Raw genomic sequence first — 71,943 nt, forward strand, 5'->3', positions numbered from 1 at the left:
AAAGAAAAGGGTTTAAAGCACCCCCATCAATAATCTATAATAATAAAAGCATAATATGCAAATTGACCGAATGGCCAACCAGCGGAACTACCATCTGGACGACCTACCAGACGACCTTCTGGACGAAGCCAGGCTGCGAGGGCGGCCAAGGCAGCCGGGCTGCACAGGCCTACTCTTGTGCATAGAGCCTCTAGAAACATAAAAGTCCAACCCCCTTTAATTTACTCAGAATCTGTCTGATTTAATCACTTCAACTCACTGCTGCTAGTGACCTAACTGGACCTTCCTTGCACCTTAATATGTATGGCTTTAATAAATTTAGAAAGTACTATAGGCTACTATTTTGGATGGTAAAATTTTATCATTCTATTAGGCAAGTTGTCTGAGGTAGGAGTTTAACAGAATTATTAGGTTTTCTCCCTTATCTCATGCAACAAATAGCTAGAGGGTTTTTTCCACTTTACAAGAAAATCAAGTCATTTCCTGGTTTAGAATATTTCAGTGGTGGTGTATTGCCTCAGGATAAAGTACCTTGGCTTACTAGACCTTTCATGTTCTTGGCTTTGCTCATCTCATCTTGATATCACACACACATACCACACATACACACCACACACACACCACACACCATATACTACACACCACACACCACGCACACACACCACATACCATGCACACACACCTCACACACACAACACACATCACATACCACACTAAAACCACACACCACACATACAATACACACCACACACCACACACACACACCATGCACACACACCATGCACACACACCACACACCACACACCACACTCACACCACATACCATACACACACACACACACACATACCACACCACACACACACCACATACCATATACCACACTAAAACCACACACCACACATACAATACACACTACACACCACGCACACACACCACACACACACCACGCACACACACACGCACACACACACACACACACACACACACACACCACTAGGTGCCAGTGTACTCTTCAGCCAGTTTGTCTGACACGCCCTGCAATTTCAGTTCCAAGCTTTCAAACTTGCTGTTCCTTCTGCCAAGAACACTTCTCCCTCCCTCTCCCTCTCGGCTTCTCCCCTCCCCACCTTCTAAAATAACTTTCTTGAATCTATGAGTCTTAACTTATTCTTCACTTCCAATTTTTGTTTACATCAGGTGTGCCACCTTTGTGCTCTGAGAATGCTCTGCCCCCCCTGCCCCCCAATGATGGCACATAGGTATAACTGGCTATACTGTAGTTTACCTATTTGTTAATAGCTTCTTAGGATCAGTCTGTTTAATTCACCACTGTATCCCCAGCTCCCAGCACCATGCATCCTAAATAAGAAATATTCAATACAAATTTTTTTTTGAAGAATGAGAAAACAAAGGAACAAAGGGCTACTGAGTGCTTTTAGCCAACCAGAATACTCAGATAAGACCCAGGTGCCTGTACTTATCGGTCTCTCATTCTTCTTGGCTGTAGCCACCAACTGGCACCGGCTTTTCTATGAGGGGAAGAGTCTCTCAGTAATGGAGCTCCTGTAACAGGACCCCGCCACGCTGTGGATGAGCACATCGGCAAACCCTCTGTCCTGCCATGGGGACGTGCTGCCTCACACATGGTCATTCATTGTAAGACGGCATATGTTGTTGCAGGACGAAGGTAACAAATAGACAATAGCTGTGACAATAAGACACCCAACACAGTACCCTTTACAGCTTCATTGTTTGATAGGTGTGCTGATAATTCTGATAAAACCCAGGGGACCTCTAGCAGCTCATCAGGATCTCTGCTGGCAGATCTTCTGTGGAGGTTGATGCCCCCACCACACTGGTTTCTTTCCTCTGACGCGTTCCCAGGGAGGGGTGTGAATAGGGGGCTCAGTAACTGTATTGGCAGCACTCTCCAGCTCTGCCAGGGACTTCACTGTCAGCTTCTGCCCTTTTCTGCCTCACCTCACCCCCCACCTCCCACCGATGCAAAATCATAAAGTGTTTTGGAAATGAAAAGTTGTTCTCATAGAAAAAGATTAGGGACCTTTGAGAACCAGAATTGGGTAAGTCTGGGATAGGGCAATTGAACTGCTCTATTGGAAATACAGTTGCTGAAGATTCTTTATCTGAACATTGTTCATATTTAGTTTAACCCAGTGGGTTAGAGCATCTGGCTAAAAGAACAATGATTAATGCTGTTTGCCGATTACTGTTACTGCTTTTCTATCTGGTATCAGGACATAGGCCTCTCACCACTGTAAGACCATTTTTTTTTTTTTTTTTTTTTTTTTTTTAGGAAAGCATGCTGGTTTTGAGGGAGATGTTTGGTCAGGGATAGAACATCAGTTTCCCAAATCTTGGATTCCATAGTTGTTTCTGCTGTGTGGCCTCAAATATGACACATGTCCATTTCAGGCCATTAATGTCTTTCTGTAAAATGATCTCTTTGTGTAATTATAGGGGAGTTTATGAGGAATGGAAGAGACTAGATAAAATTACTTACTTTAAAATAGATAAAACATTTTCTTGTAGTGTGTATAATTGAAACACATGTATATTTTGCCATCTCCTGGTACTAATATATGGTCACAGAAAGCTTATTAAATTGATCCTATTTCTGCCTTGACCGGTTTGGCTCAGTGGATAGAGCATCGGCCTGTGGACTGAAGGGTCCCAGGCCATTCTGGTCAAGGGCATGTACCTTGGATGAGGGCACATCCCCAGTAGGGAGTGTTCAGGAGGCAGCTGATTGATGTTTCTTTCTCATGGATGTTTCTAGCTCTATCCCTCTCCCTTCCTCTTTGTAAAAAATCAATAAAATATATTTTTAAAAATAAATAGAAAATAAATTGATCATATTTCTAATTCTGTATTAATCATAACAAGGTCACATTGAAATAATCTAGTGATTAGTCACCATAATAAAACTTCCATTAATTGAGTGCTTTTCACATGCCTGTAGCTGTGCTACATGCCCATTCTATCATCTCATTTAATCTTCATAACAACCCTGTGAGGTAAGTACTCTAATTCCTGTTTTCTCTCTATTAGAAATTGAGGCTCAGCAAGGTGAAGCCACTCGGCCAAGGACTCACTGTTAGTAATAGACACAGCCAAGATTCAAATTCTGGTTTGACTCCAAAGCCTGTGTATATATTCGTCACCCTTGCACTGTTCTAAGCATTGAGTTTAGCTGGAGAGAAATTTGTTAGTATCCTGATATATGGACATAATAATTTTGACTTCTGGAAATTTGCTACTGATAGCTACACAGGAATCCTTCTGCTTAAAAATGAAGTATTTTGCCCTAGCTGGTTTGGCTCAGTGGATAGAGCGTCAGCCTGCAGACTGAAGGATCCTGGGTTCAATTCCGGTCAAGGGCACATGCCCAGTAGGGGGCATGCAGGAGGCAGCCGATCAATGATTCTCTCTCATCATTGATGTTTCCCTATTCCACTCCCTTTCTCTCTGAAATCAATAAAAATATATTAAAATTTTTAATACTTAAAAGAAAAAAGGCATTTATATTATACTTTGTTTTCTAAGTTTTCTACTTATTTAAAAATGCTTACTCCTGCGATGGGTCAGTAGCTTTCCAACGTGGAGCACTAGTCACCTGGGAAGCTTGTAAACATGGGACTACCCAGGGCCCCATCCCAGACCCACTGAGTCACATTCCCTGTGGGTGGGGGCCAGGCATCTGATGTTTAATAAGCTTCCCAGGTGATTCTGACACACATAGAAATTTGAGCATCACTGAGGTATGTGAACAGTAGGAGGGTTATTTTTAGGAATGATAATTCTCAGGTTTGTAGATTTACTTAGGACCTCACAGGAAATTTGTGAGTGACTAAACTACAATGCATAAATTCCAAGCCATTATCCTATCTAAATGTATAGAATAATTCTCAATTGGCAACATCGGTGGTATGACCTCATGTAATAGAATTTATTATCTCCTTTTTTTTTCCTGTTGAAAGATTGCTTATTAATGATAATAGCTAGCACTCAGGTTTATATATGCTGAGTCTTTTTCATTTGGCATGTGAGAAATGATGATTGTATTTCCTGAAATCACTATTAATAAGATCTCAAGGAGTTTAAAACAACAACTGTTCGGACTCCAAATAAAGAATCACAAAATCCCAAGATTAAAGTCGTCATATACAGCCATATGTTACTTGAATTCTCCTTTATGGCATCTCCACCAAGTGGCTGAGTGGCCTATTTCTGCTAGATAGCTGGCACTTTCTGGCAACAGTCCATTCCGTCTTAGAAAGTTCTTCCCCTTACTAAGCTGAACTCTATTTTTCTAGAGCTTTTGGTCCTAGTTTTAACCCCTCATCAGAACTTCTTACTCAAATCTGTTAAAACCTTTGCTTAAGGAAGTAACCCCCTGATGGCTGTGTTCTGGAAGGTCTCAGGATGCCTCGTTGTTTGGTGTAAGCTGTGTGCTCCATGGCCAGGCCACCTGTCAGGCTATTGTCTGTATAGATGAACTTAGAATTGCAGGCTTAGATGAAATTCATGATTCATTTTTAAAACGTTTTTTAGTAATTCTATATGGAGATATTTATTTGGGGTACTTAAATATAGAGTACAAAAGGCCAAAGAAATGGATGTGATCTTACACTTTGTCAAAGCATTCTAAGTGTTCCATTTTACATTCATTTCATTAGCATAGTGTTGGATGTAGCAACCGGATTAAGAATTTTGCACATCGCTTTCTAAGTTGTTCAGAACCTTCTAAAAACCTGATGGTTATCAATAGGTCTCTTCTAAGTGAGAAATATAATGTATCTCGGCGTCCTTTGATTCATTTGCTTTTTTGAGGCTCAAAAGGAAAAGAACATTTGTGTCCTCATTGCCAAAAGAAATTCTGGTTCTAATACTCTTTTTTCAAGGTATACATTTCCTTTTCACCATCCTTTCTCACAGACCAAAACTTGATCTGGCACCCAAGAGAAAAACAGCAAATGCATCAGTAACCAGTGGTCCAGTTGCCACCAATGTTAACTTTCAATGCTCTGGATGCAATGAGAGTCATATGCAACCTGACTAAGATAACAAGTCAGGTTATTTTTGGGAAGAGATCTTTTCTTTACTGTAGGTACTTTTGGATATAAGGTCCAAATTTTAGAGGATAAGCCAGGCAAATGTTACTACTACAACCATTCAGATAGGCTGGCCAGGATGAAAGAAACTTTAAGACACAAATTTCAGATGGAAATGACACTGAGTAGTAACATAAAAGAGACATTGCAGTTCAATTATAATTTATGGCAAAGGTCAGCTATGCATCCAAGAGCCAGTCTGTTCTCTGATATAATTTTTCTGGGGACAGAATGAAAGAAGAGCATTTTCCTCTATTCCCACTGATGCTTCCAGACTTTTGCCCTTCTATCATGGATCATCTTTCCTGAAATTATTGTGATCTCTTTTTGTCACTCTTAGCCTATTCAAGATATTTCTCCACCACCTCTTTAGCATCAGGTTCTACTTACACTCACTGCTGACATCTTCAACATTCACATTGAATCTTCAGATGTAAAACAAAGTACAAGCAAATTCCCAGGTCTAAGTCACTTGTATTTATTTTATAAGAGATGAATATGAAGTTATAGACATGTTCTGACAACTGAAAAACACTGTGGGAAATTCTCTATCTGCTTTAGTATTAGGGGATTGAATGACATTTGAACTACAATAATACGTGTCTTAAAGTCTGGTTTTTGGAAAATTATATTGATTTGTATCACTAAATTTCCTAGGGTTAACTCCCATATAAATTAACAGATAAAGTGCATTAACAGTGACTCAAAATTAAGAATAGGAATAGCAGCAACTGAAAATTATGACCAACTCACAGCACTGCTGGTGCAGTGTTTCGGACAGCCTTCTGTCTGAAAATTGTAGGAATTCTAACTATCTGCCTCTGCTCATTAACTGTGGGAGCGCAGCAGCCTGCCAAGTATTGTGTGGCTGCCAGTCCTCCTCTTGGAATTCTTAGTTAGAGTCTTCAGTAAACCAAGGCCAACTTATGTATTAGGCACAGTAGGCACAGTGCCTAGGACCCAGAATACTTTTAGGAGCCCTCAAATGTGTCTTAATTTCCTTTAAAATAAAAATAAGATAAATAAAATAATGAGTATATAATAATGAATCTGCCTGGGTTATATATGCCTTTATACCAATGTAGTCATAAAATAGAATTGTGTGTGTGTGTGTGTGTGTGTGTGTGTGTGTGTGTGTGTGTGTGTCTAGGAAGGGGTCTACAAGGGTATAAGTGCCTGGGGCCTCCTAAAATCATGTACGGCCCTGTGGTAAGCTCTAATACTCTGTTAATGTAGCTCATAAATACAAAAATTGAATGGTTCTTAATAATTCACAAAATATAGCATTTAGAGTTATATGAAATTCTATGGAACTGCTTGTGTGTGATCATAAGAACTAAAGAAAGAACTTGTATTTTAGTATCTGGACTTGGGGACCCTCATAGTCCACCTATAAGCAGAGGCCCATACTTTGATGATCATAGCTCTCCCCCACAGATCCCTGCTCAAAGTATGGTTCAAAGTGTAGTCCAAAGCAGCATACATGAATTTTTTAGAAATGCATACCCTTAAGAAGCTGCCCTGGCCGGTGTTCCTCGATGGTTAGATGTGTTGGCCTGTGCACCAGAGGGTCTCAGGTGCGATTCCCCAAAAAGGGCATGTACCTAGGTTGCAGGTTCCATCCTTGCGCACACAGGAGGCAACCAATCAATATGTCTCTCTCACATCAATGTTTCTTTCTCTCTCTCTTCCCCCCTTCCTTTCCACTCTCTAAAAAAATCAATGTAAAAATATCATCTGGTGAGGATTAACAAAAACAAAACAAAACAAACACTTAATCAGAATGTACGTTTTTACCAAAAATCCTCAAATGATATGTATACATGGGGAAATTGAGAAGCAATTTCAGTTTTAGAAGGATCTATACCTAGGGAGTACCCTGCATTCTAATAGAGAGGACTTCTTCTTTATAAGTGATGTGATTGAGAAAAAAAAATCCTTTATCAACAACTCTCCCCTAAAAAATGAGTAGTTCAGATCCCATAAGAAGCAGAGGAATCTTCTAACAAATGTGTAAAATGCGCTCATAAAAAGATAGTAAGAAAACTATAAATCTCTTAGAAGAAATTACAAGGAAAAGTTTTGTGACATTGGATTGGTAATGATATCTTGGCTCTGACACTGAAAGTACAGGCAACAAAAGAAAAAACAATCATTTTGGATAACATCAAAATGTAAAAGCTTTTGTTATCAAAGGGCACTATCAACAAAGTGAAAAGGCAACCCATACAATGGGAGAAAATATTTGCAAATTATATATGTAATAAGGAGTTAATATTCAGGATATATAAAGAACTCCTATAACTAAACAATAACCTCAAAACAACTTACAAAATGAGCAAAGGACTTGAATAGACATCTCTCCAAAGAAATTATGCAAATGACTAATAAGCACATAAAATAATGAGTATATAATAATGAATCTGCCTGGGTTATATATGCCTTTATACCAATGTAGTCATAAAATAGAATTGTGTGTGTGTGTGTGTGTGTGTGTGTGTGTGTGTGTGTGTGTGTGTGTGTGTGCATGGTGTGTGTGTGTGAATATCACTAGTTGTCTTAGTCCCTTTGGGCTGCTATAACAAAATAGTACAGGCCGGGTAGGCTTATAAACTGTGAGAATTTATTTCTGACAGATCTGGAAGTTGGCAAGTCCAAGATCAAGGTACTAGTATGGTTTTGCTCTGATGCAACCAGCTTCCGGTTCACAGATGGCCATCGCTGTCTTCGTATGGTGGGAAGGGCTAGTGATCTCTGTGGGCTCTCTTTAGTAAGAGCACTAATCCCATTTACAGTGGCTCTGTCCTCACAACCTAATCACCTCCTAAAGGCCCATCTCATAATACCATCGTTTTTAGGAGTCAGGATTTCAACATGTGAATATTGAGGGGACACAAACATTCAGTGCATAGCACTAGTCATTAGAGAAATACAAATCAAAATCATGAGATACTGCTTCTCACCCATTAAGATGGCTATTATAAAAACAAACAAACAGAAAATAATGTGTTGGTGAGGATGTAGAAACATCTGAACTTTTGTGCGTTGCTAGTAGGAATGGGAAATGGTGCTGCTGCTGTGGAAAGCAGTATGCTGATTGCTCAAAGAATTAAACATAGAATTACCATATATCCCACTTCTGGATATATACTCAGAAGAAGTGAAAGCAGAGATTCGAACAGCTATTTCTACACCCATGTTCATAGCAACACTATTCACAGCCAAAGATGGAAGCAACCCAAATGTTCGCCACCAATGAATGGATTTTAAAAAGTGGTATATACATACTGTGGAATATTATTCAGTCTTAAAAAGGAAGAAAATTGTGACACAAGCTACTACAACAGGGGTGAAATTTGAAGACATTATACTAAATGATCCAGTTAAAAAAGACACATACTGTATGATTCCATCTTTATGAGCTATCTAGAGTTGTCAAATTCATAGAAACTAAAAGTAGAAATGGTGGTTCCCAGGGGCTGGAGGCACGGGAACATGGGGAGTTGTTTAAGGGGTATAGAGTTTCAGTTTTGCAAGATGAAAAAGTTCTGGAGATTGGTTGCACGACAATGTCAATATACTTAACACTACGTAACCATACATCTAAAAATGGTTAAGAGGGAAATTTTATGTGTCTTTTACCAAAGTTTTTATAAAAGGACAGTAAGACTCAAATCAAGGCATGAAGAAGACCCGGCTTTTAGACTTATGCAGACGTAAAGAGAGTTAATGTTTTATAAAGGCTGGCATGTGAGGCAATTGACACAGGGATAGTGCAAGGAGGGTTAGGGATGCTTTGTGTGAAGCTGGAGTTCAACTACTATTGCACTTCTCAGATCCTGTGACTGGTCTTAGAGCCAATCCTTTAGCCTCAGTTCCTGTGGTGCATTGAACAACATTCCTATACTCTCATCATAGGTCTTGGAGAAGCTGGGTCCACCAGGCCAGAAGAGCCCAAAAGCACACAGGGTAGTTAGTGTTACATGACTCCTTCATTCCAACACATTGGTTTCTTATTCACTACTAGAGGCCCGGTGCATGAATTCGTGCACCAGGGGTCCCTAAGCCTGGCCTGCGGGATTGGGCTGAAACCAGCTCTCCAACATTCCCCGAGGGGTCCAGGATTGCGAGAGAGCGCAGGCCAGGCTGGTGCATGATCAGGGTGGGGAGGGATGTGAGAAGTTGGCCAGCCAGGGAGGGACCACAGGAGGGCTCCAGGGCGTGTCTGGCCCATCTTGCTCAGTCCCGATTGGCCGGACCCCAGCAGCAAGCTAACCTGCCAGTCGGAGTGTCTGCCCCCTGGTGATCAGTGCATGTCATAGTGAGTGGTTGAGCGGCCTTAGCAGATCATTAGCATATTACGCTTTGATTGGTTGAAGGGCCGACTGGACACTTAGCATATTAGGCTTTTATTATATAGGACAGTAATTAACAATACTTATATTTTACTGTTTACAAAGCACTTTTGCTATAATATCCTGGGATGTTTAGAATTTTGCCTCTTATTAAAGATGATGGTTTTCTCCTCATGTTTTTTTTTTTTTTTTTTTTTTTTTTTAAATTTCTTTATTGATTAAGGTGTCACATATTTGTCCTCATCCCCCCATTCCCATCCCACACCCCTCCCCATGGATGCCCCAACCCTCTGTTGAACTTAAGCATTGGTTAGGCTCATATGCATGCACACAAGACCTTTGGTTGATCTCTCCCCCCTCCCCCCACCCTCCCCTATCCTCCCTCTGAGGCCCGATAGTCCGATCGATGCCTCCTTGTTTCTGGTTCTGTTCTTGTTCATCAGTCTATGTTGTTCATCATTTCCCCTAGATGAGCGAAATCATGTGTCACTAGAGATATACTTATAAGAATTGAATGTGCGACGAGCAATAATAGTTATGCTGACAGGCAAATGAATCAGTCTGTAGTGAGTTTCTTTCTGGACCAACAGTTCTTTTGAGACCCAATATCAATGTCCACCAGTTCCCTATGAGTACATGTCGGCACTGACCCCTCAGCTCTGGATGGTGGACAAATGGTGGTAATGCAGGTCCGACTCCCTCTGGTTTGGTCTCGGCCGGACCCAGGGGCACTGATTCACCCGGATCCAGGGGCCCACGGCCTCACCCGGACCCGGGGCCGGGCTCACCCGGATCCAGGGGCCCACGGCCTCACCCGGACCCGGGGCCAGGCTCACCCGGATCCAGGGGCCCACGGCCCCACCCGGACCCGGGGCCAGGCCCACCCGGATCCAGGGGCCCGCGGTCCCCCCCGGACCCGGGGCCAGGCCCACCCGGATCCAGGGGCCCGCGGCCCCCCCCCCCGGACCCGGGGCCAGGCCCACCCGGATCCAGGGGCCCGCGGCCCCACCCGGACCCGGGGCCAGGCCCACCCGGATCCGGGGGCCCGCGGCCTCACCCGGACCCGGGACCCAGGCTCACCCGGATCCAGGGGCCCGCGGCCTCACCCGGACCCGGGACCCAGGCTCACCCGGATCCGGGGGCCCGCGGCCTCACCCGGACCCGGGGCCAGGCTCACCCGGATCCGGGGGCCCGCGGCCTCACCCGGACCCGGGGCCAGGCTCACCCGGATCCGGGGGCCCGCGGCCTCACCCGGACCCGGGGCCAGGCTCACCCGGATCCGGGGGCCCGCGGCCTCACCCGGACCCGGGGCCAGGCTTACCCGGATCCGGGGGCCCACGGCCCCCCCCGGACCCGGGGCCAGGCCCACCCGGATCCGGGGGCCCACGGCCCCACCCGGACCCGGGGCCAGGCCCACCCGGATCCGGGGGCCCGCGGCCTCACCTGGACCCGGGACCCAGGCTCACCCGGATCCGGGGGCCCACGGTCTCACCCGGACCCGGGGCCAGGCTCACCCGGATCCAGGGGCCCACGGCCTCACCCGGACCCGGGACCCAGGCTCACCCGGATCCAGGGGCCCACGGCCTCACCCGGACCCGGGACCCAGGCTCACCCAGATCCAGGGGCCCACGGCCTCACCCGGACCCGGGGCCAGGCTCACCCGGACCCGGGACCCAAGCTCACCCGGAGCCAGGGGCCCACGGCCTCACCCGGACCCGGGACCCAAGCTCACCCGGATCCAGGGGCCCGCGGCCTCACCCGGACCCGGCGCCAGGCTCACCCGGATCCAGGGGCCCGCGGCCTCACCCGGACCCGGGGCCCAGGCTCACCCGGATCCAGGGGCCCGCGGCCTCACCCGGACCCGGGGCCCAGGCTCACCCGGATCCAGGGGCCCGCGGCCTCACCCGGACCCGGGGCCCAGGCTCACCCGGATCCAGGGGCCCGCGGCCTCACCCGGACCCGGGGCCCAGGCTCACCCGGATCCAGGGGCCCGCGGCCTCACCCGGACCCGGGGCCCAGGCTCACCCGGATCCAGGGGCCCGCGGCCTCACCCGGACCCGGGGCCCAGGCTCACCCGGATCCAGGGGCCCGCGGCCTCACCCGGACCCGGGGCCCAGGCTCACCCGGATCCAGGGGCCCGCGGCCTCACCCGGACCCGGGGCCCAGGCTCACCCGGATCCAGGGGCCCGCGGCCTCACCCGGACCCGGGGCCCAGGCTCACCCGGATCCAGGGGCCCGCGGCCTCACCCGGACCCGGGGCCCAGGCTCACCCGGATCCAGGGGCCCGCGGCCTCACCCGGACCCGGGACCCAGGCTCACCCGGATCCAGGGGCGCATGGCCTCGCCCGGACCCAGGGGCACGTGGCCTCACCCGGACCCGGTGCCCAGCCTCACCCTGACCCAGTTCCCAGCCTCACCCGGACCCAGGGGCACGCGGCTTCACCCGGATCCGGGACCCAGCGGAGTTTCGTCTTCTTGATCCCAATTCCTGTTGGTCAATTCCCTCTCAGCAATTCCTTCGGCCATTTTCTCAGAGTTCCAGGGGAGCCACCGCAGAACTCGTTGGGCGGCGGGCTCGGCAAAGCTCCGGTGTGCCCGGTGCGCGGCGGCGGGCTGGTCCGGGGTGGCTGCGTCGGCCCTTGGGTCTGCAGCGGTGGCCGGTCGCTGAGCGTGCGCACCTGGCCGCTTCCGGGGCGTTGAGATTCTTGAAGGACTCGGAGGTCAGCAAGCGCGTAGTCTCCCGCCCCATGTCTCCCAGGGGCTCGTCTGTCCGTGCTCGGCAGCGAGTGAAGCCTTCCCCTCAGCCGGAGACCGCTGGGGGAACTGCGCCGAGCACGTTCCAGGCCGCCATTGTGTCGCCTGAGCCGTAGTTTTTAAAGTGTGGTCTTTGGGTCACCGGCATCAGCTTCATCCCGCGTACCCCTCTCTTTTATTCTAGTTGTATAGCATCCGCTCAGTTAGCCCTCCGGTGGTTCTGGATGGTGTCCGCTCCGCTCTCCCGTTGTAGTCTCAAAACCGTTGTGGTAGGCAGCAATCAGGCTTCTGCCCTATGCCTCCATCTTGGTCCTTGTTTGTATAGTTAAGTCTTGATTGTTGTTGGTGTCACTGGGAGGAATTGTCCTCCAGGCCTATTGGCCGTGCGGACCCTCTGTGTCTATAAAGGAAGAGTTGCTGTGCGGGAGACACGCCTATGTGCCGGGTCTTGGTGCAGCAAGGCTTCGGTGCTCACTGCGTCTGCCTCTTGAATGTGTCCCTTATGGGAGTGGTCGAAATCTGATGTCATCTCACACCGACCACTAGATGCCTTCGTTTCTGGGTCTCCAATGGAGTGTAGGTCAGCTACTGCCTGTGGCCCCTCAGCAGGAATTACAGCATCCCTTATATTCGTGACCTGTTTCGGTGTCTTCCCCTTTTGGCTGCCTCCCTATCGCTCAGCTTCCCCAATCTCCCTAGGTGGTCGCTCTTGATACCCCCCTTTGTGGGCTGAGTGCAAAGTCTTGGTGTTAAGCCTTGATTGCTGTTGGTACACTGGGAGGATGTGACCTCCAGTCCAATTGGCTGTGAGGATCAGCTGTGTCTATGCCGGGAGACAGCCCCATTCAACTAGACTTGCAAAATTGTAAAAGCCTCTGTGTTCAGCTTGGATGGGGCGGAGTTACAGGGCGGAGCCTACCGCCTTGGCTTCCCGTCAGCCCCGCCCTATGAGGTTCCTGTGTCTCAGTGTCCCTCTGTACTCCCAGCAAACACCTCTGAGAGAAAAGCGCCCTGGAGTTTCGCGCGCTGCCAAACAGTCTAGTTTCTCCCCCAATGAATCTGGATTCCCAGATTCTCTCCCGGAACTGGGTTTCCGTGTAGTCAGAATTGGGGCTCACCTCAGTCTGGCGCTTTTGTCTCCTTCCCTCCAGGGCGACTCAGCGGCACAGTCAACAGCCCATCCTCCGCGCACAATCCTGTGTGCGCCTCCGGTGCTCTGCTCTTCGCCGCCTCTCTGCATCTCTGCCTTACAGCCCAGCTTTCCCCAGTATGAGCATGGCTTCCCCGGGTCTTTCCCGGAACTGGGGTTCAGTGCAGTTGGAACTGGGGGTTCAGCACAGTCCGGAGCTTTTGTCTCCTTCCCGCTAGGGCAATCCAGCGGCACAGGCAACAGACCCTCCTCTGCGCACATTCCCGTGCGCGGCTCCGGCGCAGCTCCTCTGTGTCTCTGTCCCACAGCCCAGACTCCCCCAGCATGAGCCCGGCTTTCCAGGGTTTCGCCGGGCACTGGGGTTCAGTGCAGTCGGAGCTGGGGTTCAGCACAATCTGGCGCTTTTATCTCCTTCCCACCAGAGAACGCCAGCCAGGCGGCCAGCCGCCCCTTCCTCTCCGGCTCCGGCTTCCCCGCACGCGCGCGGGCTTGTGTCTCCGCCCGTGTCTCCATACCTCAAGCTTTTATGGCTTCTCTGATTTTCCTTGTGGTTTTCTTTTTCCTTCTAATTGTGCGCATTTCAGTCAGCCAGCTTTCCTGTGATTCTGGATGATGTCCGTTTTGACTTTTAGTTGTGTTTTTGATATTGTTGTGCCCGGCTGTAGGTTAGGTGTTTAACCTATGCCGCCATCTTGGTTTCTCTCTCCTCATGTTTATAAGTGGATTGCATTTCTTCAGACTTCCCAAATTTGTTTTACTTGGGTTTTTCACAGAATTTGAAATTTAGAGTAAAGATTACTCTGAGAGAACTTAGAGTAAACTGAAGAAAGTGAAATCTTTCCACTGTAATTTAGTTTTTCAGGACATGAAGGCAAATGAGATGCTTCTTGTACTCCCTTTGAGAAGGGTGGATGCCACATCCCAGTTAAGAGACTTCCAGAGGGAACTTCAGAAAGCCAAACCAGGGATCCTAGTTGATGAAAGGCATTTTTAAATAGTAAGCGAATTGGCTCCAGTTTACTTGCATGAAAAAGATTAGCTAAGCTATTTTAAATAAATGAGGTTCAAAAACTCAAAAGGACAGCAGCCCTCACTGGTTTGGCTCAGTGGATACAGCGTTGGCCCATGGACTGAAGGGTCCTGGGTTTGATTCCGGTCAAGGGCACGTACCTTGGTTGCAGATTCCCCAGCCCTGGTTGGGTGCATGCAGGAGGCAACCAATCAATATGTTTCTCTCACATTGATGTTTCTCTCTGTCTCTCCCTCTCCCTTCCTCTCTCTCTAAAAATCAATGTAAAAATATCCTTGGGTGAGAGGATTAACAAAAAATAAAAACAAAAACTCAAAAGGACAAAAATCACAAGTAAAAAGCAGGGTGTTTGGGGATAAACACAGCTGAGGTTTCCCAGGTATTATAGGCATACCTCATTTTATTGGGCCTCATAGATGTTGCATTGTTTATAGAGATTACCACTAACTTTCTTACCTAATAATAGACAAACATGTAAATTGACCATACCTCCGCTACACCCACAGCCAATCAGAGTGAGTATGCAAATTAACCCAACAAAGATGGCAGGTTAATTTGCATATGCAGGCACGAGCGGCCGGGAGTGGCAGGACACCTGCTATGAGGGGGAGGGGGGTGGTGGAGGGAGCTACAGGAGTGGTGCTCTGGACAGAAGCAAGGAATTGCCGGCTCCCAGGCGGCCGGGGAGCGGGGACTTGTCGGCTCCTGGGCAGCTGGGAGTAAAGTCAGGGGAAGGAAGGCCTATTCTTGCATGAATATCGTGCAAGGGGCCTCTAGTATTATGATAATAGCTTTATTTTGGTGATCTGAAACTGAACCCATTATATCTCCAACGTATGCCTGTATTCTATTTAAAAAAAACACAAACTCATTGATTTAATATAAGAAGTAGCTAAGGGCATGATCCTCGTTACTTTGTAATGAGGATAACCAACTATCTCTTCTATGAGAACCAATGTAAGAACAGCTTGTAAAACACCGTGACACTGAAAGATGCTGACAAGCAGAATACTGAGATCAGGAAAAAGATCAAGGCCATAATCAAAGATGCCACTTCAAGTGATCATATAAACCTCTAAATAAGGATGGCACTTGTTTTTTGGCTGATTTAAATTTTAAAGAGTTCCAAGTAAATTCATATATATATATTAGAGGCTCAATGCACAAAATTTGTGCAAGAGTAGGCCTTCCTTCTGCTGATTGGTGGCCTGGGCCTCCCCTGCTGAGCGATCATGGGGCGATGGCCAGGCCCCTGACCAATCACATTGCACCCGCCTTGGCTGGCCTGGCGCCAGTGGTTGTCATAGCATGGTCCCGAATGGTTGTCCGGATGGTCATTCTGCTGTTCGGCCATTTGGTCGATTTGCATATTACGCTTTTATTACATAGGATACACACACACACACACACACACACACACACACACAATTAGCTTCTCTCTTTATTTTTAAAAATAGCTGTATATCTGTATAACTTATATTTATTTAAAAAAATTGCAAAATCAGAAAAACAAGAAAAAAACAAAATAAATATAGTAAAACCCAGAGTGAACCTCTGTTGGTATAACCCAACATTTATAAAAATTCTGTGTTGTGTTTTGAGTGTCTCTGTTCCTATCCTTGTTTGCCCCCTTGTGGCCATGATACGAAGAAGCCAAGAGCCAGGCAGCAAAAAAGGAAAGAAAAGCAAAGGGCCTGGATAATAAACAGGTCACCTCTCATTTTCATGATATTTTCCATAATTAAGATATATGGACCTCCTTGAAATCTATATGGGTCAGGGTCTTGGCCAGAATTACATGGTAGACTTGAAGGGGTGATTGTAAATTATCTTTTCATTAAACTTTCTTAGAAGTATGGGCAGTGGTAAGGGAAACAGAAGGGGATGTCCTACTGATACCTCCCATGGCTGAACCCAACTGGAAGCACCCAGAGGACAAAGGAAACCAATCATTTATTTATTTATTTAAACTATATTTTTATTTATTTCATAGAGAGGAAGGGCGAGGGAGAGATGGAAACATCAATGATGAGAGAGAACCACAGAATGGCTGCCTTCTGCACACCCCCTACTGGAGATCGAATCTGAAACCTAGGCATGTGCCCTGATCAGGAATCGAACCAGTGACCTCTTGGTTGAAACAAGTTTTTGCAAACTTTCACAATCCACCTTCCAAGGCACAAAGCAGTAAAGGTTAGAAAGTGGATCTGGCTGGGCAAACAGAGCAAGTCCAGTACAAAATCTTTCTAACATAGTTCTTTACAATTATAGTTTCTTTTATAAGGTACGAGTCCAAGGGCTACATTCTGGAATAATTCTTGTATAATTTTTCACTGAGTATCTATGCAATTCCCGGGGGAAGAAAACAGATAAAACTTCACGCTACCTGAAAACATTGCTTAGGCTTCTCTCCTCCATCTAATGACTGTGGAGGTATAAGTTTTAGGGGTTCAAAACATTGGGTACTCTGGTATAAGAGTGAGAATAAGGTAGGGGGAAAAAGAGAAAGGCTGAAATGGGGATATAGAGAGGTCAGTTGCTGCTGGTCTTCATCCACCCTTGCCCCACATAGAAAGTAAACTTCTCAGATCCTACTTGGGGTATTGAGACCAGCATTGATTATTAGTCAGACTAAACGGGTATCTAAGATACCAGCAAAGCAGGGTCACCAAAAATATGTGAAAGAAAATCAGAACATTTGGGGAGGAAGCTATTTTTATCTCAGCATATTTATAAATGTTGTATCGTTTTAGAAAAGTGGAATGTTATTTCATACTTTAGCATAGTTTTGATGATTGCTGGTGGTGGGAAGGGTTATAGCACATGATAATATTTTTATAGCAATATTTTTTTTCACATTTGGTCTCCTTCCAAAGACCAAATGTGAAAAAAAAAATGGCTATCTTCAAAAGACTTAGGGAATGTTCTCCTAAGAGGCAGTTGCTGATGTTCAGGAGAATAGAGTACCGACCTCGCCCCCGTCCCCCCCACACCTTCCGGGCCAATATAGCCAGGGAGCCGGTTATATTCATCTCCATTTGACCCCGTCTGGGGACCACCATTCCTGTGCCCTGATAAATGGTGATGGAGACTTGACTTGGAGTGGTGTACAGACAGATGATGTGTTGTGGAACTGTGCATCTGAAAACTGTATACTTTTGTTAACCAGTGTCACCTCAATAAATTCAATAAAAAGGAAAAGGAAATGAAAGGCTTGCCGATCTCTGAAATCTCCGGCTTAGCCCCAAGATCAACATTGGCAGGTTTACCCCCTCCCCACAACGTTGCTATGCTCACCAAAAAGCATCCGAGATAGGACGAATGGTGTAGTGTCAGACAAATGTCCCCCAACTCTTTCCCTTTTCACCAGAGGCAACCCTTACTCAATAGTTTACGTGTTTTTCCAGCTGTTTTCTCTGTAGAGACATTATCTCTCTTGAACACACAAACGGGGGCCTTTTCATCTCATACGTCTTGGGGAATCTCTAGAAGTTCTTTTAAACGTTTTTTCCTGGATCTACGTCTTCCGAAGCCTTCGCCTCATTTGCAGACACTGCTTCAGATCCTTGGCCCGCTCTGTCTTATCCTCCATTACTCCCGTGTGGTCCCAAACCTCGGTGGTTGCCACAGCAACATACTTGGCACCACTGTCCTTGAGCGGGCGGTCCTTCCCAGCCCGCGGGCCAATCACGAGCGCGGGGTGCGTCCACCTCCTCTCCGCTTCGCAAGTCGATTGGTCAAAGCTTCCGGGTTTGAGCCCGCCACTCGCGCCGAGGCCGGGCGCGCCGTGATGACGTAACCGGCGGCGCGGTGCCTGGGAGAAGGGGAGGGCTTCCGGGGCCGCGGGTCGGACCGCGGAGAGCTGCTGTCATGGCGGCCACCCGGTGGGTCTTGCTCTGCGCCCTGCTGCTGCTGCAGCTGGCAGGGAGAGCCCGCAGCTCGGAGGCGCCCGGCGCTTCCGCCGAGGGGTCGGCAGGGCTTGGGGCCGGCCTAGGAGATCGCTTCAAGATTGAGGGGCGCGCGGTGGTTCCCGGAGTGAAGCCTCAGGACTGGATCTCGGCGGCCCGAGTGCAGGTGGACGGAGAGGAGCACGTCGGCTTCCTTAAGTGAGCGTCGCGAGGGCGTTGGGGGGCGTTGGGATGGAAGCCGGAGGGGAAATCCCCCCAGGAGAGCGAAGTGTCAAGACCTGGCGACGTTGCTGTCGGCGGGTGCCGGGGCGGGCGCCCCACGGTCTGTGCCCGGAGACCTTGGGAGGAGGCGGACGCTTCCGCTCCCCGTCCCGCGGCTCAGAGACGCGGCTGGCAGGTGCTGGCCTGAGGGCCGGAGCCGGGGGCCGGTTGTATTCGTCTCCATTTGGCCCTGCCTGGGGACCACCACTCCTGCGCCCTGGGGACAGAGGGACCATTATTTGCCGCTTGCTGAATTCTTTCCTTTGAATCTCATCTGGCTTCCCTGGAACCTGGCCGTTTTTTGCATTCTTTTCAGTCTTTTTTTTTTTTTTTTTTTTTTTAGCTTGATGTTGTGTAGAAAGATGCTAAGCAAGTGGGAGTTATGAAAGCCCCACGGGCTTCTAGTGATGACATCGATTGGGAGGCTGATGCTGCTTCTAAAATTAATAGGCCCCGAAGTCCCCAATCAAAGCACCTTTTTCGCCTGGAGGTGGGGCGGTTGTTCTTTTTTACACTTGAATTCATCGTGGGATTGGCAACATCACACTTGGCATTTATGTCAGACTAGGGTTTCTCTGAGTTGCTTACATGCTTCTGTCCTCTCTAGCCATTAGCAGAAATGGGATTTCAACCTATCTTAAAAGACGTGTTGAATTTATTAGCGCTCTCGTTGTGCGGCAGCCCGCTTTTCGGATGTCTAGACAACAAATGTGATGTTCTAAATGTTTTAATCGCTGCTTGGAACGGGAAACTGCGAACTGAAAGAAAATATCTAAGAAAGGAAGTGTTTATCTGGTGGGTTTGTACACCACCAAGCAATATCTGAATACCAAACCATTAAATGTGGACATTGAATTCTAAATTTGATTTGCAAATATTCAGATCATTCAGATGTCTTTGAATGAGAATTTCAACCTTAGGTTAATAAATAATGACAAGAAGCTTACAATCATTATTTTCATGCTATTTGTCATAAAAGATCTGACATTAGGGTGTTCTTTAGGTTTACCCTAAATAATGTTTTAATGATAAAGTCTTCATTAAACTTTGGAAAATTAGCCTTACTTGGCCATTTTGCCTCTCTCTGCTGCAGTATACAATTATTTTTCAAAGCATTTATTATTTCCATTTTAAAATAACATCTAAGTAACATGTATTGAAGAAAATATAAATAATAAAGTAGAGATAACAAACCTTAATATTTCATTGTGTCTTTTCCAGCCTTTTTGGAGTCATATGTCCTATATTTTTAATAGTAAAATACAACATATACACTTTGTAACCTGCTTTTTTTGCTTAATATTTTGTGAGCAGCTCCTGATACCATTTTATGTTTTTACATTTGTGTGTAGAAAGTTTGATTAAGAATTAATATAAGGAGTTTGTCCTGGCAAACTTGTTGGAAGAGGGATAGGTAATTTGTCTTGTACCTGTTATGCATAACCAGCATGCAGTTTTGATTTACATTTATGCTTAATGGAGGTTATTTGGGACTTGGTTAGTAGAGATGAAAGGAGTTTGGCTTGAGGACTCCCCATGCCACTTCTTGCTTTTATCACTATGTATATAAACCATCCTATATAATAAAAGCCTAATATGCTAAATGTCCAGTCATCCGTTCAACCAATCAAAGCATAATATGCTAATGATATGCTAAGGTGGCTCAAATGCTCACTATGACGTGCACTGACCACCAGGGGGCAAGCACTCCAACCAGTAGGTTAGCTTGCTGCTGGGGTCTGGCCAATCGGAACTGAGCAAGAGGGGCCAGACACACCTTGGAGCCCTCCCGTGGTCTCTCCCCGGTTGGCCAGCCTCCCTCGTCCCTCCTGGGCCCGATCATGCACAGGTGGGGTCCCTCAGCCTGGCCTGAGCCCTCTCGCAATCTGGGACCCCTCGGGGGATGTCGAAGAGCCAGTTTTGGCCCGATCCCGCAGGCCAGGCCAAGTGACCCCACTGGTGCACGAATTCGTGCACCCGGCCTCTAGTAATTTATATACATCCACTGAACCAAACCAGCTAGGGCGGTAGTTTTCAATTTTTGACAGGAAGATTATGTACTATACTTTCATTAACTTTTATTATGGACAATTACAGACATGAACTAAAATAAACAGAATGGCTTAGTGAATCCTTAGGTACCTATCACAATCTACTGTTTGTTTAATGTGTCCTCTATACTTCATTTGTTTTTTTTTTTTTAGGCTATTTAAATATGATCCTAAAGATGATATGATTTCACTTATAAAAACATTATTTCGTATCTCTAGAAGATAAAGTCTTAAAAAAATAACATACCATTATTGATTCAACAAAATTATTAATACCATAACTTCATCTAATAATACCCAGTCCATTTTTATGTTTTCCTACTTATCTTAAAAATGTTTTTATGGCCCTGGTCAGTGTTGCTAAGTGATTAGAGCATTGGCCTGTGCACCAGAGGGTCTTGGGTTCGATTCATGGTCAAGGGCATGTACCTGGGTTGCAGGTTCAATACCAGGCCCTGGTTGGGGTGAGTGTAGGAGGCAACCAATCAATGTGTCTCTTTCACATCTATGTATGTCTTTCTTCATCCTACCCTTTTCCTCTCTCCCTCTCTCCCTCCCTTCCCCCCTCCCTTCTTCTTCCCTCTCTTCTTCTCCCCCTCCCTTCCACTCTCTCTAAAAAAAATCAATGGAAAAATAACCCTAAAGTGAGGATTAACAAAATAAATCTATACTAATAAAAGGGTAATGTGCTAATTAGACCAGGAGACCTTCTGGGAGACCTTCTGGATGTCCTTCCGGACAAAGCCATGGTGGCGGGGTCGAGGCAGAGGGGGTTAGGGGCGATCAGGCCGACGGGGCGGGGGGCAGTTGGGGGTGAGCAGGCAAGCAGAGGGGGGGGCAGTTGGGGGCAATCAGGTCAGCAAGGGGGTGGCAGTTAGGGGTGAGCAGGCTGGCAGGGGTGGCAGTTGTGGTTGAGATGGCCGGTGGCGGGGGGGGGGCAGTTGGGGGCAAGCAGGCCAGCAAGGGGGGGGGAATTTGGGGGTGAGCAGGGCGGCATGGGGGGCAGTTGGGGGCGAGCAGGCTGGCGGGGGGGCAGTTGGGGGCGAGCAGGTCAGCAAGGAGGGAAATTTGGGGGTGAGCAGGGCGGCATGGGGGGCAGTTGGGGGCGAGCAGGCTGGCAGGGGGGGCAGTTGGGAGCGAGCAGGCCGGCAGGAGGTGGCAGTTGTGGGTGAGCAGGCCGGCGGGGGGGGGGGGGGGTCAGTTGGGGGCGATCAGGCCGGCAGGTAGAGTGGTTAGGGGCGATCAGGCAGGCAGGCAGGCAAGCGGTTAGGAGTCAGCGGTCCCGGATTGTGAGAGGGATGTCCGACTGCTGGTTTAGGCCCGATCCTGCTGCGGGATCGGGCCTAAACCAGCAGTCAGACATCCCCTGAGGGGTCCCGGATTGCAAGAGGGTGCAGGCGGGCTGAGGGACCCTCCTCCCCTGGCCTCTAGTAAGTAAGTAAATAAATAAATGCTTTTATATATTTGTTATTTCAAATCAAGATCCAACAAGGAAGGTCTACATATTATACAGTTTTAAAGCCAAGTTTAAATTTTTCATTATAAAATTTATCTTTATAAAGTAAAATATTTATCTTAGGATGAAAAATCTATTTGCATTTTCTTTAGGCAATTACTTATGCTATTATTTATGTTGCACAGTCATTAGTTCAATTCTGGTGTGGCTTTTTTTGGACCTAGAAAAATGTTTTGAGATTCACTTAGTTAGGGCCCCATCAAGAAACAGAAGATACACTCAAATTAGGTAATTCAAGGAAAGCTTAATGAAAAGATTAAACAGTGTTGTCATGGTGTAGGGGGACAGCCCTAACATTGACAACCTCAAGGCTATTATTATCATCTCCAAGAGGAAGGTAAGTAAAGGTTACTGGGAGCTGGATGGGAAGAAAGGACTGCCTGAAGAGGAGGCGGGGTTCCTAAGCTCCTTTTCTTCTCTTCCTCCAGTGTACTGAGAAGAGAGTCGTGGAGAGTGGATTTGAAGGGTAAATGGAAGACATCTAGTTTAGGAATAAAATTATCTTGGTGTTTACATTTCAATTCTGTTTTTAGTTTAGTGTGTACTTTGAAGTAACAAGGAATAACTTCTTTTTCTTTTTTAGTGAATATTGTGGAAGTGACAGGAATCAATTATTCCTTTAACAGTAGAAGAGCTCAGTGATAAGAAACATTTTAAAATATTATTATGATACTGGGAATTCTCTGATAAAGTTGGTCCTTTAGAAACAATCATTTGTTTTCCTGAAACAGAAACTTCTTTTTCCTCAGGATGGCAGTTTCTCATTATCAAAACAAATTAATTTTGATCCATGACCATGAAATTAGCCCTTAATGGGGTGGTTTTCTAAACCCAGAAAGTTTAGAAGTCAGTTAGGAAAAGATAGATGGTATTTTTTGTTATTGTTGTTCTGTTGTTTGTTAATCCTCACCAGGGGATATATTTTCCTTTTTTTTTTTTTTTTTTTTTTTTAGAGAGAGTGAAAGGGAGAGGGAGAGACAGAGAGAAACATTGATGTGAGAGAGAAACATCAATTGGTTGCCTCCCATATGCGCCCTGACCAGGGTGGGGATTGAGCTTGCAACTGAAGTATAAGTTATGTGCCCTTGACTGGAATCGAACCCTCAACCCTTCAGTCCAAGGTGGATGGTTTTAACTACAAAAAAGAAAGAAAGGAGAACAACAGAGTGCAAATTAAAATTAGAAAAAAAAGCCATTTTAATTAAGAATTTATTGAAGAGGCCGAAACCGGTTTGGCTCAGTGGATAGAGCGTCGGCCTGTGGACTGAAGGGTCCCAGGTTCGATTCCGGTCAGGGGCATGTACATTGGTTGCGGGCACATCCCCAGTAGGGGGTGTGCAGGAGGCAGCTGATCGATGTTTCTCTCTCATCGATGTTTCTAACTCTCTATCCCTCTCTCTTCCTCTCTGTAAAAAATCAATAAAATATATTTTTAAAAAAAGAATTTATTGAAGAGGATTGGCAATATTGGAACTACTACTATCGTAGTAATCCTACCTAATAATAGACAAATATGCAAATTGACCGCACCTTCACTACGCCCAGCCATGCCCACCAGCCAAGCCACGCCCACCAACCAATCAGGACGAGTATGCAAATTACCCCAACAAAGATGGCGGCTAATTTGCATATCAAGACAGCTTAGAAAGAAGCCAAGAGATGCTGAAGGGAGCAAAGCTGCGGAGAAACAAGCCAGGGGGAGGAGACAAGGGAGGAGCGGAGGCGGGGCCGGGGGAGAAGGAAGGAGAGTGGGGCGGGCTGGCGGAGAAGGCGGGCCGGGGGACAAGGGAGGAGCGGAGGCGGGGCCGGGTAGAGTGCAGTAGGAAACCCTATTGCAGGATTTTTCCTGCAATGGGAACGCTAGTCTATATATATAAAAGCCTAAGCTACTGTTTGACCATTTGGTTGCTATAATGTGCACTGACCACCAGAGGGCAGATGCTCAACACAGGAGCTGCCCCCTGGTGGTCAGTACGCTCCCACAGTGGGAGCACCGTTCAGCTGACTGACAGGTGCCAGACCCTGGGCTCACAGGCCCTTGGCTGGCGAATGCAGCTGGGGCTGCACAAGCCTCTCCCGTGGACACTCCCCCTGCGCGCCCCTCCCTCATCCAGACCGGCCGGAATCAGACCAGCATTGGGACTGACTGGGCACGAGCCCGCAGCTGCTTCTCCGTCATGGGTGCTCGGTATTGCCCTAGGATGGGCGCTCGTAGACTGCAGTGGAGTGGCAGCGAACCTAGTGGGCGGTGGCGGCAGCAGCAGGCACAGCAGGGCCAGGATGAGTGGGAGTGCGCCAGCCGCTTCACGCACTACTACATTCCTTGGGGTATGTTGGACTGCCGGCTTCTGCCCCATCCCTGCAGGCCACGCCAAAGGACCCCGCTGGTGCACGGGCCTCTCGTCATGTATATTGATAGTTTCCCTTGAATGAAGACATGGCTTCAGAACAGGGACTGTGCTTCTGTGCTTGTTTTCTCTGTCCCACAGAGGGAATAGAAGTACTTTCTATGTCAGGGTTCTCTGCTACTGTGGAGTGTCGGGTATTTTCAGAACCCATTCAGTGTAATTATGGAAGCTGAAGCATGGGGCAACTCTTGCTAATTTGAGAGTATTTTTTTTCTAATTGCTCTGAATGTCATTCTTGGGGGAGTTGATTTGCGGGTTAACAAGATGATCTAAAACATTAGAAAAGAATAAGCTATTGATCAGAAGTGACTAAATATGATTTTCATTTTTCCAGGACAGATGGGAGTTTTGTGGTTCATGATATACCCTCTGGATCTTATGTAGTGGAAGTTATATCTCCTGCTTACAGGTTTGATCCCATTCGAGTGGATATTACTTCAAAAGGAAAAATGAGGTCAGAGCAACTGATTTAATTTTTACCGAAGTGTGGGCTACAGTATTACTTAAATTGTTTTAATCTGAGGATTGATAATATTGTAAATTTGAACTTCCTTCTGCTCTGGTTTAAAAGTTATTTTAAATGTCTTAATGTGATTATATAGAGAAGAGATAAGATTGCTTACTATACAACAAAAGCACTGTGAAAGTTGTAAATGAAACGTGATTAAAGTTGGAAATAATTTAATTTTCCTAAATTGGAAATATTATTAATCACCTGTTTTTCATTGGGATTTTTTTTTTGAGAGAGTAAATCTTTTATTTATTATTATTATTTTTTAAATTTATTTCAGAGAGGAAGGGAGAAGGAAAGATAGAAACATCAATGATGAGAGAGAATCATTGATTGGCTGCTTCCCACATGCCCCCCACTGGTGATCGAGCCCCTCGGGCCTGTGACCTTGACTGGAATTGAACCAGGGATCCTTTAGTCCATAGGCCGATGCTCTATCCACTGAGCCAAACTGGCCAGGGCCATTGGGATATTTTAATAATATCTTAGTACCTATTTGATAGTGTGTTGACCTCGACATTTCTATTATTATTTTTTGGAATATTTAATGTGCAATGGAAATTCAGTATCTTTTGGGAAAATAATAGATTATATTGTAGAGTTTATTTTGAAGTGAGATGATGAGAAGAAAAAGAAAAGCACAGTGTTAGAGGCTGGCAGACTAGGAAAAATTTCAGAATTTGAGGTGAAAAGAATTTTGGATTAATTCAGGCTGTGAATATGGAATACCACAAATACATTTGCAGTTGGAATCGGTTGTGTAGATATCCAGAATGTTCAGATTCAGCCTTTTGTTATAACCTCCAATATATTTATTTGTTGTATTATTGTATTCTTTTTGTCTGACCTCACCAGGAAGTATATGAAGCAATTTTTTAAAAAATATATTTTATTGATGTTTTACAGAGAGAAAGGGAGAGAGACAGAGAGTTAGAAACATCGATGAGAGAGAAACATCTATCAGCTGCCTCCTGCACGCCCCCCACTGGGGATGTGCCCGCAACCAAGGTACGTGCCCCCGACCGGAATCGAACCTGGGACCTCTCAGTCCGCAGGCTGACGCTCTATCCACTGAGCCAAACCGGTTTTGGCATGAAGCAATTTTATGTATTTATTTTTCTAGCTTTATTGAGGTATAATTAACAAATATGAAACAGCTTTAAATGGTAATATCTCCTCTTTGTTTGAGCTACCACAAAATTATTGCATGTTGCTGTAATAAAGCACAAGTCATGTAATGGCAAAAATAATTTGGGGGTTAGAGGAGCTACATATTATTACTGACCTTTTCAGTATGTGCCAAGCCTATTCAGGTTGATTTATAGCTACCCCAAATTGAGATGACATAGAGATATGTTAACTTAGTACCATAATATTTACAGTTAAGTGTTTACTTTTAAAATGTTTTTCTTCTTTTTTATGCTTTTTTAAATTAAAAGTTTTTAAAGTATGATATGTAAATATGCTATAATTCAAATAGAGTAACACACAGAGCTCTCTTATCCTTTATATCAGCTGCATATTAGACCATGAGTCTATTTGCCATCATTTTCATAACCAACTCCTACTGATAGACATGTAGGATTTTCTTTTTCTCTTTTAGCATATATAGTAAACAGAGACAGTTATTCTGTAGTATTTTAAGTTCTTAATGTTATCACGAAACCAATATCAAGATGTCATTAAAAATGCATTCTTTTAAAAAAAATTTTTTTTATTGATTTCAGGGAGGGAGAGGGAGAGAGAGAGAGAAACATCAATGATGAGAATGAATCATTGGTAGGCTGCCTCCTGCACACCCCCATTGGGGACCGAGCCCACAACCGGGCATGTGCCCTTGACCAGAATCGAACCCAGGACCCTTTAGTTTGCAGACCAACACTGTATCCACTGAGCCAAACCAGCTAGGGCTAAAAATACATTCTTTAGAAACAAATTACTTTTCTCTCTTTTTGAAGTTCAGTTTTTATCTTAGATTATTCTACTTTGTCCAAATTCTAATCATATTTCTTGATGTTGGCTATTTAGAGCAAAGGTGAAGCTTGAATTGAAGCTAATACCTTGCAAATATGTTCATAAATAATCTGATGAACTAAATAATAAATGGATTGCTTTAAAGTACATGAACCTCATTAGGTATCAACTTTCTCATTCTTTTTAGGGACAGAAAGATTTTTTTTAAATGTACAGGTAAAATTCTAGTATGTAAATCTAAATCTTAAAGGACTTATCATGACTTTTTATACATTTTGAATTGCAAGCTTGGAGATGGGGGAATATGTAGATTACAGTATACATTATATACAGATTAGAAAACTTTTTCCCCCCACTTATATGTGGAATCTAATGAACAAAATAAACTGACAAACAAAATAGATCCAGAGACATGGAAGCATGCAACAGACTGAGGACTTCCTGAGAGGGAGGAGGAGAGAAGAGATCAACCAAAGAAATTATATGCATGCATACATAACCCATGGACACAGACAACAGTGGGATGAAGGCCTGGGGAGGGGAGGGGAGTGGGGATGTCCCTCGTTTCCCCCATTGCCCCCCCTCCACCCTTAAAAAAACTTTTTAAATTGCAAACACTGAATTCTGGAGGGAATGAGAGTTGTTAAAAGGGAACACTTGCCTGTTAAAAACGAAATTATTTTTATTCTTTTTACTCTGTTTGAATTTTGAATTTGTAGTCTAAGCAAATAGAAATATTTTTCTAAATATGGAAGTTTTATTTGCTTTTTTACCTTGGGGAAAAGAGTACTTCCTGCTTTAGCATTTAAGGACTGGTTGCAGCAGTGGGATTCATATTCTCAGATCCATTCCTGATGATTGGATGCCTGAAGCATAGATAAAAAGAAAACAAGGACCTTATCAAGTGGGATTCATATAAGATCCTAATATTCTTGCCCTGGCTCATGTGGCTCAATTGGTTGAGCATTGTCCCATGCACCAAATGGTTCAATTTCTGGTCAGGGCACATACCCAGGTTTTGGGTTCAGTCCCCAGTTGGGGTTTGTGTGGGAGGCAGCCAATCAATGTTTCTCTCTCTCCCCCTCTCCTCTTTCCCTCTCCTCTCCCTCTCCCTCGCCCTTTTCTCTCTAAAATCAATAAAAATCATATTTTAAAAAAGATCCTAATATTCTTGACCAATGTTTTATAAGCGTACGTGGTAAGTTAGTTTAAAGTATATGTGGGACTTCCACTTCTGACATTTTGGCCGAATGTAAAACCTTAGAATGCTGGATAAAATATGTATCGTTATTTCTTTTAAATGTGTAGCTTGATTCCAAGTCTTGTGTTTTTTCTTTACATTTTGCTAAATATTTTAGACATATAGGTAAAGCTACTTTGATCAGACTTTCAAGTCAAAAGTTTAGATATCTAAGTATTTGGGAAAAGCTAAAGGTAATTATAAGTCATTGCTTATAGGCAGTTCTTTGAACTAGTAATGTTTTTAGTAGAATTACTGATTTCTTTTTCATGTTGTTTTATCAGAGCAAGATATGTGAATTATATTAAAACATCAGAAGTGGTCAGACTGCCCTATCCACTTCAAATGAAATCTTCAGGCCCACCTTCTTACTTTATTAAAAGGGAATCATGGGGCTGGACAGACTTTCTGATGAACCCAATGGTATGTATCAAGTTATAACAAAGTATCTTTACTAATCTCTAAGTTTTCAATTGCTTCTAAGCAGTTGAAAACTTTAAACCCCTATGAGATAGAAAGCCGACATCAGATTGTTGGGTGAAAGTATAATTAGTGGATTTCAGGAAAATAGTGCCTTGGGAATATATAATGAAAAGAATATAATGAGAATTGCATGGTAGATTTGACATTGTAATTTCCAGTCAGGGCACATACCCAGGTTGTGGGTTCAATCCTCCTGTCTGGGCGCTTGTGGGAGGTAACCAGTATTCTTCCCTTCTCCCTCCTCCCTCCTCCCTCCTCCTTCCTCCCTCCTCCCTCCTCTCTCTCCCCCTTTCCCTGTTCCTCTCTTGCTCAAATCAATAGAAAAGAATTAAGAAAAAAACACTAACAGTACATTCTTTAGAGGTAAATTGACTTTTTTTTTGCTGCTTTTGAAAGTTGAGTTATTGTTAGAATTGTCTAAGTTTTGATCGTTCTTTGCTGATAGCTATTCAGATTACAAATAGGAATATTTGGGACTGTACATCCTCTAGAGAGGAATAAATTAGTACCTAGAATCTCCTATCAGGGATAAAGAAACAAAAGGATAGAGAAGATAGGAGAAATCAGCAATGAGACTTCATGTTCCAATTTCTTTTTTTTTTTTTAATATATTTTTATTAATTTCAGAGAGGAAGGAAGAGGGAGAGACAGATAGAAACATCAATGATGAGAGAAAATCATTGATTGGCTGCCTCCTGCACGCCCCCCCACTGGGGATGGAGCCTGCAACCTGGGCATGTGCCCTTGACCGGAATCGAACCTGGGACCCTTTAGTCCGCTATCCAGTGAGCCAAACCGACTAGGGCTCCAATTTCTTTCTTTATTATTATTATTATTATTATTATTATTTATTTTTTATTGATTTGAGAGAGAGACAGACATTGATCTGTTGTTCCACTCATTGATGTTTTCATTGGTTGATTCTAGTATGTGCTCTGTTTGGGGACCGAACCCACATCCTTGGTGTATTGGGACAATGCTCCAACTAATTGAGGTACCCGGCCAGGGCTATATTCTGATTTCTGAAATTCATGGAAGCATATCCAAAGCTATAAGCTTCTAGGACATCTTTTGAATTGATCTGCTAAAGTAGTTGCCTAGAAATATATTGCTCTAGAAGATGTACATTAATGAGAGGTACATTATAGTTTTTTCTCCAAGAACCACAAAGAGCAGCCCAGCTGGCTATCAGGATCACCAGTCCCAGTGCCCGACTACAGATTAAAGAGAGTGAATAGATAGTTCTGTTTGCAAACTATTTGTGTTAACTAAAGCTATAAACTACAAAATGGTAGATGGCACAAACTCAGAGTAAGGTGTCTATAAAATCCAAACACATACGTATAGACAAGGCTTTTATATTCTACAATAGTCAGACATTGAAGAGTACCTTGCTATCAGTAAAGCTGGTTCAGGAGAATTGAGGTGGTTGCTACTAGTTTTATTCTATACCAAGGGCCCAGTGCACGAATTCGTGCACCTTGAAAGGAACTGTGGGCCCCGAGGCTGCGGTGGGCACAGGGGTGGGTCTCAGCCCATTTTCTGCGCCCCCGCCCAGCCACTCCCGCCATGGCCCCTAATCCCCTGTCTGCCGGCAGCCCCGCTCCCGCCGCCACCACTCTCACGCGCTGATGGCACCGGCCCCGCTCACACTCGCTGATGGCACGGAGTGATTCAGGCAGGCGCCAGCAGTGGGTGCGAGAGGCAGCTGCCGGCCCCGATTGCCCCTCAGGAGCAGGGGGAGGTGGAGAAGCCCTGAGGGGCGATTGGGGCCTGCAGCTGCCGCTCACACCTGCTGATGGTGCCGAGTGATCGGTGCCAGGTGCCGGCAGCGGGAACGAACAGTGGCTTTGGCGTTGGCAGCAGGTACAAGTGGGACTGGTGCCACCAGCAGGTGCGAGCACCTGGTGGGACCGCAGCACGCTGGAGCAAAGAATTTTCAGTAACCACCAGAGGCTCCCCCCAGTGACAGCAACTGTTGCTCTGCTGTGGTCTGGTGCCCCTGCTCACCTGCTCCACCATCCTGCCAAGGCCAATGCCCACCAGGTTCTGTGCTCTGCCACCTGCTGCTGACATCTGCCATGTTCTGCGCATGCCCCCTGGTGGTCTGTGCACATCATAGCAACCAGTTGTTCGGTTGTTCTCCTATTTGGTCTATTTGCATATTAGGGTTTTATATATATAGATACAACATTTAAATCTTTACTTTTATCATTGATTAGGTGCAGATTTTGTTCTGTTAAGTGGAAAGAAACATTTTCTGATTTTTTTTTCCCCTCACAGGTTATGATGATGGTTCTTCCATTGTTGATATTTGTACTTCTGCCCAAAGTGGTCAACACAAGTGATCCTGACATGAGACGGGTAAGATGATTGCCTAGCTGTGGGTTTTTGAACCATATTCTGATGCCTGGTCCATCTGTTGTGGCTGGGTAGCTTGGATCTTTCAGCTTTATCCTAATTTCCAAGCCAAATTCATGTAGAGGTTGTGCTAATACAGTATTATATCCCTGGCATTTAGATAGTCATTACCATTGCACCAGATAAATACATTTGTTTCTGCTTAATAAAGGCTGGTGTCTCTTCATATAGCTAAAACATTCTACTTAGTATTAGACTCTGTGCCTCACTTGTTATAGAGTTGAAATGTGTAATAATCCTGGTACAAATACACCTAACGCAAATATTTTACAAAATGATAGCTTCTTATATTCTATTTTTACTTTACAAAACTCTTTAGAGTACACATTTAGTTTATGTGTTCAGACACATGAAAGAAATTTGAATAGACCAAGGGAGAAAAATAAAATAGTAGCTTTCAGATTTTGTATCACAAAACTGGACTGGGGAGAGGAGTTGCCAAGTAGGATGCTTCAAGTTTAGTGCCACAGCTTTGTCTCTTTTAAATTGGCTTCCATATAAAATCATCCGTTTTTAAAAAAATCATTGTCCATTCTTCCACTTAAAACAATCAATAAATATCTTCTTAGTTCCAAGTTTTCCCATTATAATTAATGTATTGATGTGTTGACATCTTATTCATTCCTGAAAAACATTTACTAATCAATTCTAGGTTCTTGATACTGGGGAATATGCAACTGAATTATTATATCATCCCTGTCATCAATAAGTTCATAATCCAGTTAAATGTAGTGTAGGAAATAGAATGGATTTGTAAAAAATTCTTCTTGCTAAGATAAACATAAAATAAATAAAAATGTTTGCTGAGATAATAAGTTCTGTAGAAGGTGAGGCATTTTATTCCAAGCTGGAATGGCAGAAAAAGCTTCGTGGAAAAAGAAAGCTTTATAATGTTTTATAATATTTTATTGCTAAATTTTGGCATCTCTGCTTCAGTGTTGGTCAGAAAGTGTACATCCTATAGATTCCTTGTATCTGTTAAGCCAGTTAACTCTGTGGCATCAACAGAGGCAGCATTAAAAGTCACATTGGATTAAAAATTAATTTACTTGCGAAGTACTTTGCACATGGTAAGCAGTATAAAAAGTTGTTCATTCAAGAGCTTCAGGTGTGCTCCCTCTCCCAGGAGTATGCCTGTGTCTTTCCCTTCACCCTCTTCTTCTCTCTCAGGCATGCATCTTCTAAACTCTAAGGGTCCCCATGAGGCTTGCAACCAGGGGAGCAATGGTCAGTGGCAGCTCTTGCTGGACTAATCCCCTGAACCTGTCTCCAAGGCCCCCTTTTTTCTGACTTCTCATTGAGCCAAAGCAGCCCTGCCTAGGCTCTCCTGTTGCTTCTTCTGTCCTAAGCTATTCCTTGTTTCACTGTCCCCATCTTTAATAAGTGTAATCTCAGAATAAAAACAAGAAGAGCTTCAGAATTGAACAGAATAAAAAATAGAGTTGAGCCCTAGCTGGTTTGGCTCAGTGGATAGAGCATCGGCCTATGGACTGAAGGGTCCCAGGTTCGATTCCGGTCAAGGGCACATGCCCAGGTTGTGGGCTCGATCCCCAATGTGGGGTGTGCAGGAGGCAGCCAATCAATGATTCTCTCTCAGCATTGATGTTTCATCTCTTTCCCTCTCCCTTCCTCTTTGAAATCAATAAAAATATATTTAAAAAAAATAGAGTTGATATATTTTTGCAGGGACTCAAGACTTATTACCATATACATTTAATTCTTTATTATTAGGACATGTTAACATATTTGATTTATATTTATAATGTTTCTTTTCCTGACCTTATTTGTAAAAGCACTTTCTCCTTGAAAACCTATGTATAAATTCTTCCTTTGGGGAGAAAGTCCAAGCTAATACCCAAAAGGTATTAAATTTTAAGTGATAGATAATATAGTATTTGCTATTTTTTTCATGTCTGAATTAACAGTTTTAAGTTCACTTTTGGAATGTCACATAAAATTCAAATGAAGCAGACATTATATTAATATTGCGAAAGTGGAACAGTACTTTGTGGGTTTTTGGCTTAATAAAGGGGAAGACAGACCTCAAAGTAAAAGTGTCAGACCCTTATCCTGTCCTGCCAGTAACTTGTTTGTAGCATTTGTGTTGCTTGCTTTAGAGTTATAGTTGAGGTCACCCAGGTCATATGGCATAACTGTATTACTAAGGGCCTTAGGAATTAAGTCTTAGAAATACTGCTATTCTCTTCCAAATTATGCTGATACCTTGACAGATAATTAAAGATTGATGTTCTGGTTATATATATCTAAAGAAAGTGTGAGTTTAAAAAACACTTGTCAAAACAAAAAAGCATTGTAATCAGAAAACAAATAAAGTGGCAGGAATATGATTACATATGTCTATTATTAGAGGAAATTCTAATATATAAAGAGCCAGGGTCCGTAACGTCCAAAACAACCGAACGGACGACCAAACGCCAGGCTGTGTGTGCAGCAGGCTAGGGTGGGCACGGACTGGCAAGCGGGCTGAACTGCTGACTTCTCGGTCCCTCCTGGGTCGTGGGCGCTGCGGCAGTCCAGCACTGACTGCCGCCGCCAAGGCGGGTGAAATGCGATAGGTCAGGGGGAGGCCCAGGCCACCGGCCGGGAGGCTCCGCGATTGCCCCAAAGAGGGAGGCCCAGGCTACCCATCCGGCGACAGTGGACGGGGCCTCCCTCTGCGGGGCAATCAATCGTGGGGCTTCCAGACTGCGAGAGGGCACAGGCTGAGCTGAAGGACCGCCCCCATCACCACCGAGTGTACGAATTTCGTGCACTGGGCCTCTAGTGCCTTTTATAAAAACACTAGGGGCCCAGTGCACGAATTCGTGCACCTTGAAAGCAACTGTGGGCTGTGAGGCTACAGTGGGCACAGGCGCGAGTCTTGGCCCATCCTCTGCGCCTCCACCCGGCCCCTGCCGCCACCACTCTCACGTGCTGATGGCACCAGCTCCGCTCACACCCGCTGATAGTGCAGAACGACTGGGGCCGGCGCCATCAGCGGGTGCAAGTGGCGGTTCTGCCCCTATCGCTCCTAAGGAGCAAGGGGAGATGGAGAAGCCCTCATGGGCGATCGGGGCTGGCAGCTGCTGCTCGCACCCACTGACAGCGCCAAGTGATTGGGACTGGTGCCCGGTGCTGGCAGCGGGTGCAAGAGGCAGCTGCCAGCCCTGATCGCCCATCAGAAGCAGGGGAAGGTGGAGAAGCCATGAGGGGCGATCAGGGCCAGCAGCCGCCACTTGCACCCACTCACGGCGCCAGGCAATCAAGACCGGCGCCAGCAGTGGGTGTGAGCACCGGGTGGGACCATGGCGTGCAGGAGCAAAGAATTTTCAGTAACCACCAGAGGCTCGCCCCAATGACAGCAACTGGCGCCTCACTTTGGTCTGGCGCTCCTTCTCACCTGCTCCACCATCCTTCCACAGCTGACGCCTGCCATGTTCCGTACTCTGACGCTTGCTGCTGACACCTGCCGTGTTCCGCACGTGCCCCCTGGTGGTCAGCGCACACCATAGCGACTGGTTGTTCAGTTGTTTGGTTGTTCTGCCGTTTGGTCTATTTGCATATTAGCCTTTTATTATATAGGAAGGATAAGCTGAGTCAGACCCTAGGCAAGCATTTATTGGACATTTACTAAGGATCAAAATGCATCTATAATAATAAAAGGGTAATATGCTAATTAGACTGGACATCATTCCAGACGAAGCTGGGGCCGGAGCGAAGCCGCCCAGGTCCCGGGTGCCTGCCAGCAGCCAGAGGGAAGCCGCCTGGGTCCCGGGTGCCTGAGAGAAGCTGGTGCTGGCATCCGGGTGGAAGGAAGGCCTACTCTTGTACGAATTTTCATGCATCGGGCCTCTAGTACTGGTATAAAGGAGGCACGAAACATGGTTTCTGAGTGCTTTTGGGTATGACAGTGCATCATTGCTTAAAACCAGTGCCTTTCACTTGTTGTACTCCTTTCCTTCTTCCTTCATGGAAGTGTCAGTTGTTCAGTGACCCAGGGATCCCTGTGCCTTTCATGCCATTATGCTTTCTCTTCCTGCAGGAGATGGAGCAGTCGATGAATATGCTGAATTCCAACCACGAACTGCCTGATGTTTCTGAGTTCATGACAAGACTCTTCTCTTCAAAATCATCTGGCAAGTCTAGCAGCAGCAGCAGTAAAACAGGCAAAAGTGGGGCTGGTAAAAGGAGGTAGTTGGGCAGTCCAGAGCTGGCATTTGCACAAACATGGCAACACTGGGTGGCATTCAAGTCTTGAGGGAAAACCATGTGAAGCAACTACTGTAAACTTGAGTCATCCTTAAAGTTGATCTCCTATAACTGTTGTGTGTGATAACTCTTCAGTACATGTTTTGAACTTGGTACACAAGAAAACCCAGCTTTTATCCTTGTGTGAGGTCAATATTGATGTCACTGAATTAATTACAGTGCACTATAGTAAATGACATTAATAAATTATATGAAGTACTATACATTATGTATATTAAAATGTCTTAACCCAGAGATAAAATTATCTTGTCATTTTTCCCACTTAATGTTTCTTTTATTCCTAAAAGTTTTCTTCTGTCTTTCATTATCTGAGGCTTGAAGTTGATCCTTCCTGTTTAAAAAGTGGTTGATATTTTTAGAACAGCGTACACCATGTTCTTTAGCCAGATCCTTCAAAATTCTCAGCCCTGCCCTGCCATTTAGCATACCCCGATGATTGAGGTAAAACCATGTGTTCCTGACATACTTTCAGTTTTTATTATTATAGTTCATTTCAGAGTATGGACATATGAATTAGAATACATGTTACCGATTTTTAAATTCTGCTTACCAACTATGGTATTCATTATTGAGTATCGGCTTTGTGCTGTGATTGATTCAAGGTGCCTGTCTCAACAGTGTTTACTACGAAGAGAAGAAGGACAACTAGTAATAGGGAGTGAATGGCCAGGGGAAGGAAATGCAGCAGTAGGAGAGCCTTCTAGAGTCTGAGGATAGAAAACCAACCTTAGAACTTCATGTAATATTGGAGGTATAGCACAGGTAGCTTTTCAATTCCATCTTCTCTCCATCTCTGATTCTCAAGAGTTGTTGGAATATAAATTACTATTTTCCAATCAGGGGTGTCTCAAAAACTTATTATTTAAATAAGTTACAAAAATTTCACACCTTTTCTTATGGGTTGTTTTAATTAAAGAGGAACTCTGAGGCTATCGTATTGCTTCTAAAAGAGGGCTCCTGTCCTCTCCTGTGTTAAAGACCTCCCCTATTGCTTTTTTTTCAGGTTTTTAAATCAGCAAAAAACTACAAAAAAGATTGGCTCCAAACTCTCATTTTCCCTTTTGTAATAGGTGCCATTGTTCATTTTGAAATAAGGTACGTAAGTTTTCTTTTAAAGAAATAAGTCCCAAATGCAGGATATTTACATTATATAAAAGAGGAACCAAATCTCTGTTTGTATTATAACACTAAAGTAACCAAACTGGTTATTTTATGAATGATTAATGTGAGAACTAGGTCTTTTAAATAGAGTAATTTATTGAAAATAAAATATTAGAACACTAGTTTAGTGAAAGTTATATTTTAAAGTAGAAAGAATATAGTAAGAGTCATAGTTATATGACCAGAAGTCATCTTGAAAAAATTTAAAAAACAGATTGTCAGAATTTGTATATGAAATCCCTAATGACTTATGACAAAGAAATTAGAAAGCACATCCAAGGAAATTACCATTTCAAGTGTTAATGAAGAATCTATGTGTGGTTATTTTACATAGATTCTAATACCATCTGAATATTATATATATAAATATATACACACACACACACACACACACACACACACACACACACATATTTCCTACTTCCTTGAGTTCTTTCTGCTATTCCCCATTTGGAGACAATATTATTTTGCTCTTGTTTAGGGCCTTTCTTAGATTCAGTTTACATGTAGTATCTCCTTTGAAATGTAAGCTTCATGTTTTAAAATATTTTAAATCTACTAAATTAAACCTGGGTAGTGACTTTGTGCAAAACAACTTTTTTTGTGCAAAACAACATACATATATATCCCTTATGTTGCGGAATGTTATTATATCACTTGCATATGAAAATCTTATCTTTGCATAGAACCTTCATCAAATGCTTAGTGTACTTACAGATACAGAAATAATTGTATATTATTAGAAAATAGGGTTTAGTGCGAAGAGCCCCTGTTTACCTGCTAACTTGCTTTGTGGCTTTGGGCAAGCCACTTTCCCTCTCCGGACCATGTCTTATTCATTGTATTTCCAGCATTGAGCATGTAGACACACAATAAATATTTGTTCAATGAATAAATAAATGGGCCTCAAGTTTCCTCATCTGTGAATTGAGGATTGGGATTTGATCTGTAAGTTCCTTCTCAGATCTAAAATTCTACTTACTTTTAACCCAGTCATATTATTTACTACCCTTATGAATCATATGATCAGTGATCAGTGCCAGCTTTCTCATTTTTAAAAAAATGTAGTTTTATTGATTTCAGGGAGGAAGGGAGAGGAAGAGAGAAATAGAAACACCAGTGGTGAGAGAATCATTGATCCGCTGCCTCCTGCACGCCCCCTATTGGAGATTGAGCCTGTAACCCAGGCATGTGCCCTTGACCGGAATTGAACCTAGGACCCTTCAGTCCGCAGGCCAGTGCTCTATCCACTGAGCCAAACCGGCTAGGTATAGGGCAGCTTTCTCATTTCCTACTTCCTTGAGTTCTTTCTGCTATTCCCCATTTGGAGACAATATTATTTTGCTCTTGTTTAGGGCCTTTCTTAGATTCAGTTTACATGTAGTATCTCCTTTGAAATGTAAGCTTCGTGTTTTAAAATATTTTAAATCTACTAAATTAAACCTGGGTAGTGACTTTGTGCAAAACAACTTTTTTTCCCCCGCCCATTCTTACAAGGAAGTCCTGATGGCCCAGGATGTATTAATAGCACCCAAGTTTTGTTTTGTTTTGTTTTTTAAAATATATTTTATTGATTTTTTACAGAGAGGAAGGGAGAGGGATATAGAGTCAGAAACATCAATGAGAGAGAAACATCGATCAGCTGCATCCTGCACACCCCCTACTGGGGATGTGTCCGAAACCAAGGTACATGCCCGTGACGGGAATAGAACCTGGGACCCTTCAGTTTGCAGGCCGATGCTCTATCCTCTGAGCCAAACTGGTTAGGGCAGCACCCAAGTTTTTAAAAAAAATACTTTTATTGATTTCAGAGAGACAGGGAAAGGGAGAGAGAGATAGAAACATCAATGATGAGAATCGTCAATCAGCTGCCTCTACACCTCCCACCCCCCACTGGGGATCAACCCTGCAACTTGGGCATGTGTTCTGCCTGGAAATGCAATTGTGACCTCCTAGTTCAAGCATGTCAAACTCAAAGGCTAACACAGGCCAAATAAACAAGGTTTAAGTTTATGTGGGCCACAAAAAACCAAAAGCTTCAATTTTCATAGAAATGTAGTTTTATTTCTATAGGGACATGTTGAATACAAAGGGCTGAAATAAATGAGTAATCGTTAACATAAAAGAACATTTTAATAAAAATTTTTTCTTGAACATTAACTTACCAGACGCTGAATAACTGCACAAATGATTAAGCATAATGAAAACAAACCTATTTTTCTTGTTTTCCGAAAGCGAACACCAAACAAGTCAGTCCAAGACTAATGATGTGGCAATTGGCTGCTAAAATATTCGCTGCTAGTATTAGTGGAGAGAAATGGTGCACCTCTGCGTAAGGGATATGAATGCAACACGATGATAGTAATCAGTCATTACCAAATGTAGTTCGTTATTAATAATTATGTATAACTGGATATTGTAAAAATTAAATTACAAAATTTTTATTAAAACGTTTCTTACGCCGAAACCGGTTTGGCTCAATGGATAGAGCGTCGGCCTGCGGACTCAAGGGTCCCAGGTTCGATTCCGGTCAAGGGCATGTACCTTGGTTGCGGGCACATCCCCAGTAGGAGGTGTGCAAGAGGCAGCTGATTGATGTTTCTCTCTCATCAATGTTTCTAACTCTCTATCCCTCTCTCTTCCTCTCTGTAAAAAATCAATAAAATATAAAAAACAAAAACAAAAAAAAAAACGTTTCTTACATACTGTTATATTGGCTAGGCCACAAAAATATTCGTTGTGGGCTGTAAGTTTGACATGCTTGTCCGAGTTCATAGGTCAACGCTCAACCATTGAGCACGCTGGCTGGGCAGGGATTTTTTAAATCCTTGATAATCCCTTTAAAGTGAATTCTGATCAGCTGTGTACCACTTCATGAAGTCCGAGAAAGGAAATGGACTTAATTGTAGCAGAAGGAATTGCAGTTGACCCTTGAACAACACGGATTTGAACTGTGTAGATACACTTACATGCAGAGTTTTCACTTGACCACCCAGTTCAAATCTGTGTTGTTCAAAGGTCAATTCCACGGTTGGAAATCTGTGTGTGCAGAGGGCTGACTGTAGTTATGTAGATCTTTGTGAGGGAGGTCAGCATCCCTAACCCCCAAGTTGTTCAAATGTCAGCTGTAGTTTGTTGTGAAGTTCTTGCCGTGGTAAATAAAATTGTGGAATCCCACTCTCAGATTTACTTTTCTTGGAGTTCTTAGAAAAGGGGGCAAAATGTCAGCTCTTAGGATGGTTAATATATGCAGCTACCTGGTGGTCTCTCAAGTTTCCTCCTATCCCAAAAAGTAAAATATTTTATTCCCAGAATGTGAAAAATGATAGGATGGATAAAATATTAGTGGAAGAGGAAATGAGATATAACAACAAAATTGGACTGTGGGGAAGGAGAGAGAAAAATCTAAACTCTTACAATAAGGGATTTCCTTTAACATCTGTTCATTGTCATCCAGTTTACCCCTTGTAACTGGTTCTCCCCTGAGGAGAGGGTGCAACCTGAAGGAGTGTTCTCCCAGCATCTGTATTTGTGGAATCTGGCCCTGCTTTTATAGGCATAGCTGATCGTTCCAGGGGGGACATCTAACCCAGGCTAGGCTGAAGGCTGTTCCCTGGGAATTTGAAATTAAAACTGCGGAACTAGAGGAGTAGATGGCAACATGAATTTACAAGATGTTTACGGCTATGTATTCTGTCATGTAAACTGCAAAGAAGAGAAAACAGGTTCAGAGAGAAAGTATAGGATGAAGCAGATACATAGAGAGGAGCTGAAATGGGAGGTGAATTTTGAGAATAGTACCTTCTATCTTTTCCTGAGGTGACTGCGTTCTTGCCCTTGGGACCCGTGGAGCACTGCTATATCCTATAGCCATGGTCGGCAAACTTCGGCTCGCGAGCCACATGCGGCTCTTTGGCCCCTTGAGTGTGGCTCTTCCACAAAATACCACGGCCTGGGCGAGTCTATTTTGAAGAAGTGGTGTTAGAAGAAGTTTAAGTTTAAAAAATTTGACTCAAAAGAAATTTCAATCGTTGTACTATTGCTAGTTGCCTCTGTTGACTATTGAGTTTGCCGACCACTGTCCTATAGTATAGTGCTGCCATGTCTTACTTAAGCTAGCTCCAGTAGGTTTCCAAGTGTTCTAACTTACATACTTTTTCAGAACTGACCAAAATGATGTCCAACCTGCTAAAAGCCTCCTCCATGTCCTTTAGTCATATAAAATTGACTCTGTTGCCTCCATATTCATCTTGAATGAATGCTCAGAAGGGACTTTCTGACTTACATCCTGGCTCCATCACTTATTAATTGTATGATAAACTTGTTCACCCTTTGCCTGCCTTTATTGGCATGCCTCTCTCCTTCCAAGCTCTCCTCAGAGAAGGGGTGGTGTAGTCAAGAGAAATTGACTTCCAAGAGAAAGCAATTCTACTTTAAGCTCTAGATGCACACTCATCTCTGGGCCTTTTTGATTATTTCTTCCTCTTAACTCTCTACCACACTCCGCCCGCCCCCCCCCCCCCCCAATCTTTTTCCCTGTCTACCTCTTACATCTTATTTACAACTTAGTATAGAAATTACCTTTGCCAAAAGTCTCCCAGGTGCCCCAAGGTTTGGATAAGAGCCTCTTCTTTGTTTCCCTTTATGCCTGTACTTAATACCATGATAGTACTTCACTGTATGGCAGTGATGGGCAACCTTTTGAGCTTGGTGTGTCAAACTTCGCCAAAAAACTGAGCATAACTCGGGTAGTGTGTCACTTTGAGGAAAAAACTAACTCCAAGACTCTAGTCGCAAATGTTTCATCCTCAGGAGCAGCAAATGTTTCATCCTCAGCATGCGGCCATGTGTCATCAGAAATGGCTATGCGTGTCAGTGCTGTCACGCATGTCATAGGTTCGCCATCACTGCTGTATGGGGTTCCTTGTTCTCTGTTTTCCCTCTCTGGACCCTAAGCTACCTGGGCTGTAAGGCACTAGTAATACACCAGTCCTGTTCTCAAGGAAGGGTAAAATGAACATCAGTTTCTCTTGTAAAACATTTCTGAAGTGGCTGCCACATAGATCTTCATAATGTATTGTTAGGATCCCAACTCAAATTATTAGACAAGCGTAGAGTTCAGAGACCTATGGCGAATTAAGCTTCTACTTCTAAAGGAACCAGAAAGATACTAGCCTTGCCAGAAAAACAAAACAAACAAAACAACCCCTCACAAAACCTAGGAATCTTGTCTTGCAACCATCTCCTACCTCAGGTATGCACATCCTTACTTAGTAAAGAATACATTGTGAAATACCTATCCTATATAATAAAGAGGGAATATGCAAATTAACCATCACACCCTCACAAGATGGCTGCCTACAACCAGGCCGGCAGGAGGGTTAGTGTGGGACGACCAAATGACTGAACAAGCAGGCTGCGTGGGGCGACCAGGCCGGCAGGGGGCTAGTGAGGGATGACGAAACAACTGAACAAGCAGGCTGCGTGGGGCGACCAGGCCAGTGGGGGGAGGGGCAGCACGCAGAGGCAGTGGGGGGCGATCAGGCCAGTGGGGGGGGGGGCAGTTAGGGGCGACCAGGCAGGCAAGCAGGTGAGCAATTAGGAGCCAGCGGTCCTGGATTGTAAGGGATGTCTGACTGCTGGTTTAGGCCCGATCCCTGGAATCGGGCTTAAACCGGCAGTCAAACATCCCCAAGAGGTCCCAGATTGGAGAGGGTGCAGGCTGGGCTGAGGGGACCCCCCCGCCCCATGCACGAACTTCGTGCACTGGGCCTCTGGTACTATTATATATGTTCCAAGGGCTATTAGGTGAGATGACACCATGATGGGCAAAATAGCATGAACTCTGGTCTCAGAGCTTAGAATTTAGTGGGAGAAATAGACCAAACTCATACAAATGGGTAATGAAAACGTTAATAGGTACTCCAAGGAAAAGTCGGAAGTGCTATAAAAGCTCATAACATGGGATATGATGAGAAGGTAGAGGACAAATGGAGGGCCACTTCCCTGAGAAAGTGACCTGTGAGGTAAGACGAAAGAGAAGGAATTATGCCGAAAGAACAGCATAGCCGGAGCACTCCAGAGGAGGGCGGGTACCTGGAGATGCACTGCAGGCCCGAATTCACCTGATCCCTGAGAGCACACCTGGCTCCTCTCAGGACAAACCGTAAGGGAAAGTATTGTGGGGGAGTTCTGGGGTGACCTGGCTGTGCCTGCTGCTAATCGGTCTTAGAGCAAACTGTTATGTGAAAATTATTGCCAATAGCCTAGAATCTGGTAGAAATCTCAGAATTCCAGAACCTTCGAGATAATATAGTAATTGGAAGAAAAACAAGCCTTGCCTTCCCTCTTGCCTTGCTACCTACCCACCTCTGGTTCAACCTCAGATCTTTAAATGATGTGGCCCAGCGGAGGTCTGTGGCATAAAGATGCCTTTCCCCTTTTATCCTCTTTGGAGCTGATGGGGGTTGGTTGGGAAGGCCTCTTAGTGGGCTCTCAGCTCCTAGGTGGCGCGCTCAGTCCTCTGACTCTGAACTAGCTGCTCAACTTGAGATTCTTTTCTGTCTTCACTGCTTCAGGTTGTCTGTATAGAATTATGTGTGTGACTTTATGTATTTGATTTTCAAAGTGTTCTTGCAGGATCCTACTGACAACTCTAATTTCTGCATTACCACCTGACCTCTGCCCTAGAGAAGGGTTTGAGATATGGTATAGGACAGTTAGGCTATATCCAGACGGGGCAAGACTCCTTTCTGAAAGGCATAGCATCCTGGCATGTGGCCCAGGAAGTTGGAACCAATTGGGGGAAAAAGCCCAGAGGACTGTGCTCCTAAGAGCTTCTAAATGGAATGTTGCATGTAATCCAGATTCATTTTGTTACTCTTCACCCACCCTCTCTCTTCAGTCAGGTAAGGGTTCTATCCTTTGCAGTTCAGACTTTGGTGCTAATTTACTCTTCTGTGCCAAAGAGCATGGTGAGAGAAGCCTGGAGAAGGGAAATGTTTGTGCTTGGGGAGGAGGAGAATCTCAAGCCATCACCGGGGTGATTCTCTGTCCCTCATTCTGTTAGTTTCTATTCCTGAAAGGCAGGGACAGTGTCTTACTTCCTTTTGCATCCCTAAGGTGCCCACGTAGGTCAATAATCATTTGCCGAACAAATGGAAGTTTTTAGGCTGCCTGGATGTGTTTCTTGGATGTAAGAAGACGGTGAAGGAAAGGGTGCAAAGGTTTGGGGCATTTGGAGGAGGTGGCTCCAGTGACTAGTAGAGGACAGAAAAAAAATGACTGATTAAAAATGAAACAAGGGTTACTGATTCTGAATAGAACCTATTCATTGTGGAGATAAAAACCCAAGTGCTTTCATTACCGCTTTTATAGGTCAGGATCAAGTTAATAATCCATTCATCCTGGTTATGGATAGTGAATAGGTTAAGTTCTTTATTTTGTCCCAATCTGAGATTTAAACCTTCAGGGCCCCTGAGCGGTGGTGCTGGGAATTTAGGAAGGAAACTTTCCCTTGAATTTCTGAGCTGCACACTCAGAGAGCTTAGCTCAAACGAGGCTCCAGATGTGTGGGACTACAGCCTCCAGAGGTACTCCTTGCAAACATAGAAGGAGCTTTAAAAATCTGGTTCCATTCCATTAGTTTCCTGTATTTTCTCAGGCCAGGAGAGAAGAAGCCAACATGTACTTGAAAAATGCTAGGTAACTGTCCCATGCCGGTCAAGACTGCCTTGCCCTGCCCGGTCCCTGTGCTGGCGTTGATGCTCCATATCTTAGCAGTGGCTCTGAAATCCTTCCCATTTGATACTGCCCAGCATTGGTCTACAGTTTGTTCATCTATAAAATAGAGTGTTTTCCTTGCTTGGATATTGTTATGGGTTGAATTGTGTCCCCAAAAATATGTTAGAGTCCTAACCCCCAGTACCTCAGAATGTGACCTCATTTGGAAATTGGGTGTTTATGGAGATAATCAAGTTAAAATGAGATCATTAGGGCAACCTAATTCAGTATGACCGGTGTGATTATAAAAGGGGGCAATTTGGACACAGAGACAGACATGCACAGGGGAAGATAACGTGAAGAGACCCCGGGAGAAGATGGCTATCTGCAAATGCCGGAGGCTACCAGGAGCTGGGAGCGAGGCCTGGAGCAGACCTTCCCCAGGCCTCCGAGAGAGCAGGGCCCTGCTGACGCTGGACTTCTGGCCTCCAGAACGGTGAGATAATACATTTCTGTCTTTCTAAATCATCCAGTTTGTGGTACTATGTTATGGTAGCCCTAGGAAACAAATTTTATTTATTTATTTTCAATTTTCAGTCTATGACTCATTGATAAGTCACAATTAGCAAAGTTTTTGTTGTTGCTGTTTTTTGCTAATCCTCACCCAAGGATATTTTTCCATTGATTATTAGAGAGAGTGGAAGGGAGAGGCAGAGACAGAGAGAGAGCAACATCGATGTGAGAAAGACACATTGATTGGTTGTCTTCTGCCCGTGCCCTGACCAGGGCCAGGGATTAAACCTGCAACCAAGGTACATGCCCTTGACCAGAATCAAACCCGCGACCCTTTAGTCCGAGGGCTGATGTGAACGTGAGGATTGCTGAACAGCACTTAGCAACACTGTTTTAGAAAGTGTACATGTGTAGAAAATCATTGCTAATACAACTCTTTGGAGGACTGCTCTTAGCAGGACCATAAGGGCATTTGTGTGTGGGGGCGGGGGGGGAAAGGGGTACCTCTGATGGTATGGGGCTTATTTGAGGGCCATATAAAATAAGAAGATTAGGACTTTTTGGACAAATAGATTGCCATAAAGCACACTAATGTAGATAAGTCTGGATGATGGCTTTTTCATTATCGAAGATAAACTTAAGATGGTTGCCTCCCCCACCCCACACATTAATTCATTGAGGGAGATGGGGGACAGTGCAGTTCATTGGGAGGATACTTTGCCCAGATGGATGGGCCCTCTTTGATTTTAATATGAATATTTATTTGAGTGTAAGTCTTTTGCTTATTATTACTTAATGTCACTAGAGTTGTTCAACTTGTTCTACTTGTGTCCTCATTAACTGAAGCAATTTTTGAACATAGTAATTTGATGCTATCCCTTCAATCTTAATCCAAAAATAACAACTGCAAACAAATATTGGAACTTTACTAAAAGGTTAGTTTTTCACAGTGATATGGGAGTGGCAATTCTGAAACTTAAAGGATTGAGCAAATTGAGCAAATGAGCAAATGATGATGATTCTCACTGTTGGAGAAGGGAGATACACATATGGAAAAGGAAGAATCCTGTGGTGTAGGATTAGAATTGCAGATGTCAATATGAATTCATTGCTCTTAATAAGTGTCCACATGTACATATTTCTTTTTTTAAAAAATATATTTTTATTGATTTCAGGAGGGAAGGAGGGAGATAAGAAACATCAATGATGGGAGAGAATCATTGATTGGCTGCCTCCTGCACACCGCCTACTGGGGATCAAGCCCACAACTCCGGCATGTGCCCTGACTGGGAATCGAACCGTGACCTGTTTTTTTTTTTTTTTTTTTTTTAAGAATTTTAAAAAATATTTTTATTGCTGTCAGAGAGGAAGGGGGGAGGAGAGAGAGAGAGGGAGGGAGGGAGGGGAGAGAGAGAGAGAGAGAGAGAGAGAGAGAGAGAGAGAGAGAGATATCAGCTGCTTCCTGCACGCCCCCTACTGGGGATCTCCGCAACCCTGGCATGTGCCCTTGACCAGAATCGAACCTAGGACCCTGCAGTCCGAAGGCTGACATTCTATCCACTGAGCCAAATCGGCTAGGGTGACCTCCTGGTTTATAGGTCAATGCTCAACCACTGAGCCACACCGACTGGGCCATATTTCTTAGTTTCAGTCTAATAGTAATGAATATATCCTGAGTCCTGGTCTGAGTCAGGACCATTCTCTACTTAATAAAACCAGGGCTCCTTGAAGAAATGGCTGATTCCTGGGCTGGGGTAGGGAGAGTCAAGATGAGCCTGGAACTTTTTATTGTACCAGAAAGTAAGGGAGTGCTAAGATAATAGGATATGTCTAAAGGTCAGTCATCTTGAAGCTCTCACTGCTTAAATTTGTGACAATTTGAGCATTGAAATGATGATGGGAATGGATTTTTTTTTTCACTCCTCACCCAAGGATATTTTTTCCATTGATTTTTATAGAGAGTGGAAGGAAGGGAGGGAGGTAGGGGGCGAGAGAGAGAGAGAGAGAGAGAGAGAGAGAGAGAAACATCATTGTGAGAGAGACACGTTGATTAGTTGCCTTCTGCACACACCCCAACCAGGGTCGGGAATTGAACCTGCAACCCAGTATGTGCCTTTGACTAGGAATCGAACCCATGACCCTTCGGTGCGCAGGCTGCCCCTCTAACCACTGAGTCACACCAGCCAGGGTTGGATTTTTACCCCAATTACTAAAATAAGAGTTATGCCCATCCAGCGTGGCTCAGCGGTTGAGCATTGACCTATGAACCAGGAGGTCATGGTTCAATTCCCAGTTGAGGCACATGCCCGAGTTGCAGCTCAATCCCCAGTAGGAGGCGTGCAGGAGATAGCTGATCAACGATTCTCTCTCATCATTGATGTTTCTCTCTTTCCCTCTCCCTTCCTCTCTGAAATCAATAAAAATATATTTTAAAAAAGAATAAGAGTTATGAGTTCATAATGATAATAAGTACATAAATAAATTAGAAAGGAGGAAAAAGCATTCCCACAATAGAATGCCAACCACTTGGCAATCATCATAGTAAAAACATGCTTGGGTGAGATTAATAAATATATGCTACTAGAGGCCCAGTGCATGATTGAATCATGCACGTGTAGGGTCCCCTACACGCTTTCGCTTTTCGCGGTGGAGCCTGGTACTGGAGCAGACAGGCACCCAGCTCCCATGCTTTTGATGGTCCGCGGCCGCTGAGGGGGACTACCCTGCTGTTGAGAGGCGCAGGGGGCGGGACTCCCGCCCCCTGTGCCTCTCAACGGCCGCTGAGGGGGGCTGCCACGGACACCTGGCTACCCTGCCGTTGAGAGGCGCAGCTGGGTGTCCGCGGCAGGCCCCCTCAGCGGCCGCGGATCTGGCCGTTGAGAGGCACAGGGGGCAGGAATCCCGCCCCCTGCGCCTCTCAACAGCAGGGTAGCTCCCCTCAGTGGCAGCGGAACCGTGCCTCTCAATGGCCAGATAGGCCACCCCAAGTCCCGCCCCCCAGCCTCCTGCCGCCCAATCGTGGGCGTAGCGGAGTGATGGTAATTTACATGTTACTCTATTATTAGATAGGATACTTATTGGGTGAAAACCTGATGACTCACAGGAAATTTATATAGGCTCAGTTTTCTTTCCCCAAATTATTAATTGCAGAGAGAAAAATAGTAAATTTATAGTGGAGAAACCTGGCAGGGTGTTGGGGAGACCTAAACCAAGTGATCATTGTTAACATCACCAACAATAGAATTTTACATCACTTCCTTCTGATGTATGTGATACATGGAGGATAATTTGCCCAGATGGATGGCAAATTATGACACTGTGTGATACTCCTGCCCAAATCTAGACACATTAAACGAACTTAATGAGGAAAGATCAGACAAACCCATGAATGATGGAAATTATTTTTAAAAATTAGATTGAATGTACTCTTAAAAAATGACCATGTAATGAAAGACAAAGGAAAGCTGAAGACCTCTTCCAGATTAAAGGAGTCTAATGAGGCATGACAATTACGTGCAAGGGTGATCCTGGATTAGATCCTGAACTGGAAAAGAAATCCTTGTACATCATTTGGACAACAGGCAAAATTTGATTATGGACTGTATTACATAATATTGTAGCAATGTTAAATTTCCTGATTTTTATATTTGTATTGTGGTTATGTAATATAATCTCCTTGTCCTTAAGAAATATCCACTGAAGTATTTAGAGATAAATGGACACAATATTTGCAATTTACTCCAAGTGGTTGAGAAAAAATATGTGTGAGTACACACACACACACACACACACACACACACACACTCACATGAGCATACAAATATGGCAAAATGTTAACAGTTGGGGCACATGGGTGAAGGATATAGGAGTTCTTTGTACTATTCTTGTTCCTTTTCTCTAAGTTTAAAATTATTTTGAAAAATTTTGTTTTTTAATTTCCTTCGGGTTCCTTCTTTGATACTTAAAAAATGTATTTCCCTTCTCTCTCCCACTTGCCATCTGAGGTCCTTATTAGGTAAGAGTTTGTGTAATCTCACTCTTTACAATTGAGACGTCCTGTGGGGTGGGGTGGCGGATGGAAATTGGTATCACTTACAATGGAGGTGAAATGACTAGGGCTCCAGCCTTCTGAGCAGTTGAAGAGGAAATGCTGCTGTTTTTTTGCAGGGTCTGTACCAGCTAAAGGGCTGTGGTTTGGGGTCTGCCCCACCTCCCTTGTTCTGGAGGGAAAGGGAAGCATTTTAGTCCCAGGAATCTTGTCATCATTATTTCATCTTAATTTGGTCATTGGTAACTGAGAGGAAAGGGGGAAATCACAGAGGTAGAAAGAGGGATGTGTATCCATTCTTAAGTGGCCAGGCCATACAAATGTGTGTGGGATCTCTAATCAGATGGATCTATCAAGCTAACCTGAGACCATTTTCATATTTAAATGCTTTGTATTGGACTACTGTGTGGTTAAATTTCTTTCATTTCCAGAATGATGCTTGTACAATAAAATAAAGCAGCCCAGTCCCCACATCCTTTGCTATAATTCCAGTATTTATAATAGACAACTGGATATTCAAATCCAGAGATTAGGTACAGATTTCACAATTACAAAGAGCCAAACATCAGCAACTCCCTCAAAGGACATTCACCAAAGGAGCAAAGCAGAGGCAGGAATATTGACAAAATGCTTTAACCAAAAATTGTACTGAAAAGAGATTTCTTAACAAGCCATCAAATTCACAGCCAACGAGAAACACGATGTTAGCAACATACCAGCATCCAGTATGTAACTAGTCAAACAAAGCTGTACATAGTTTACCATAGAAGAATTTGGGAGTCAGAGTGCATAGAAGGTCAAAGATTTGAAGTTAGCACACCCACTCCCCCCTCCCCCCCCTCCAGGTTCCTCAGTTTACCATTGGACCTTCATTCTGAGGACCTACCAGAGGCCCAATGCTAGTGCCCCCTGGTAGTGTGGGCATTTATTTATTTATTTTGGTCTATGTCAAAGGGCATAGGTAGTCTGCAAAACTTACTGTCTCCAAAAGCCAATGATGGGAGAAGGGGGTCCTAATATATGGTGGCAGGAGAAGATTTGACCTTGGGTGGTGGGCACACAATGTAATAAACAGATCTTATAACATAGAAATCCACACCTGAAATCTATATGTTCATGCTGACCAATGTCACCCCAATAAATTTTTAAAAAGCCAATGATAAGGAAGCATAGGCCTCTCCATTAATTTCACATATGATGAACAAAAGGTCCCAGATTGCTGTGGAGTGTGGAAGTGTACCTTCAACTCTGCCACCCATCCCCACTTCAAGTTCTGCATTCTTTTGTTTGAACTGGCTTGTTTCTCTTATCTCTCTCTGAACAGTGAATGCCCAACATGGGCTTAAAGTACTGTTATTCTCCTCGAGTGATTTTCATTTTTCTCGGGAACCCAAAGCCTTAACCTAAAAAACCCAACTGTTTATCTAGAGCTGGTGGAGCAGGTTTGCTCATGAAGTTACACCCTGTTAGCATCACATAGGCTGGGGAGCGTCTCTCCTGGAGAACTGAGCCAATTAAGATTCTCTAGCAAATTCTTGGCAGGTGTCAACCTGCCCGCACAAAGGCTCAGCAGCTACATCGCTTCCAAGATGTTACACCTCAGCATTGGGTTCCTATAGGGCTGGAGGGGCGCCCTGGGCTTCTGCTGCCCTGGCGCAGTCTTGGGACTTTGTGAGAGGCAGGTTTGCTCTTCAGAGGTCAGGTGTAGCTCTCCTTTGCCCAAGTACACGCCCAATTCCCAGGACAACTAAGCCAGCTATGTTTACATCTCCTTAGCAAAGGAGGTTGAGAAAGAACTGGCCTATATTCAGCGAAATGAAGTCTGGAGATTTTTAAACACACTGCAGATACAGTCAACAGGTTAAATAAGGAGACCCGTCTGGCTCATCTTTAAATTTCTCCTCAGAACTGCACTGCTGCTTTCTTTGTGGACCTTTAATTATATGCACTATTTTATAGTTTCAATTTCTTGCACATTGGTTTATTTTCAAAAGTATCAAAGAAACAGATTCAGTTTGTTTATGTACACAGATTTCAATTAAATTTGGCTTTTAATCATCCTGATACTCTAATGTATGTTATGTTGATATAACCGATATATTTTCATACATTATTATGACCTACATTTTGCTTTTTTAAAGCCTCATCTTTCCTTTATAATGGCCATAGCCAGCTTCACTGGAGTTCTCATCTTTGACCATGAATTTGGAGGGGAATGAATAAGTAAGTCATTTCTGAACCATGATTCAAGCACCTATTTAAAAAAGTAATAAAACCTTTCCCCTGCTGTCCCTCCACTTTTGGCTGGAGGCTCCACAAAAGTGGAGTGACCTGCTTGTGCCTGTGTGTGAACTGGGGTCTGTGTGAAATGAGGGAAATTGGGGGCCTGCTAAATGACCAAGGAATAAGTTCAAAAGCATGGGGTGAAACCAAATTTGTTTTCCACAATTTGCCTCAGGTTTGCCTTGCAAAGAGATTAGAAATCAAGACGGCTGAAAACAGTTTAAGAAAACCCTGAGGAATCGCCCGGAGATCTTTAATCAGTGAAGGACTGTGTTAACAACTATTCTTCCTAAGAATGGAACATGAATAAATGGGTTTAAATGGGCACAAAATAGAATGCACAATATTTGTTAAGAAAAAAAAGGGAAAATCCCTAACTGGTAAAACCTAAAATAAGTGACTATGGAGACTGGACCATATTTATTACAGAATAGAGTCCCCTCTCTAGGATTGGGTGTGATCAGGTTTCAGGTCCTTCCAGACGCAGGATTCTGAAAGGAAGGATGGGAACCAGCTTGATTTCAATGGATACCAGGAATTGGCATCAGTTGTAAAAGGCAATAGCAAGAGCTTTGCTCAGGTGTAGGGACAGGAAAACATACCACAGCGCAGAACACATAATAGCTGTATAATAAATACTTTGTGAATAAATACTGATTGGTTTATAAAGAAAGTCTTAGAAGCCAGTTGAATACCACTCTTGTTAACAGGTAACACTGACTTACATTCCCCTGGTTCTCACTGACACAAGACAACTTCATAGACACATACATACTGCACAAAAGTCTATGACATGTTTGCACAGGGGAGACGTTTCCAACTGGTCCCTGCTGTTCCCCACAGAAGGTTAGACAAACGTCCCCTCAGTCACTGTCCACCGTGACCCAGCATGCCTCCCGCCTGTGAAGCCACAAGCCCATTCACTTCAATGGCAAACTCCTGCGACATCAGGTGACCTTAGTCACAGACAGGAATAATTCAATGGGGCAGCAACTGTGGCAGGTGGGACTCCTTTCTTTGGGCAACAGATCTCAAGCCTTTACAAAGTTCTCAGAGACTCAAAATGACAGATGTCTTTTTTGAGCATCAACACATCCGAATCAGGAAGTGGATGATGGTCATTCTTTTGAGGGGAGTAGTTAACTTTTCAGGGGAGCTTGCTGTTCCCCTGCCAGAACAATTTTTCTTCCACTTTTTTCTTTTTCCATCGGCAGAGAAGTAGCATCTTAAAGGTCTTCCGGAAGGTTCTGTTGCAGAGGGCATAGCAAATGGGGTTGACAGTGCTGTTGACGTAGCACAACCAGTAGCCCAAGTGCCACAGGGTGACGGGGACGCACTTGTCACAGAAGGTGGAAACCAGGACCATGATGTTATAAGGGGTCCACGTGATGATGAAGGCCAGCAGGATGGCACTCAGGGTCTGGGCTGCTTTCCTCTCTTTGACAAGGACCATTCTCTTCCGCTTGGTTATTTGGTGGCTGAGGTTGGGATCCAGGCCTTTCGTGGAAGGGTCCTTGGACACGGGGGAGGAGCAGGGCATGATTTTCACCTTGCGACAGCCGTTGTTGGTCTCCTGGGTCCCATCCGCTTTCACCACCAAGCGGAACTTGTAGGCCACACATTTCTGACTCTTGGGTCTATGAGCAGCTGCTGGAGACAGGAAGTATTTTGGGGTGTCGTAGTCATTTTTTTCAGCTTGACCTTTCACAAAAGTTTCCTTGGTCTCTTCAGTACTGAAGTCTTCCTGTGGGCTGTCCTTGGCCTGACTCTTGTAGACCACCTGGAAGACAGGGTCAGCGGTGGGCTTGTCCTCATCCTCCGAGGAGGGGCAGCTGCTGCAGGTAGTGAGCTGCTCAGCTTTATCCCACTCAGTGCTTGGGCCGGAGGCTTGGGCCGGCTTCCCAGGGGTGCTCCTGCGGGAGGATGACCAGGAAGCGTGGCTCCGTTCCCTCTGGGCCAGCGTGGGCCGCGGGCAGCCAAAGCAGCTGAGCAGAGCCTTGTGAGCTGGCTTTCTCTTCTCCGTTTCAGCTACAGAGTCAGAGCCCTGGAGATCAGCAAGGTCCTTGGTCCGCTTCTCTGTTTCCCGGTAGATTCGGCAGTAGAGAATGGTCATGACAGAAACAGGAATGTAGAAGGCAGCAATGGCGGTGCCGAAAGTGATGGTGGGCTCAGAGAGGAACTGGATCTGGCACTCATCTGGAGGCACCGTTCGCTCCCCCACCAAGTACTGCCAGCAGAGGATCGCTGGGGCCCAGAGGATGAAGGAGATCAGCCAGGCCAAGCCAATCATGATGCCAGCCCTCTTGGGGGTACGCTTGGCCCGATACGTCAGGGGTCTTGTGATAGAAAAGTAACGGTCAAAACTGATCACCAGAAGATTCATGACGGAAGCGTTGCTGGCCACGTAGTCCAGTGCAAGCCAAAGGTCACAGGCCAGACTCCCGAGAGCCCAGCGTCCCATGAGGATGTAGGTGGTATAGAGATTCATGGAGAAGACCCCAATGATGAGATCTGCGCAGGCTAAGCTGAGCAGGTAATAGTTGTTCACCGTCTTCAGCTGACTATTGACTTTGAAGGAGATCATGACTAAGACGTTGCCCACAGTGGTGATCAGGCTGACCACAGCAGTCACAGCTGCAATGGTGATGACTTCCCACAACCCATGGCGTTCCAAAGGCTGGTGATTCACTGGGGTGCCATTGACAGTAGTTGCATTGTGGTAAGATTCTCCTTCCATCCTGGTGCAAGAATTTACATCAGGAGTAAGTCAGGTTCTATACTGTTCTCTTCTTTATCTAACACCTCTTCTGGGACAGCATCTGGAAGAGAGGGAAATACATTATCTTCACTTGCCAGCATGAATTTCTTTCCCACTCATTGTTTATAATTTTTAACAAAATACTGAATGTGGTCCCATACACATTTGGGGCAAGATGCTAAAATAAAATCTCTAAAGTTTTTTGGGAATTCTCACCCTAGATATTTTAAAATATATATATTTTATTGATTTTTACAGAGAGGAAGGGAGAGGGATAGAGAGTTAGAAACATCGATGAGAGAGAAACACTGATCAGCTGCCTCCTGCACACCCCCTATTGGGGATGTGCCTGCAACCAAGGTACATGCCCTTGACTGGAATTGAACCTGGGACCCTTCAGTCCGCAGACCGACGCTCTATCCATTGAGCCAAACCAATTAGGGCCACCCCAGATATTTTTATTTATTTATTTTTTGAGAGAGAGGAAGGGAGAGAGCAAGAGAGAGTGAGTGAGTGAGTGAGAGAGAGAAACAGTGATGTGAGAAACATCAATTGCTTCCCGTATGTGCCCCAACTTGCAACCTTGTAGTGGACATAAGGACACTCTAATCAACTGAGCCACCTGGTCAGGGCAAATCTCTAAAGTTTTGAACATTTTTATAAGGGCATCCTCCCTTTGCTTATGATTAATAATGCCTGAGTGCCTTTCATGTACAGGAGGCTGCTGCCCTCTTGTGGTTCTGAAAGGCAGTTTTTAAAAGGAACTGGGAGGATGAGAGCAATGGAAAAGGAAAGAGAATTGGATTGTTGGGGAGTATTAATGAGGAGAAAGCAGGTTACATTGTTACTTTCTACTCCAGTAGCCTTAAGGTCAGACACTTTTTAAGCTCCTGGTGATAAGTATTTAGCCTATCGTGCACTGGAGAAAAAGACAAGTTGTATAAACTCTATAGTCCAATTATTAGATTATTGAGTCTAATTATAAATTCAGTTATTAAACATTATTGAGGCATTGTTGTGAGCCAAGACTATATTACAAAACCTCACCCTGACTTAGTGCACATACTCCCAGTGCGGACCTGGTTTTCATTGAGAGGTTTGAAGTTTGCCCCACATGCTGAAGATGGTGACCCTCCCTTGGGCTATTTGCAGTGTCATAGAAATGTTTTAAAATATCTTTCTTTAATTTTTAATTTATTTTTTCTTTTTAAGATAATTTTTAAATTATAGTTGACATATAATATTAATTTCAGGTATACAACAGTGATTAAACATTTATAAAACGTATGAAGTGATCACCCTGATTAATCTAGTACCCATTTAACACCATACATAGTTATTACAATATTATTGACTATATTCCCTATGCTGTACTTTATTTTTTTTATATTTGCATGATTTAAAATGTTTTTATTGAATTTATTGGGGGTGACATTGGTTAATAAAATCATTGGTGCAACTCTATAATGCATCATCTGTATATTGTATTATGTGTTCACCACCCAAATACCTTTTTACTTATTTATTTATTGTTAATTCTCACCCAAGAATATTTCTTCTATTGACTTTTAGAGAAAGTGGAAGGGAGGGAGGGAAGGAGGTAAGGAGGGAGAGAGATAGAGACAGAGAGAGAGAGAGAAAGAGAGAGAGAGAGACATTGAAGTGGGAGAGACACATCGATTGGTTGCTTCCGGAACTCACCCTGACCGGGCTGGGATTGAATCTGCAACCCTTGACTGGGAATCAAACCTGGGACCCTTCAGTGTGTGGGCCGATGTTCTAACCATTGAACTACCATCGAGCAATACCTGGACCCTTCTGGTCAGGGCCAAATACCTTTTTAAAATCTGACTACAAAGTAATATGCTCTTTGTAAAAGTTGAAGCAATGTCCACATGTATAACTTAGAAAACAGAAGTCTCCTCTAGTTGCGACTCACAGAGGAAGCAGTGCTAACAGGTTAGTGTGTATTTTGACAGCTTTTCTTTATGCATATTAACCAACATTTAAATACAGTTATTTTAAAAAAATATATTTTTTATTGATTTTTTACAGAGAGGAAGGGAGAGGAATAGAGAGTTAGAAACATCGATGAGAGAGAAACATCGATCAGCTGCCTCCCGCACACCCCCCACGGGGATGTGCCCACAACCAAGGCACATGCCCCTGACTGCAATCGAACCTGGGACCCTTCAGTCCGCAGGCCGATGCTCTATCCACTGAGCCAAACCGGTTAGGGCTAAATACAGTTATTTTTAAGTGGTTGAATTTTTTTTAAGTGGGTGAATTTTTAATGTTTACACTCTGAATGTTGTTTTTTACTTAAAAAATCATCACAGACTTCTTTTGCATCAGTAAATCTTTGGGATCAAAGAAAAATTTACTTTATTTATTTTTTGCCTTTTAATGATAGCTCACTATTTCACTTAATGGATGTACTATAATTTACTTAATCAATTCCCCATTGATAAATTCCAAATTTAAAAATATTATATTTTCTAGTTTAAAAATTTATGTACATGATAAAAGCTTTAATGGTTACATAAGGGAAAATGGTAAAAGATAGGTCTTCCTCCCACCTCTGACCTCCATACTCTCTAGCACCCTTTTCCAGAGGTAACCAGTTACCATTTCTTTTTTTTTTTAAATGTCTTTTTATTGATTTCAGAGAAGAAGGGAGAGGGAGAGAGAGAGAGAAACATCCATGATGAGAGGGAATCCATGACTGGCTGCCTCCTGCACGCCCCCTATAGGGGATCGAGCCTGCAACCCAGGCATGTGCCCTTGGCTGGAATTGAACCTGGGACCCTTCAGTCCACAAGCTGACGCTCTACCCACTGAGCCAAACCGGCTAGGGCCAGTTACTATTTCTTATCTTTCCTTCCAAACAATAATGTGTGCATATAACATATATTTGATGATATATGAAAATAGCATTACAAAATTCCAGGCACCATGGCATGATGATAGGAAGCGGAGAGAGGAGGCTTTTTGATGGCCCTCAGAGCGTGCTATGTGGCAATACCTGCTCTGTCTGCTGGTTGGTTTTGACTTCTTTAGTAACAGTAATTGATATAAAGATGACAAATTTGTGAAGGGCTATATATTTTTTGTTTTATATTTTAAACTGTATCTTTAGATTTTTAAAATCTCAAATTCAATATGGCACTGAAGACATTGTCTTGTAACAGAATCCAGATTCTCCTACCTTCGTCATCCTGCACCCTTCTCTTTCACATCCCGACTAACGCAGTCCAATTTACCTATGAAATATTTCTCTTATTGGTCCCTTTCCATTCCTGCTGCTACCACACTGGTCCAGCCTCCTGTTATCTTATACCAATAACTTCTTGGTATCACCAACATCCAAAAGCTGGCAAAGTAAATCCCAAGAGTGCCAGATCACCAGACTCACCAGAACCTGAAAAGATCAAAGTTACTTTATACCCTACAATTATCTGGGCAAATGCCATCACAGACTGTCTTCCAGTTGTCAGTACCAGGCTGTGCAGTGCAAGAATTTTCTTCTTTCCTCCCCTCCTTCCTTCCTCCCTTCCCTCCCACCCTCTCTCTCCCCCTCCTTTCAATCAATATTTATTGACTGTCTATTATGTGATAGACTCTAATGCTGGGGGTACTATGGACAAGACCCTAGTGGGGGTATAGATAAATATCTGGGGGTTGGTTCTGCATGCCATAGGGCACATATGAAGGGCATCTAACCTAGTCAAGTGATGGTGGGGAAAACACACTCTGAGGAAAAATTTCCAAGCCAAGACTTGAAACATGAATGGGCTTTATCTAGGCAAAAGGGGTGGGGTGGAGTTGGGGGAGAATGTTTCAGCCCCACCAGGGAAGAGCTTGTTTGTAAGCCCAAAGGCAAAAGGAGGCACCCAGTCCTAGGAAGCCTGAGATGTGAGAGGTGAGCCTAGAGTGGTTGAGGGTAGGGTGAGAGGGGCAGGAGTGGACCTGAGAGACAAGTCTGCTTTCTGGGAGAACTGTGTCAGCTATTTCCAGACTCCCCACCTGCTCTGAAGGTGGTCCCAACATCCACGGTGCTGGGGAGACATAATAAGATGAACTGACTGCTTGTTGAGTTGTTCTAATCAAGTCTTCAAAATAGAAATAATTGGTGTTTTGGAAGGATTTAATTCCCACTTAATTTTAGTGAGCAATTTATAACAGATAAATTGAGTGCTTATCCTCTCTGACCTGATTCTTTATTTGCAAAAATAAGGAAATTGGACTATAAAATCTAAGATACCTACATTTCTATGGTTTTGTATTTTATGTAACGTGATGGTTAATTGTATTTGTCCACCTGATTAGGCTATGGTACCTTGCTTGGTCAAACAGCCATGTAGATGTTGCTGTGAAGGTATTTTTTAGATGTGAGTAACATCTAAATTAGTAGACTTTAGGTAAAGCAGATTACCCTTCAGAATGTGGGTGAGCCGCATCCAATCAGTTGAAGGTCATAAGGGAAAAGACTGAGGTTTGCCAAAGAGGAAGGAATTCTGCTTCCAGACTCAAGACTATGGCACTGACTCCTGCTGGAATTTCTAGCCCTCTGGCCTGCACTGCGCATTTCAGACTTGCTCGCCCCCACAATTGCATGAACCAATTCTTTAAAACTTTCTCTCTCTCTCTCTCTCTCTCTCTCTCTCTCTCTCTCTCTCTCTCTCTCTCTCTCTGAAAAGCAGAATAAACTCGTTGATACATGGAAAAGCAGCTCAGTTAGAGTGGCAACATCATCTCATAATTATACAACTGAACCCGGCATTGGGAGCTTCAGGTTCAAATCACAGCTTTGAGCTATGACTTTCAGCATAGTACTTACCCTCTCTAAATTTCAGACTCAAACTTTTAAAGTGGGGATAATAAAGAGTCATTACCTCATAGGAATATTTTAAGGATTAAGTGAGATAATCCATGTTAAGTGTTTCTCAAAGTGCCTGGCACGGTAATATTCATTACAAAGCTGCAAGCCATCTGGCAGGAAGGACATCAGGAGACGCTTCCTGCTGTGGGAATGGGTCTGGGGCGTGGTCTATTAGGGGACAAAGTGGGATGAGACCATGAGGCAGCACTTTGGTGTTTGAGATACAGGCTGTTTGAGGTACTTTGTGGTGCAAGTGATACGTCTCCCTTTAGTTTGTGTAGCTGGTTTTCTTCTAGGGGCAGAGCAAATTGTTCCCAACCAGCAAAACAATAACCTTGAAGAGAGCCAAGGCTAACACAGTCTTCCTCCAAGTCTGCTCATTAAGACTATTTCAAGATGCTTGATTGAAAAAAGAAATGGTTCCATGGTTGAGAGGATGCCGTATCCTATATAATAAAAGCAAAATATGCAAATCGACCGAATGGTGGAACTGAGTGATCGACAGGGGGGTGGGGGGGGGGAGCTGGTGAGCAGGCAGCGCCAGGCCAGCCAAGGCACTTGGGGGGGAGGGGGCAGTGACGGGGTGGGGGCGGGGGGGGCAGCAGTGACCAGTGGCTCCTGCACGCCCCCTACTGGGGATCGAGCCCACAACTCCCAACTGGGAATTGAACCATCATGGGTTGATGCTCAACCACTGAGCAACACTGGCCAGGCTCAGATAACTTTTATTACAGCATATTGTCATATGTTTTATTATTATTGTCTAATTTTATTTATTTATTTAAATCCTCACCCGAGGGTATTTTCCCACTGATTTTTAGAGAGCGTGGAAGAGAGAGGGAAAGACAGAGAGGAATATCAGTGTGAGAGAAACACGTCGATTAGTTGCCTCCTGCACACACCCCGACCAAGGCTGGGGGCAGGGGATGAGCCTGCAACTGAGGTACATGCCCTTGACAGGAATCGAACTTGGGACCCTTTGGTCCACGGGCCGAAGGTCTCTACCCACTGAGTCAAACTGGCTAGGGCTATTGTTGTCTAATTTATAAATTAAACTTTATCTTATGTCTGTAGGTACGGGAAAAAACAGTATATAGGTTTCAGTACTATCCCCAGTTTCAGGCATTTGCTGGGGTCTGGAACATATCCCCTATTGATCAGGGGGACAACTGCGTGGTAGAGGCTGGGATCCTCTTAAACACTAATGCACAGGACAAGCTACCACCACCAAAATGATCTCTCTCTAAATGTGCCAAGCTGAGAAACTCTTGATTTGTGCTATTGTCTGGCATGAGATTTATATGTGGATGTTCACCTTGATGAGAGCCCAAATCTGTGGTGTGCGTGAAACTTAACCTGTTTCTGCCTCCACCCCCAACAAAGCCCTGATTGGCAGAAATTTGCCAAATTTCTGTGGTGTAACAGTTTCCACTGTGGCCCATTTCAAGATATCAAGTTTATGTACTGACCATAGAATTAGGAAGAGACAATGTACCAAACCTTTATCAGTTCTGGCCACACAAGGGGGACAGGTTGTCCACTGGGTTCTTAAAAATAATATTCATATCCATCTGTATCTCCTGTTAGCTCCTCTATGGTGTGCAGAGAAAAGGATACAATGTTCTCTACCCTTCTCATTTTCCTGTTGTTTTAGTGTTTCTCTAGAGGTAGGATTACTTGAGTTCAACATGGGAATGAATAACTTAATCCTGAACACCATGGTAAATCTTAATTTTACAAGTAGAGACAAGGGGAAAAAAAGGGGGGAAATACTATTATCCTGCCCTGCCAGCATGGCTCAGTGGATGAGCATCGACCTATGAACCAGGAGGTCATGGTTCAATTCCAGGCAAGGGCACATGCCCAGGTTGCGGACTCCATCCCCACTGGGGGTGTGCAGGAGGCAGCCAATCAATTATTCTCTCTCACCATTGATGTGCCCTTCCTCTCTGAAATCAATAGAAATATACTTAAAAAATACTATTATCCTGACAACATTCTCTCCTACATTTCCTCTCGACTAATGGCATCAACTATTTGGTCATTCAAGCAAGAAACCTGGGCATCAATCCTAACTTCTCATCCCCCTGACCTTCCCACTTACAAGTGGACACGAAGTCCTGATAATTCTTCAGTCTCCTCTCTGTCCCTATTATCTTCCTCCTTGGCGCCCAACTTAATTCAGGCCCTATTTGTGGCCTAGATTTTTCCAATGGTTTCCAAATGCCTTTGCCTAGAATTCTAATTCTCCTCCACAGAATAGCAACCAGGCAAACTCCTGCTCAACCCTCAGGCCCTGGCTTAAGGGTCTATTTCTCGTGAAGCCTTGGGCAACTACTCACTTAGGTATAGTTTAAATTTTCTTCCCCTGGGCCTTCACCTTGAACCACCCACTGTACTCACCACACTACTGCAATCATCTGTTTACAGGAGTATTTTTTCTTGTGGGAAGTGAGCTATTTGAGGGCAGACAATGTTTTTCTTTTTGTTTTTTGTTTTTTAAATCTTCAGGACCTAGCACTGTGCCTGACACTGAGTAGATAACTAAAACAATGAATAGTGTTATGTGTGTGTGTGTGTGTCTTTTTTAAGCCAGAAAAGACTGGGGAGGAAGAAAACACTTGTTTTGCAACACTCATTGGATGATGGACATTTTAAGTCCTTGGTTTTATTTCATGTGGTTTCTGTAATACAAAGTTAAAAATGACTCCCATGTACCCTTATAACTACTTGCCCTTCTTCCTCTTGGTTAAAAATATAGACTGATCCATGAAATGGACTACTTACTATTTAGGTATAAAAGAAACCAAACATTAATGAGTCTCAAAAAATTTCTGCTGAGTAAGTGAAACACTCGGATAGACTGCAGTGAGAATGCTAGTTCCCCCTTACCTAGCCCTGTTACACCAGGCGAGTTAACTTCTCTAGGGTTGTTTCCTCACATGCAAATGGGGATAACAGGGCTGTTAGCGGGATTTCGTGCTCATGTGCTCAGTAAGAGTGAGCTAAAGCAGTTACTTCTGCAGGCATTCTCTTGAGGACCTCCAGGGCCAGGCCTCCCCATCACCAGTTTTGTGCCCATCTCTCCCCTCCTAGTTGCTGGCTGCAGTCCACACCCACCTCTCCCCTGCGACCCACTCGTCTTTTCCTCCACACCTGCTCTTGTTCAGTACCTTTAAAATTATATGCATTCTTAATAATCAGGAAATTAAACTGCAAAAGTAGTTTTATGCAAATACACCCATATTTTTTTTGTGTATATATATATATATATATATATATGTACATACACACACATACTTTATTTTACAAAAACGAATTCATATTACACAAACTGTTCTATAACCTGTCCTTTCACTCACCACTGTCCCTACCCCATACCCACCCCGTCCCACTGCGGGCTCCCCCAGGTCGGGCCTTCCTCGGAGCCCCCAGCCCGCCCCGAGCCCAGCTCCCGCCCCACCTGCCCGGCCCGGCCGCCCCGCCCCCGCCCCGGGCTCCGTCCCGGCCCGCACGCCGCGCCGCAGGCACCGGGCCCCTCGCGGCTCCCGCGCGGCCGTTTCCGGTGGGGCGCGGCGCCTCCGCGCGGCCCGGCTCCTGCGCGCTCAGCACGGCTGGCCGCGGCCCGATGCAGACGGACCGCGGAGCCCGGGGCGGCCACGGACGCCGGCCCGGCCGCGACCGGCCCGGCGGAGATCGCGACCGCGAGAGGGCGGGGGCCGCGGCGGCGGTGGCGAGAGGCGGCGGCGGGGACGGAGGCGGCCGCCGGGGCCGCGGTCGGGGTTTCCGCGGCGGCCGTGGACGAGGCGCCCCGCGGGGCGGACGCCGGGAGCAGGGAGGCCGGGGCGCCGGAGCCAGAGCGCCGGTAAGAGGCGATGGTTGGGGGAGTCGGGCCCGGGCTGGTGGGGTCCTGGTGGCGAGCCAAGAGCCGTGAATGGCGTCCCGGGCGCGCGCGCAGGGACGGCCGCGGCGCCTGCGCGGGGCGGGGGGAGGGGGGAGCGCGCCGGGCGTGCACGTGGCGCCTCCGCGGGTGCGCCTCTCGCCTCCTCCCCGCTGGGTTGGCCCGGACTCAACGGGGTCCGGGACGTAGTGGTGCAGAACCCAGGGCCCCAGGCGGTGTCGGGGCTGCAAGCCTAGGGGGCCGGTTGGCTTCGGGCGGGTGTCAGTGGGAGTGGGTGGGAGTGGGGCCAGGGCGTGGTCTCCAGGACGTAACACTTGGGCAGCCTTACCTTACGGGGAGACATTCCTGCTATTAGCAGAGAAGGGATTTTTAAATTTATTTTTTAGTCTGTTGTGTTCACTGTGCTATGCCTGGCACACCGTAGGCACATAATAAATGTTTATAGAATGAAAGAATGGCCCGGATGGACTGGACTCATAATACTTGGGGATGGGATCAGATGCATAATTCTCCTTTATAAAGTGTAGTTCTCTTTTATTATATACTAGTGACCTGGTGCATGAAATTTGTGCACATCAAAAGGGGATTAGAGGAAATAATTTAATATTGCTATTTGCCCTTTCTCTATAACAGAAGTGTCAGAGATGAAAGAAAATTAGTAAAATGTATATGGAAACCTTCCTCCTGTCAGAGTCTGGGGCTCACCACGGAACCCAGAGTCAAGTCCCTGCCCACCCACAGGCACCTCAAAATCACATGAGACCCACACCTGGCCGGCCGCCCCTCCTCCCCCCACAATTGGACTAGATCCAGACCAGGCCAGTCCCACCCTTGTCAAGCCCTGCCGGGCAGGGGTCACAGCCTCAGGTCCCCCGTCAAGCGCCACCAGCATGGGGGGCACAGCCTCAGGTCTCCCGTCAAGCCCCACTGGGCGGGGGGCATGGCCCAAGGTCCCCTGTCAAGCCCAGCAAGGCAGGGGGGCGCAGCCTCAGGTCCCCCGGCCTAGTGCTGGGGCGGGGGGCGCAGCCTGAGGTCCCCTGTCAAGCCCAGCTGGTTGGGGGGTGTGGTCTGAGGTCCCCTGGCCTGGTGCTGGGGTGAGGGGGCGTGGCCTGAAGTCCCCTGTCAAGCCCCACCTGGTGGGCTTGAGGTCCCCCGGCCTGGTGCTGGGGCGGGGGTAGCAGCCTGAGGTCCCCTAGCCCAGCACCAGGATGGGAAGTGCACCTTGAGGTCCCCTTTCAAGCCCTGTGGGTGGGAGTTGCAGCCTGAAGTCCCCTATCAAGCCCTGCTGGGTGGGGGCCGTGGCCTGAGCTCCCCTGTCAAGCCCCACAGGGGTGGGGGTGGGGGAGGGTGTAGTCTCAGGTCCCTGCTGATTGCTCTTTAAGGCTCCTTATGGGAACTTGGCCTCAGCTGTGGGGGCAGCCATCTTTGTGATGGAGTGATGGTCAATTAGCATATTTCCTCTTTGTTAGATAGGACTAGAGGCCCAGTGCATGAAATTCATGCACAGCGGGGGGGGGGGGGCCCTCAGCCTGGCCTGTACTCTCTCCAATATGGGACCCCTTGGGGGATGTCTGACTGTCGGGGATCAGGCTTAAACCGGCAGTCGTACATCCCTCTTGCAATCTGGGACTGCTGGCTCCTAACCGCTTACCTGTCTGCCTGCCTGATCACCCCTAACCACTCTGCCTGCCTGCCTGATCACCCCTAACCACTCTGTCTGCCTGCCTGATCACCCCTAACCGCCTCTGCCTGCCTGTCTGATCGCCCCTAACCGCCTCTGCCTGCCTGCCTGCCTGATGCCCCTAACTGCTCCCCTGACGGCCTGATTGCCTCTAACCGTCTCTGCCTCAGCCCCACCACCGTGGCTTTGTCCCGAAGGACGTCCGGAAGACATCCGGTCTAATTAGCATATTACCCTTTTATTAGTATAGATATGTAGGAACCAGGCCACTGGCCTTTGTCTTTTTGCATTTTCAATCAATAAGTATTTCAGCAATCAGGGCTGAATTTAATAGCGATGTGATCGATCTGCCGTAACACATTCATAAGGAAAGTTCTTAGAGATCACAGCAGGGAATGATATGGACAAACTGTTACTCTACTGATATTCCAGCTAAAGTAGTTAGATTACTGTGTTTTTGTGAGCTGTTCTGCTGTTATTTTAACACTAGAGGCCCGGTGCACGAAATTCGTGCACGGAGGTGGGGGGAGGTCCCTCAGCCCAGCCTGCACCCTCTCCAATCTGGGATCCCTTTCACAATCCAGGACTGCTGGCTCCCAACTGCTCGCCTGCCTGCCCTTCCTGATTGCCCCTAACTGCTTCTGCCTGCCAGCCTGATCACCCCCTAACTACTCCCCTGCCAGCCTGATTGATGCCTAATTGCTCCCTTGCCAGCCTGTTTGTCCCTAACTGCCCTCCCCTGCAGGCCTGGTCCCCCCCAACTGCTCTCCCCTGCAGGCCTGGGTCCCCCCCAACTGCCCTTCCCTGCAGGCTCGGTCGCCCCCAACTTCCCTTCTCTGCCAGCCTGATCACCCCTAACTGCCCTCCCCGCAGGCTTGATCACCCTCAACTGCCCTCCCTTGCAGGCCTGGTCCCTCCCAACTGCCCTCCCCTGCTGGCCATCTTGTGGTGGCCATCTTGTATCCACATGGGGGCAGCCATCTTTGACCACATGGGGGCAGCCATCTTGTGTGTTGGAGTGATGGTCAATTTGCATATTACTCTTTTATTAGATAGGATTTATAGTACAAAACTGCCTTTATGTTTTGAATTCTCATGTGCATAGGTAAAAAAATTTTTTTTTGTATTGAGGCAAAATTTCCTATAATGGAATTATTTGCAATATCTTCAGGGCACAGTAGGCAAGACATCCCTGAAGATAGCTGTATATAGAAATACAGAGCTGGAAAAAGATTTCAAGTGTAACACACTTAACCTTGTTAGGGTCAAGGTAAGTAAGAAGTAAAATATGAGTGAGGTATGAAGAAATACTTAGTGTCAGCTTATCAGGGAACGAGGGAAACTCAGACCAATTTAGTGTGCACTTGTTACCTTTATAACAACATTATTTATATATACATATAACTTTATATAACTACTAGAGGCCTGGTGCACGAAATTTGTGCACGGAGGGGGGTTGTCCCTCAGCCCAGCCTGTACCCTCTCCAATATGGGATCCCTCTCACAATCCAGGACTGCTGGCTCCCAACTGCTTGCCTGCCTGCCTTCCTGATTGCCCCTAACCACTTCTGCCTGCCAGCCTGATCACCCCCTAACCACTCTGCTGCCAGCCTGTTTGCCCCCAACTTCCCTCCTCTGCCGGCCTGGTCACCCCTAACTGCCCTCTCCTGCAGGGTTGATCACCTCCAACTGCCCTCCTTTGCAGGCCTGGTTCTTCTCAACTGCTCTCCCTTGCAGGCCGGGTGCCTCCCAACTGCCCTCTCATGCTGGCCATCTTGTGGTGGCCATCTTGTGTCCACATGGGGGCAGGATCTTTGACCACATGGGGGCAGCTATATTGTGTGTTGCAGTGATGATCAATCTGCATATTACTCTTTCATTAGATAGGATAGAGGCCTGGTACAGGGGTGGGGGCCAGCTGGTTTGCCCTGAAGGGTGTCCCGGATCAGGTGGGGGTTCCCTTGGGGCGTGGGGCGGCCTGAGCGAGGGGCCTGTGGTGGTTTGCAGGCCGGCCACACCCCCTGGCAATGCAAGCAGAGGCCCTGGTATCTGGAATTTATTTTCCTTCTACAATTGAAACTTTGTAGCCTGGAGCGGAGCCAAGCCTGGGGCTCCCTCCGAGGTTGGCAGCCATTTGTGTTGGGGTTATAATTGAAACTTTGTTGCCTTAAGTGGGTGGGCCCAGCCAGGGTGTGCGGAAAGCTTTGCTTCCCCTGTTGCCAGCGGCAACCCTGGCCTGCTCTCTCAAGCTCCATCCTGCCGCCATTTGTTTGAATTTGTTTACTTTCTATAATGGAAACTTTGTAGCTTGAGTGGAGGCTTAGGCCTGGCAAGGGCAGGCGGAAAGCTTGGCTTCCTCTGTTACCTAGGAAACCTTGCTCTCTGTGGCTGTAGCCATCTTGGTTTGGGTTAATTTGCATGCTTGCTCTGATTGGATGGTGGGCGTGACTTGTGGGTGTGTTGGAGGTATGGTCAATTTGCATATTTGTCTATTATTAGGTAGGATAACAAATTTATTTTTAAAGTAGCTTAAAGTTATTTAAACAACTTTATACGTATATATGTAACATCTTCAATTTGACAGGTTAATGGACTTGCCTACTGTCATAGCTAGTGGCAGAGCTGGGATTTATACCGAGTTGCCCTGGACTCCACTACATTTTATCTCTTAATTTTTGTGAACCAATCACCATTTTTCTGAGAACAAAGTAGACACTCCTTGTCTACAGGGATCATATTTTAATAGAAATTGTAGTAATGGTTCTTTTGGGACTTACTGAAGTGTCTGGTGCAAAGGCCTTTAATAACAACTGTCTTTACCTCGTTCAAGTGAGTGAATGAAAGTGCTTCTGCTGTATTTATCTCTGTTGAACTAAATTGAGTAAAATGACAGACTATCATTTAGAGGCTGAATAATATTCTTTTCATTTATGCTAATATTGTAACCCTTTCTGTTAAATTTTTAGGCTTTATCTTCTTTGGAATGGTTTTTAAAATTTCATCTTATATTTTCTTTTAGGAGTTTCTCATTTCACAGTTTGATTCAGTGTGTTAGTCATGTGAATGTGTGGCACAGTGCCTGGGGCATAAATAACAGTTGCAGCCCCCACCACTTCTACCACTGTTACCACCACCGTCGTATTTTTATTTTTGGGGGCGGGGAAGGAGGAAGATAGGAAAGGCACTGGCATGCTCCCAGGAGGGAGCGTGCCCCACCATCGTGTTTTCAGGCAAAGCTGGATGAAGAGATGTGGGAAAGATTATTCCTTCGTTTTGGTTTGGGTTGGTGACCTGAAGGTCCCTTCCACTTTCAGATTCTGAAGTACTGTCCACATTTAGGCTTGCTAAGGATAACATTGTTGGTGCCTAAAGATTAGGTGGGACAAGATTGATGGCCTTCCTGAGACCATCTTGTTCTCATATCTCATGGTGCATTTGTGCCAAAATGGAGATTAATTGAAATGATCAGAAAGAAAAAAATCATAATAAGAGTTTTAGCTGTGTAAGGACCAGTTGCCTAACTCTGGAATTTAGTACTGTTTACATACAGACTTCGCTTTCTGGTTTAGACTGACCATGACACATACATGGCTTATAAATGGAAAATAAGACAAAATAAAACTAGATAAAAAAAACTTCTAGATACATAATACTCCAAGGTAACTACTTAGTTGAGTACATAGCATCTGCGAGTCTCTTGCTCCTAAATCAGTCCTTCTGCAGATGGTACGAACCCAAACACCGCAGAGTGTAAGTAAGCATCCTATATAATAAAACATGCTAAGTGTCTAGTTGTCCGGTCATCTGTTCAACCAATCAAAGCGTAATATGCTAATGATATGCTAAGGCTGCTCAACAGCTCGCTATGATGTACACTGACCACCAGGGGGCAGACGCTCTGACCAGTAGATTAGCTTGCTGCTGGAGTCTGGCCAATTGGGACTGAGCAAGATGGGCCGGACATGCCCTGGAGCCCTCCTGCAGTCCCTCCCTGGTTGGCCAACCTCCTGCGACCCTTCCTGGTCTCCATCATGCACTGGTGGGGTCCCTCGGCCTGGCCTGCAGGATTGGGTCGAAACTGGCTCTCCAACATCCCCCAAGGGGTCCTGGATTGCGAGAGGGCACAGGCCAGGCCAAGGGACCCCACTGGTGCACAAATTCATGCACCAGGCCTCTAGTACATCATAAGACTAATTATCTTCATTGAATACCCACTGGGAGCATGAGGTACTTGATGCAATCAGTAACTTAAAAAAACCCCCAAAACCCAGATACTGGGGTTTGTTAGTATTATAGTCATCTTTTCGATGAGCTATTAGCAAAGAGAAAGTCAAGGCCTATTGGCTTTCCTTGGAATTTCCCCCATCTTTTCCTCCTTATAGTTAATGATAGTAACTCACAATTATTGAGCACTTGATATGAGATGAGAAAACTTAGGCAGTTAAGTAACTCACAGTTAGGAGAATTTAAATAATTTATCCTTTATCACTCAGCCAGCAAATTGCAAAGCCTGGATTCAACCCAAGCATTTTGATTTGAGGACCTGTTCTTTCAACGACTACCCTAACCTGCCTCTGGAGTGACTTTGAGATTTGAAAAGGGGATGTGTGAAGGACTGTTGAGTGATGCTTTTCACATAACCTGTTTCTTTCTGATGTTTCAATATGGTTATAAGGCTTTAAGGTAATACTGATACCATCTTCAGTTATTATAGATGTCAGATCTTAGCTTTCTTGCTCCATATCTATATGGCAGCTGTTTTTAATCATCTACACGAATAAAAGAGAAATATGCAAGTTGACCATACCTCTGTGACACCCATCAGCCATTCAGGAGTGAGTATGCAAATTAACACAGCAAAGATGGTGGGTTAATTTGCATATGCAGGTGTGGAGTGGACGGGCGGGGTGGGACGCCTGCTATGAGGGGGAAGGCAGGGGGCAGAGGGAGCTACAGGAGCGGCGTTCCGGCCCAGAGCGAAGACTTGCAGGCTCCCGGGTGGCCGGGAGTGAGGACTTGCAGGCTCCCGGGTGGCCGCGAGCGAAGCCAGGGGAAGGAAGGCCTATTCTTGCATGAATCTTTGTGCAACAGGCCTCTAGTCTATAATAATAAAAGGGTAATATGCTAATTAGACCAGACGTCCTTCCGGATGTCATTCTGGATGTCCTTCCAGACGAAGCCAGGGCCAGAAGGACCAGCCAGGGTCCTGGGTGCCTGCGGGCAGCCCAAGGGAATCCGGCCCGGGTCCCAGGTGCCTGTGAGCGGCCGGAGGGAAGCCAGCCCGGGTCCCGGGTGCCTGTGGGTGGCCCAAGGGAAGCCAGCCTGGGTCCCGGTTGCCTGCCAGCGGCCAGAGGAGGGAAGCAGCCTGGGTCCCAGGTGCCTGCTGGCTGGCGGCTGGAGGAGGGAAGCCTGGGCCCAGGGTGCTGGAAGGAAGCTGGTGTCGGCAGCCAGGGGAAGGAAGGCCTACTCTTGCACGAATTTTCGTGCATTGGGCCTCTAGCCTAAGTGATTGAACGACTGGTCGACTGGTCACTATGACACGCACTGACCACCAGGAGGCAGATGCTCAATGCAAGAGCTGCCCCCTGGTGGTCAGTGTGCTCCCACAGAGGGAGCGCTGCTCAGCTGACCAACAGGCACCAGACGCAGGGCTCATGGCTGGCCGCCGCAGCCCAGAGACCGCAGCGGAGTGGCAGCAAGCCTACCGAGTGGCGGCGGTGGCGGCAGGTGCAGCGGGGCGGGGATAAGCAAGAGCGGCAGGCGGTGTTGGACTGCCGGTTTTGGCCCAATCCCCGCAGGCTACGCCGAGGGACCCCACGGGTGCACAAATCCGTGCACTGGGCCTCTAGTGTTTTAATAATTTACTAGAGGCCCGGTGCATGAAATTTGTGCACCCAGGGGGTGTCCCTCAGCCAGGACTGTGCTCTCTCGCAGTCTGGGAGCCCTTGGGGGATGTCTGACTGCCGTGGAGACAGGAGAGGCTCCCACCACCTCCACTGCGTTCACTAGCTGTGAGCCCGGCTTCTGGCTGAGCGGTGCTCCCCCTGTGGGAGTGCACTGACCACCAGGGGGCAGTTCCTGCGTTGAGCGGGATTAGGCCAAAACCGGTTCTCCGACATCCCCCGAGGGGTCCCGGATTGTGAGAGGGCGCAGGCCAGGCTGAGGGGCCCCACCGGTGTATGATCAGGGATGCAGGAGGTTGGCCAGCTGGGGAGGGACTGTGGGAGGGCTCCAGGTCCTGTCCTGCCCATCTTGCTCAGTCCCAATCGGCCGGACCCCAGCAGCAAGCTAACCTATGGGTCGGAGTGTCTGCCCCCTGGTGGTCAGTGCGCGTCATGGCGACTGGTCGACCAGTCGACTGTCTGCCCCCTAGTGATCAGTGCACGTCATAACGAGTGGCTGAGCAGCCTTAGCATATCATTAGCATATTACACTTTGATTGGTTGAATGGATGATTGCACATTTAGCATATTAGGCTTTTATTATATAGGATGTCTAATAAAAGATAAGGTAGTTGTTTATAGCTGCATTAAGGAAGGTAGTAATTGGAGGCATTTTTTTCCTGACCAAACTTTTGCTTTGCAAACAATAGTGTAAACCCTTTGCCTGAGGATTTGACATTTGACATTTTTATTGCTACTATTTCACTCAGTAAAAGGAATCTCTGACTTTGATGTTCAAGTTTACTATGAACCTGGACGAAGACAGATGTCAAATCAAAGTTGCTGGCAGGTTTCTAAGGCACTTGCCCCTTCATTGTTGCTGGAAGGAGTCACCCTAATAGTGTCAGACAGAGATTAAAAGCTCAAACTAAATGACAGCCTCTAGACTATATATCTCTCTTTTCTTTAAAAGAAAGACTGAAGCACTTTTGGTTAAAAGCTGAATGTTTCCCCCCCACAAAATTGCTTTAAGATTACCTCTTCAAAATCCAACCCATGAAATTGACTCTCCTGTTGCAAACTGCTGCTCAGACACTATAGCTGTTTTGGCATCCTTATCCTTTCTAATGTGTCCCATTTTGAGGTTTCTTTTTCTTTGTTTTTTAAATTTTTTATTTTATTGATTTTTACAGAGAGGAAGGGAGAGGGATTGAGAGTTAGAAACATCAATGGGAGAGAAACATCGATCAGCTGCCTCCTGCACACGCCCCCACTGGGGATGTGCCTGCAACCAAGGTACATGCCCTTGACTGGAATTGAACCTGGGACCCTTGAGTCCGCAGGTCGACGCTCTATCCGCTGAGCCAAACCAGTCAGGGCAAGGTTTGTTTTTCTTACTGTCATTTCACTTACATATTTCCATTATTTTAAAAAATATATATTTTTAGCCCTAACTGGTTTGGCTCAATAGATAGAGCATCGGCCTGCGGACTCAAGGGTCCCAGGTTCGATTCCAGTCAAGGGCATGTACTTTGGCTGCGGACACATCCCCAGTAGGGGGTGTGCAGGAGGCAGCTGATTGATGTTTCTCTCTCATCAATGTTTCTAACTCTCTATCCCTCTCCTTTCCTCTCTGTAAAAAATCAAT

The 71,943-nt window shown here is 45.4% G+C and overlaps 3 protein-coding genes across 3 annotated transcripts in view; 2 read left to right on the forward strand and 1 right to left on the reverse strand.

Annotated features, from left to right (window-relative positions):
• The first annotated feature begins 18,246 nt into the window (after nucleotides 1-18,246).
• EMC7 (ER membrane protein complex subunit 7) lies at nucleotides 18,247-37,525 on the forward strand. Its single transcript, XM_079768837.1, has 5 exons — nucleotides 18,247-18,528; nucleotides 24,901-25,020; nucleotides 28,576-28,714; nucleotides 31,058-31,138; nucleotides 35,238-37,525. Exons 1-5 carry the CDS (start codon nucleotides 18,293-18,295, stop codon nucleotides 35,388-35,390), a joined length of 729 nt encoding a protein of 242 aa, XP_079624963.1. The 5' UTR covers nucleotides 18,247-18,292; the 3' UTR covers nucleotides 35,391-37,525.
• A 14,813-nt stretch (nucleotides 37,526-52,338) lies between these two features.
• On the reverse strand, nucleotides 52,339-54,040 carry CHRM5 (cholinergic receptor muscarinic 5; the record flags this gene model as incomplete). The annotated part of the gene is made up of 1 exon (XM_079769985.1): nucleotides 52,339-54,040. The coding sequence occupies exon 1, from the start codon at nucleotides 53,926-53,928 to the stop codon at nucleotides 52,339-52,341; it is 1,590 nt and encodes a 529-aa protein (XP_079626111.1). The 5' UTR covers nucleotides 53,929-54,040.
• An 8,306-nt stretch (nucleotides 54,041-62,346) lies between these two features.
• Nucleotides 62,347-71,943, forward strand: part of AVEN (apoptosis and caspase activation inhibitor) — a 177,790-nt gene continuing 168,193 nt past the window's right edge. The window contains exon 1 of the mRNA XM_079768756.1: nucleotides 62,347-62,696. Within this exon, the coding sequence (XP_079624882.1) occupies nucleotides 62,460-62,696 (237 nt within the window). The 5' untranslated portion in view covers nucleotides 62,347-62,459. The remainder of the gene's footprint in view (nucleotides 62,697-71,943) is intronic.

This window comes from Cnephaeus nilssonii (genome assembly GCF_951640355.1).
Source record: "Cnephaeus nilssonii genome assembly, chromosome: 4".
Lineage (NCBI taxonomy): Eukaryota > Metazoa > Chordata > Mammalia > Chiroptera > Vespertilionidae > Cnephaeus > Cnephaeus nilssonii.

Bases quoted from the DNA above. Each gene is read 5' to 3' on its own strand.
- EMC7 (XM_079768837.1), top strand. From the start codon at position 18,293: ATGGCGGCCACCCGGTGGGTCTTGCTCTGCGCCCTGCTGCTGCTGCAG. The intron at 18,529-24,900 runs GTGAGCGTCGCG...TCATTTTTCCAG, and splicing joins GAGCACGTCGGCTTCCTTAA to GACAGATGGGAGTTTTGTGG. The intron at 25,021-28,575 runs GTCAGAGCAACT...TTGTTTTATCAG, and splicing joins ACTTCAAAAGGAAAAATGAG to AGCAAGATATGTGAATTATA.